General features: G+C 36.3%; 1 protein-coding gene across 1 annotated transcript; it reads left to right on the forward strand.

Moving 5' to 3' along the window:
* Positions 1-23969: 23969 nt before the first annotated feature.
* Positions 23970-55999, forward strand: LOC104605517 (uncharacterized). Its single transcript, XM_010270318.3, has 6 exons — positions 23970-24609; positions 33825-33933; positions 51626-51756; positions 51846-51920; positions 52258-52407; positions 55578-55999. Exons 1-6 carry the CDS (start codon positions 24430-24432, stop codon positions 55695-55697), a joined length of 765 nt encoding a protein of 254 aa, XP_010268620.1. The 5' UTR covers positions 23970-24429; the 3' UTR covers positions 55698-55999.
* The last annotated feature ends 16090 nt before the right edge of the window (positions 56000-72089 follow it).

The raw sequence follows: 72089 nt of genomic DNA on the forward strand, positions 1-72089 counted from the left end.
CATGATCACACCTAATTGAATCATGGCCATTGAAATATCAAGTTGTAGTAAGCCTCCATACTCTCCTCTTTATTTCTTTCTAAGGAGTGTAAATAAGTTTTGTAATTTTCCAATGTGGGACAAGTTGAAAATTGGTTTTAGTAAGAGAAAAAGTTATTTTCCAAGACATGTATGCATGTGTATTTTTCATGTAATTGACCAATCAAACCCTATGAGATTCAATCTCTGATGAGATTAACATATTATGATATTATAGAAAAATATTATAAAAAGGCAAATTTTTTATAGTACCCTAAGTTTTAAGAAATTGACTAACTCTACCCCTACTGTTTACTTATCTTAAAATACCCATAAGTTTTTTGACAATTGATTAAATCCTCCCCTGTTGTTAACGTTCGTTAATAGAAAGATGGAGAAAACTATTTTACCTATCATTCTTCTTTAAATTTTCAAAATGAAACATTTGGATAACACTTTTATGTTCTTTTCCATATTTTCAAAGGATAAAACCCCAAAAATAAGAACATCCTTATACTTCTTTAAATTTTCAAAATAAAACATTGAAGTAACACCTTGGTGCTCTTTTCCATCTTTTCAAAATAGAGCCCAACAATCCCTCTTTGATCCCATTTCTCATAAGGGATGAATAGGCCAACCTCCACTTAACACCGGCATGGCTGATTTGAGACAGTGTAGAAACAGAGAGCATTGTAACTCCACTTAGCCACTTCATCCAGCCCTATTGAAAACTCTAGAAGGGCCCCACTGCTGATGAAACCCAGATCACGTAGCCCCCATTCTCGAGAAACACGCTACCTATTTCTTTTCTTTCAAAAAAATAATTAATAAAAGTAGGTGAAAAACAAAGACACATTTGGTGAATTTTATTCTCACCTTCCCCTCTTTTTTGAAAAACCTAGACCACGTAGCCCCCATTCTCCAATAACACAACACCCATTTCTTTTCACTCTTATATAAAAAATCTCCACTTGGTTTCTATAAGAGTGCTGATATAAAAAATGCTATGCTCATAAAGCAATTGATGCACATTTTCATTTAGATAAAAGCAACTACCAAGATTCCAACAATTTAGAGATTATGAAAAAAAAATGATAGGATTCAGGCACATGAAATTAAAGAAGTTTACTTGCTCAAGGAAACAGAGCATGGAAGCATGCATAAAGAGCTTACCTTAGTAATAACAAGTCGAGCCATGGAAGTTCCAAGTAAGTATTTTCTTTCATAAATTGCTCTAAGTCGAATTTTCTTCTCTCATTTCTCTTTTTTGAAAAACTATGAGCTTTATCTTTCACCATGTGAGATCTGTGTGTTGCATTCTAGTTGTTGCCAATACAATAATCTATTAATGAAACTGAATCTTCCACCATCGAATGCATCGATTCTATGCAAATATTGGGTTCTTTGCTTTTGCTCAGATCTGGATTTGGTGTTTACTGTTAATTTCTTGTTCTTTTAGTTATTCAACCATAATTTTTACAAATGTATATGGTGAACCTAAAAAGATCTCCTTCATGCAAGATATTGGAAATTTGTTGAAACACGGAATCATTGATCAATGATCTTAGTTGAAGCAAAATGTTCAATCAAGAACTCATTGACCAATGATTTATTTTGAAAATTTAAAGAATAGAGGGCAAAATCGACCACAAAAGGATAATATTGAGTTTTAAAAAATTATATACATCACATGGTGTTACATGTGAACGGATTGTGATCAACACTAATGAATGTTAATGCCAAGGGAGGACTTAGTCAATTGTCAAAAAACTTAGAGATACTTTAAGAAATTTGTCCTATTATTAAAATAATAAAAAATAAAATATTAAGAAATAATAAAAATGATTAATAAATAATATTAAAAAGATTAATAAATAAGATCAATAAAAATTAAAATAATATTTCATCATCTTTTGAAGCAACAAATGAACCTTAAATTCTCTCTCTCACACACAGATGAAACAATAGTTTCATCCCTTTTATTCTTATTCTATGATAGAGAGTACAGTAATGCCACTGGATGCAACTCTCGGTTCTACAGAATCGTTTGGAAAAAAATTGAAAAATTTTACATAATCGTTTGGGTATGTCATCAAGTTTGAACCTACCATGTTTCTATCTTTGATTTTTAAAACCAAATTGGTGAACAAATCGGTCAGGGGTCCGGTTATCGGTTCGACTGTCTGATTCGAACGGCTGGCCCATTCTAACAAAAAAATAAAAAATTTTAAAAAAATTAAAAAATTTGAAAAACGGTCAAAACCGTTTGAACAGTTCGAACGGTTAACTGACCGGTTCAGCGGTTTGCTGACCAAAATCAAAGGTTTTGGGGAAAAAACGGGTTTGAGGAAAAACGGAACTGGTCAAGTGACCGTTCCCGGTTTTGCTGGTCCGGTCCGATTTTGAAAACCATATTTCTATCATGTATATTAGGTGTTACAATTTCACTTTTCATTCAAGACAATCATAAAAGTGCTATTTTTTTTAATATTTTTATAATTTATCTTGGAGATATGGTATTTTGGTGAAGGTGTCCTCTATCCATCACTTTGCTATAAGTAATAAAAAGAGTTTATTTATTTATGATGTTGAAATTTGTTTCTCACCCATTATGAAGGCACACAATTCCAGGCATTCCAGTTTTTCTTAAAACTTTTAAATATGCATAAGGATCCCTGTTCCTTGAATTCCGTTGGTTTAATTAGAATCAAGAAAATTAAGCCAATTACAAAAATGATGTTGCTTTCAATAAAAAATAATTTTATATTTACTTGGCCTTTTCGGGTGGGTGAGTTCTTGACTTACTCTAGTATTGTGATTTGGATGGCAAAAGTACATGCACTTATGCAATCAACGCTAATAGTATTTATAAAGAAAATAAATCTTGTTTTAGATGTAGAACATGGGTGATCGTTATCATCCACATCTAAGCCTTGTCTCAATTATATGAGTGTTTTCTCAAAAAAACATTCAATCTAAAAGCTTAAGTTGAATAGGTCTTTATTCTCTAACACATTTCGCTAACAAAAGTCCATTGGGCTTGAAGTATGGACAAGAACAGATTCATCCATATACCTTGACCTTGTACTGATTTAATTAATTATAACGGGCAGCGGGGACAAGGATTGAACACTAAACCACTCAGTCAAACAAGTTCTAATACCATATCAAGGAATTGATCAACCTCAAAGCTTGAGCTGTTAGGTGAGGTCCCTGGCCAAGTTTTTATTCTCTAATTAACATGCCCCCTCACGCCAAAGCCCATTGGGCTTGAAGCATGGACAAGCACAACCTCATCACCCATACCCTGTGCTGAAATTTGACCCATATTAGCCATGTTTTTTGAATCTACCTACAAAGGATTTCACTTCCTAAAGAAGCATCAAGATAACAGGATTGACTACCACATTATCATGCCATCCTCATCAGTATGCCACATCATCATTACAACAAGTGGGGAGATTTGGACACATCATCATCACAATGGATTGGAAGATCAAAGTCATCATCATTACAACAAGATATATAAAAAGCTTAAGCTTTTAGGTTAATTGGTTCCTTGACATGGTATGGATCTTCGTTGCCCCCTTTATAACCGTTTAACCAAATGGTTTAGTTTTTTTTTTTTTTATCTTCGTTGCCCCCTTTATAATTAATTAAATTTGAGTACAAGGTATGGATCGGCTTGTGCTTGTCCATGCTTCAAGCCTAGTGGACTTTAGCCTGAGGGGGCATGTTAGAAAATAAAACCTATTCAAGGACTTCACCTAACAGCTTAAGCTTTTAGGTTGAACGATTCCTTGATATGTTATTTGCCTAACCAAGGTTGAGGTCTTTGGCTGGTTGTAGTAGAGACCAAAGACTTATATCTGCCTACACCAGGGTTGAGGGGCCATGGGTTTGGAGGATGGGCTACTTCTTGTTCTATAGCACCATGGTATTAAAAAAGGATGTACATATAAATAGATTAAATTAAAATTTCCATTATGAAAAATATATCTCCTATGTTTCTTTTGCTTTATGAGACCCAAAACAAAAATGTGCAAGTAACAATTTCAAACAACAATAAATAATTTCAATATCCTTATTAGAACCCATTAAAAAGATAAGTAATTGAAGCATGACGTGATGGTGGATTTAAATTTTTTATCTTATTTCCAATGTTAATTAAAGTACTTCTTATTTATCATACTTATTTTTGTTTAATATGATAAACATATAATATTAGAGATGTGTACAATTTTTGACAAATTTATGTATTTATTGTATCTTTTTACTATTATCTATTTTTGAATTTTCATTATATAATTATGACACCATGTATTGACCTATTTGACTTGAAAGAGAAAACAATCTCATTTTTGGGAATTTTTAAATTTTTAATTACATTTCCATAATTAATTATAAAAACAAATCTTCTTTATCACACTTATCTTTGTTTAACATGACAAATTTATAGTACTTGAAATATGACAAATTTTTTTATAAAATTATATAATTTTGTTTTTGTAATTCTATCTATATTTTATTCTTATTATTTAACTATGACATCATTGGTTTACCCAATTTACCCAAATGAGTGGGTCGTTAGGGTGTAAGTTGTGCAGGTTGGGCTGAGTTTGTGCTCAACCTAGGCCAAACCCTATGGATTAATTCTAAGGCTCAAGCCCAAGGTCAAGCTTTATGTATCCAACCTGGGCCCAAACTACATTGAAATTCATGCACTTGGGTTGGGCTCAAGCTTGGATTGGTTAATCATCCCCATTCTAAAACTTAACATAAATGTATATTTATATTTATACATGTATGCAAATATATATATATCTATATATGTATGCATTTATGTAGTTAAGCCAAGCTCAAGCTACATAAAGCTAGGCTTGGGCACAACTTGAAAAGAGCTCAAACTTCTGGGCCTAGGCCCAAGCCCAACATGAGGACCAAAAATCCAAGTTAGTTTGTCTAAATTACATGTTGGGTTGGTCTAGGCTTAGATTGAGTTGACCCAATTTGCACCTAAATGGATCACTAACCACCACTTAGATGGAAAAAAAAATTTTTTAGCTAGTTTAAATTTTATTATATTTTCATCATAAATAGAAATAACTGTTATTTATCACACTTGTTTTTGTTTAATTTGATGAAATACATAATATTAGAGATGTACCCAAGTGTTTTCTGTAATTTTTCTATTTTTTAATAATTTTTTGTCTCTATCCTTTTTAAAGTTTTGTTATTTAATTATGAAAATGTGGGTTAAACAATTTGACCTAAAAGGTTGAACCATTTGACCCACCACTTGAATAGGAAAATGGTTTTGATTATAGGTCAGTTTTAAATTTTATGTTTCATTTCCATCATTAATAAAAATACTTCTTATTTGTCATACTTATTTTTGTTTAACATGATAAACATATAATTTTAGAGATGTGCCTAACTTTTTTTTGTAATTTTTATATTTTTATGTTTATTAACCTTTTATTATTTAGCTATGATACTATTGGTTGACTCATTTGACCTACATAGTTGAAATATGTACCTACCACATGGACAAAAGGGCAGTTAATTTTCTTGTTGGGTTTGAAAACATAGGTTTTTGTTTTGTTAATAATATTAGGTATAGATTTAATTAATGGAATTTATTGGTGAGAAACAAAAATTCTTAAAATAAAGGATCTAAGGATGGAGAATAGGAGTTAATAGTTAACACCTTAACTCTTCACAGTTATAGTAGGACCAAATTCAAAAGTAAGGGTGTTTTAATCAAGAAAAAGTCCACAAAACTGATTTATTTAATATATAGTAAATATATGATTTAATGAAAGGGGATGCAAATTAATACTTTAAATAGAAGACTTAATAAAAGGGAATGGCAAATCTTTTCATATGGTCTTTCGGGCTTTTCAGAGCATGGAATACCAAAATTTGGTCTTTCTCTATTTGGTAATGAAAGACAAGAGACTAAGAAGAGCTATGCCTTAAAAAGCTCATGGTAGCCCAAAATGGCTAAAAAAAGCTTCAAATGAAGCTTATTGTCTTTCAGCACCTAAAAATCTTTCCTTTAGTAATTCTATAGATCATGGTAGACTAGGATACTTATTACCAAATGGTCTGGATATTTAAAGACAAGACCCGAAAAGCTCATCACATCTATTGGCCATATCGATTATTGAAAGATATTCTTAAAAATACTTTCCAAATGACACCTTTAGGCCATGTTTAGCAAATCTTTTTGGAAGATCTAGTGGGGTTTTAAAAGCCTTCTAGATCCAAATTTCATCTTTTCCGGTTTGGTAATTGAAAGTTGAGTAGACCAAAAAACTGTACCCCAAAAAAGATTCTAGAAGCCCAAAATGGGCACTTTTTAGGAAGCTTGAAATTGTCCAAAGGGGCGAACGAAACCCCCATTCTCCTTTCCACTCCATTAAAGAAACCCCCAATCGCTAGAGAGGTGTGTTCTCCTTCTTTCCTTCTCTTCCTCATCCTTCTTCTTCTTCTTCTTCTTCTTCATTGTACAATTACTAGATGAGGGTTTTTTTGTGCGAATGCTTGCCATTACCCAATGTGTTCAAGTACAATCCGTCTCCAATGCTTTCTTCCTCCTCCTCCTCTTCTTCTTCTTTTTTTTCTTCTTCTTCTTAACTTTACAATTACTAACCGAGCTATTTTTTCATAGGAAGATTGGAATACTCACCAATAACCATTGCATTCAGGTACAATCCACCTCCAATGCTCATTTCTTTTTGGATTTCATGTTTAGGGTTTAATATTTCTAATCTCCAATTTCCAAATTTCAATTTCTCATGCCATGATTTCCTGCTAAGTTTCAACTCCTACATTCCTTAGAATTTGATGAGAAGAATTTATGGGAATAAAGTGTGTGTATGTGGTATATTAGTTTAAGAAAAATATTGATATTCCATATAACTTTTTTGCTTTGTTTTTTTGAGATATTGCTATTACATCTCAATTTTTTTATCTAATCCTGAATTTCTAAATTAGATATCTAGAGTTACGTTCATGAATGAGACCACTATAAGATATTAAGTTCACACTATAAAAATGCTTTGGATTTAAGATGATAAAAGCAAATCCCCATGTAAATCAGATATAGAAAAGAAGTATTATAAACTTAGGAATGTTTGCAAGTTGCTAATAACATCATTAAAATTCTGCTTTATGGGTTATGCTTCACTGATTTGTCCCAATTCTTTGTATAGTTTAACAAATATTATTCTAAAGTCTCATTATATATAGTTTAATACAGAGTTGTTAATATCCCCATTACCATTCCATTTTATGGGTTATGCCTCACTGACTTGTCCCAATTCCCATGCTGTCCTCAATAACATAAAATGGATCTCATAGATGATATAGGTTATGGATATCTTGTGTTCAATATCTAGTCTCTCTTGGGTGATCAAATTCTTTTGTTGGTTTATCAGGATTGTTGTTTTAGGGCTCAAATATGTTAATGCCATATTTAGCAACCAAATAATTTTAATTGTTTCTCTTCATAAATTTCATCAAAGATTTTAAATTCCACTTGAAAAGTCATCATTACCAACAACATAAGTGGTTATTAGCTATGAAAAAGAAAAAAAACTATGGATCTTGTTGAAAAATACAACTGGAGAATGATATGTTTTATCATATTATTTATTGTAAATTGTAAGTTTATCAACAAATATAATTTGAAATAAGGTGCACAATGATAATAGTACAGGGGCTACTAGAATACAAATTTATGCCCCCACAAATTTTTAAACTACCAAAATTACAATGTTAGAACCAAGGTTCTAAGTATTGACACATATCGGCCCGTAATGGCCAATACGTATCGTAACGATGGCTTTCCGATATGCCCCTCTAGGGATTGTATCGGATTAAACCATGGTTTAGAGGGTAGTTGGGCCTTAAACTGACCCCTCTGAACCGGTTTTGAAAAAAAATAATAAAACTTAAAAAAAGTATTGGTACAGGCCGACACCGACGTATCGGCCTATGTCAATACTTTGAACCTTGGTTAGAACCATTTATGTCAAGATGTATCTTTCCACCACCACCATGCCTTATATTCTACCAACACCTCATGCAAATTTCCTAGCAATAGGCCTGTTCATTGGCCGGGCCAGATTGGGCTCGGGCTAGGATTGTACTCTTTATCAACATGATATATTCAGGTCGAAGCCCGAGCCGAACCCAACTTGAGAGAGTTATCGATCATATTCTTTGTTGCATAAAAATGAGAAAAGGAGATAGCTAACAGTAAACAACCTCTGGTTTGGATGGAATTGGAATAGAAAGCCAAAATTAGTAGTGATTGACAATAAAAGGCAAATCCTTATGAGCTAAATGACTTGGGAAAAATTCTTCTATAGTACTTTGTTTACAATATTGCAATTTCCTTTTTGTATTTGGTATTGATGAGCATATTGCATGCTTTGATTCTAAATTTCTAACAAGAAATTACACAAAAAGAAACATTTGTTGGAAAGAATCCCCATGGGCAGAGCTTATATAATTTAATCATCGATTGGATCTGATGCAAGCAAACCCATTGACATTAAACAAATATGGGGTCGGTGAATGAGAGAGAGAGAGGGGGGAACCCAATGGTGAGTTTGGTTACTGCCTCTTGATGTCGCTGATCACTTTGGTGGAAGGGAATGGAATAGAGAGAAAAGTTAGAGAGAGAGAGAAACTCGGTGGTAAGTTGCCACTGGTTGATGCCTCTTGATGTTGCTGATCACTGTTGTGGAAGGGGATGGAATAGAGAGAAAAGCAGGGGAGAGAGTGGTGATGCTGGTTGCTTTGGGTACTTGGAGCTCAGAGGAGTTAAAGGGTGTTAGAAAAAAGTATAAATACATGTATATTATTAATATTTTTACTATTTAAATTATTGTCGGGTCGGGTCGGGCTTTTTGTAAAATCCTGAGTTCGGCCCGAAATTAAGTTGGGCTTAGATAATAGGGGCTGAGCCCAAGGCCATGGGCCTAATAATATGTCCAAGCCCGACCGTAGTTGGGCTAGGCCGTCAGGCTACCCGACCCATGAATAGGTCTGCCTGGCAATTACACATTATCATCACTTAATCATTCTAAGGAAAAAGTGTCAAGTTTTGACCAAAGTTTTTAATTAGTATACTAGTAACATAGAAAAAAAAAACTATCTTTAGTTTTGAATATATAACTCAACTTCTTTAAAATCTATTGGAATTTCCACACAAAACTTTTTATTTAATACTAGTCCATTTATTGTGAGAAATCCAAATTCCCAAGGTGCCTAAAAACTAACTACAAGTAGCTATTTTGTTAACACAAAAATTCAAGTGTCTTTATAGTGCAAGATCCATTTTATCTTTTTTATTCTAATTATAGAAATAACAATTAAAATGGAGAAACTACTAAAGTGATTTCATTCAAATCATTGGTATTACTTCTACGTGATCTATTATCAAATAAACTAATTGATTGATCTTTCCTTTTCCTTTTCTTTTTCATTTTTATGCTCAACAAAAGAATTAGTATAGGTTGTGATGAACTAAGAGATAATACATTAATGTGAACTTCAAAATAATTACTAAAACATAGAATGCTAGCCATATGAAAAGTCTAATCTGAATTATTTTTTTGTTGAGAGTTTGTTTAAATGTGATGTCACACTCATAGAGGGAGTACAGGTTTAGAGAATGTTGGCAACCATCTGTAAATAACACTATAACAATGAATTGCAAAGATGAATTTATTGTTTGCAAGAATTCTATAAATGTCTAATCATTTCAGTTCAATTGACTTGAACTTACATATCTAAATTAGTTGTTATTTTTCTTAATTACATATTCTATATTTGATTTGATACAAGTCTTCTAGGTTTAGAAGCATTGCCTTAAAGTTCCCAACTTAGCTAATCTGTTTGCTAACTCATTTCAGTTTATAAACTATACATGATATTCTCTTATGTACCTCTATATGTGCAATTATATGTGCTTTCCAAACTACCTAGTCATGTTGTATCTTAGCAGGACTATTAAATACAAAATTCATTATAGCTAGATGCATATTTATTATTAAGGGTTAATTAGTTATATATACCTTTTATATTTGAGAAACTACTTATATATACCTTAAACTTTCAAAACCAATTTAAACATGCCTTGTTGACCTTTTAAAAGTTAAATCTAATAGATAATATATAAAAGACAAAAATATCCATGATTGTTCATTAAATTTTCAAAATATGCCATTTTCTTTTTTTTCCTTCTCCCTTCCTCTCCTCTTCTCTTCTTCCCATCTCAAATGATAAAAAAACTAGCTTGTTGAAAGGATCAAAATAGAAAAAGAGTTAATCGATCACCTAGGTTCTCATAGGCAAGGTTTAAAATATGGGGACGTGTTGGGCCGTATCGGGATGTATCAGATCTGTATCAATCGATACGAGCCTGAAATTGGCCGATACAAACTAAATCAATTCACCTTCTTCCATTAATTTCGTTAATTTATATTTAATACCGAATCGCTCTCATTAATGTCATTAATTACTCCTATATTTTGAGGTTTCCTCTCTCTCTCTCTCTTCTCTGATAGAGTCTCCATCTCGGGGTTGTCCTCGGGTTCTTCTCTTCTTTCCATTTCAGTCATTCCTTTTATTCCCACTCTCTCCCTTTTTTCTCCATTTGTTTCTTCCCTTCTCCTTTCCCTCACTCCTCTTTCTTCTTCTTGATTGACTCGGTCCAATCTTCCACTCTCTTTCGTTTATTCTCATTTTTTTCTTTTATTCTTTTTTGTTGGGATTTTAGTACAGGAGGTAGAGTGTTGGGCGGTGGACGTAATCACTACTTTGAATTTGACCACTAGTGACTGTTTCCTTATTTTATTTCACTGGCACTTATAGTTCTGGGTGGATCCAGTTTCGATGTTAACAAATTTGGCGATTACAATTCTAGGTGGTTAACGTTCTAGTTGGTTTTAGTTATGGCGACAACAATTCCGACAGTTTCAGTTTTGGGTGTTTAAAATTCCAATTGATTCCACTTCCGACGATAATAGTTCCCATAGTCTCAGTTCTGGGTGATTAAAGTTCCAATTGGTTTCACTTCTAGTGATAATAGTTTTGGCGGTTACTTTTTGCAAGTGGTTAAGCTTCCAGTTGGTTCCAGTTTTGGCGATAGCAGTTACGAAAGTTATGGTTTTAGACTTTTAAAGTTCTAGTTAGTTCTAGTTCATTAAAGTTATAGTGGTCCTGGTTTTGGACGGTTAAAGTTATGATGAATTGCTACTGTATTTATCCCTCTCTTTCAGTGGTTGGAGATGCGCTCATTTATCTCTTTTATTGGTGATAATAACTTACTTTTTGTCTATTGCATAAGTTTTTTCACTTTCTCCTTTATCCACTATGAAAATTTTGTTCTTTTTAGAGACTTGTATTCTTGCTTGGTACTGTTACCACTACTCTATTTTCATACAATTTTTCTGTACTTTCTTACTTGGTACTGTGACCACTACTCTATATTCATACAAGTTTCATAGTTGAATGAAATATGATGTTTGTCCTTAAAAAAGTCTAACTTCTCCTTCACTAATTAGTTTATTACTCCTATATTTAAGGCAAATTTAAATTCAAATTTGAATTTTAGTGCCTAATTGCAATTGTCTCACTAATTCCATTTTTAGCGCCTAATTCCAATTATCTCATTAATTCCATTGATTAATGATCCTCTCTCTCATTAATTTCGCTATGTTAGTATAAAAACTACACATGTTAACAATAGCAAGACTTAACCCCTGGTCACTAGATTTTAACACCCATAATTTCACCACTAAGGCACTCCAATTTGTTTATTGTAAGTATATGCATTTTTAGTTTTAAGTAAATTTTATCTTTTCTTAGTGGTGCTTATTAATAAATAATGAAATTAATTATTAAAATTTATATACTAATAAATATTAAGATAAATTATATTGGTTATTTTAAAATTGATGTATATACATTCACATTTTAGTTATTCCATCATTTTTCAACAGTTACTAATTATATCTTGATATGTCACATCTTATATAAACATTAAATTGTGTTTTTTTACATTTAAATGACTTATTCACAATCATATAAAACTTGTAAGTATGATTAATAATATATTTTTTTTATGATTCATTTGAGTTTTCTATCATATTTATACATATCTTAATTTTTCGTTTATATCCATGTGTATCCAAAACGTATCCCGATATGTCTCTTAAAATTGTCTTTTTGATACACCTTGAATTTCCATTACTTTGAACTTTGCTCACAGGTGATGTAAGAGCAGAATTGCTTCAATGTCTCTCTAAAAGATGTGGGTTTAGGAGATGGGATCAAGAAAGAAAGAATACTTACTCTCAAAAGGAGAAACTTTTAGTTTAGCCCTTTTAGTTCCTTTTCCAAGTATTTTCATTTTCTCATTGTTTTTTATGTTAATCTTCCATTTAACAAATGGTACAAGTATATCTTTTTCTATTCATGTATCTAGATAGGATATGCCATTTGTATTGGGGTGTGGTAGTCAATACAATACCCTCTAGCCTTCCATTGAACAAACTAACGGTCCCATGAGTCCAACCTTCCTTTTGCTTCTACTAAATGGAAAGCTATATGGGTTTATGGCATTATCTAGTTATAATCATTCTCGATACTTAATCCAATCATCACAAGCATCCATTCCACAATGATCAATTATAATAATATTAGGTATCTTTAATTCTTTGCCTAGGAAAAGTGGGTTTCTCAATTGTGCAATAGTCTTCATGTGTGGTTAACAGAGTTGGGCTGCCTTGTTATAGTTACATGTTTATTGATATTCTTTGTTTATTCATTAGATTGAAGAGGAGAGGTAGGAGAAAATATGGTTTCATGCAGAGAAAAGAATTTAGTGTTTTGAAAATATATAGGCAAAATTGATATTTTAAAACCATTTGGAGTGAGTTGTTAATAGTTTTAACCAGTACAACAGTGCTTCTCTTTATATTATGTGGGGTTAGCCAATATATATATATATATATATATATATATTGAAATTTTGGCAGTGCAATACTTAATTTTAAGGGAAATTTCCCAATTAGTATCATGTACTTTGTCTTAGTGCCACTTTGGTCCCCGAACTTTAAAACGTGATAATTCAATACCCGAACTTTCAAAATGTGCCAATTTAGTACCTACCATTAACCAGTCGTTAACTAGTTGTTAAGTGCCATTTAAAAAGACACAAAAGCCCTTCGAGTGTCATCTAATTTTCTTTATCAACCATCAAAACATTAACAAAAAATGAAAAGTCCTAAATCCTTGCCTCTTCTATTCAAGAAAGTTGGAGTCACTAGAGTGCCCACTGAGACGTTATCCTAACTTTTTTGAATAGAAGAGAAAAGGATTTGGTACTATTCATTTCTTTGTCAATGTTTAGATGGTTAATAAAGAAAATTAGATGACACTTGAAGGGCATTTGTGTCTTTTCAAATGGCACTTAACAACTGATTAATGACTAGCTAATGGTAGGTATTAAATTGGCACATTTTGAAAGTTCGAGTACTGAATTATCGTGTTTTAAAGTTTGGAAACCAAAGTGGCATTAAGCCCAAAGTACAAGGTACTAATCGGGAATTTTCCCTAATTTTAACCCAATTGGGTGAATTTTGGATGGACCTAATTTTTTTGCTTTCTCTTACTTGCTAGCCTTTGAATATGTTATTGGTTTATTTTCTATCCAAAAATAAATAAAAAAGAAGAAGCATATATTGCACTACTTGATAGTGATAAATTTGTATTTTTTCTGTTAACATAAACTCACATCATTGGCTTATTTAAAATTAAAAGATTAACAAATTATAACAAATCATATAAATTAATAAGCAGATTTTGTTTTAGATTTACTTAATGAAGTTGGCATTAAATGAGAAAATGAGGGAGATATATTGTATAATGACTGGCTTCCCAAGAATTCAAGCAAATGGTAGTTGTTATCTCCCTTAAGTATGATTGGAATTGTACATCTTCTAAATATTTCCTTTATATGAAAATTTGTCAGTCTTAGCAAATCTTATTAGTTCCTTTAATGCTGACATAAAAGACATCAAATACTTAAACTATTGTACTCTGCATTTTGGATGATGAAGTTAATTCATTCGACTTTAATTCTTTCAAACAACTTTTTTTTTCACAATTTCTTTTTGGAATAAATTATTGTTTTGATAAACTGTGTGCGTATGTATATAAAATTGATAAGGATGATTTTAGTCTGAGTGCATTTTAGGAATATGCTTTAGAGCATTGAACATAAAAAAGGTTAGTGAGAATATCATATGAATAAAAATGGACAACACTTCATTGATGTTATCTTCTTTGGATTTCAGTTATCTTATTTTGTTTTCTTTTTATTGATTTTAGTTATTTTTGTTTGTTTTATTCCTAGGGAATTATTTATAGGTAACTAACTTTATGAGTAGTGGGTTTGTTGAAAAAATAAACTACATTTAATGATATAGTTTTACTGTGTTATAACTTATGAAGTGTTTTATGGGTCATGTTTTTGTTTAATTCCAAGCCTATGATCTATGTTAACCTTGGTCATGTCATGTTATCTATATGTTAATTAAAATTGATTTATTCATTTTTTTATTCAAGAAAGTGGCAATATTCCTGGGTTTAGCCCACCGCTCAATTTAACATACTTTAAGGAATTAATAGATGTTAATATGTGTGAACATAGTTTATTTGTTTGAACCTTTTGATTCTTGCAATTCATTATTTTTTTTTGTTGGCGTATGAATGATATAATATGATTATAGATGCTTACTAGTGTGATAAAAAACATTACATACGATGATACTTCAATTAGTTAGACTAATTGAATTAAGAAAACATTCTCATAATTTTGTTGGTTGAAAAAATCCAAAAGGGTGTAATGACTAAAGAGTGTTTGAAGACTAGTGCATGGAATGAAGTTAAAAATGGCTTTTGTAACAAAAAGATCATTTACCAATAATATTCAAGATTGAAGTCTAGGTACAAAGACTTTTCAAAATTGAGATTTGGGAGGCAGGATTCAACTATGATGAATAAAAACAAATGGTCATAGCATTATTGGAGATATGAGACAATTATTTAGTGGTATAACCTAAACATTTTTTTCCACTTTTTATATAAACTTTATATTGTTTGGAACTTAGCTATGTATATAATTTATATCCCTTCTCTAAATTGTTAGGTTAACCCTAAAGCTAAGAAGTTTCGTACCATAGATTGTCCAAAATATGATTGTCTCTAAATTTTCTATTTTGATGGTTCGTAGGGTATTGATGTTGTTCGAATTGAGCTGGAGCCGATGTGGACACACTACAAATAATCTTGCTAACTTGGATGAACCAAGGTGGAAAGACGAGGTGGTGGACCAAGTAGAACTTACAACCAAAGTGATATTAGAGGCCTAAGGATGAGATCCTTAGGGAAGGAGTTTCAATACTCAAGTCAATAATAGGTGATGTTGAAGATGAGCTAGTTTGGGCCAAAGAGAGAGGGCTATGAAAGCAAGAAGGCGAAAGAGATTGGAGAGAGCAAACCTTAGGGGAGATGCTTTAATAGTTGTATGCCATGATACACTCGGTTATGTTCCTTCTAGGGCTTAAGGGAAGAGACCGCTTCACTTATTCTCAGCGTAGACGCTTATTTGATCTATTGATGTGGCCCGAAGATATAGGTTAAGCCTTAGATACGACTACATCCATGTGACAACTTTGACTGGCTGAGATACAACCTTAAGAGGTGAACAATGCTAACAATGATATTGTTGAAGTTTTACTTAGCATACTAGTAAAAAGGTTAAAAGAAGAAAAAATTTAGAATTTATGAGATTGACAATATCTAATGAAGTTGCCAACAGAATGACCACGTTAATATCTATATTAAATGCAACTATTGAAATATTGAAATGTAATCCATGGCAAGTGTGATGGCAGATATAAACAAGATAAAAGGACTAGAGTATTGAAACTATTATAAATTAAACAAAATGTTTAATAAGCCATTTGAAAGAAAGTGGTATCTAACACTATAACTTGAACTTTGGAGAAAATGTATTAGTGGGGTTGTTGATAAGTAGTTTTAAGCATGAGAAAGATTAATTTACTTTTTTTTTATTTTGTTCACCTAGACATATAAGACTTTGCTTCTTATTAATTGTTATTTTAGATACAATTTGGTGAATGGATTTTGTTGCTTTAAAAACAATTCGATGAATGAATTTTGTCATATTGTGCATGATATTATTTTTTATTGATTGATAAATATTGCCATGTATTCAAATAAAAATGGATGATATTATAAGTTAAGAACAATTGTTACATACTTATGTAGTAGTTGTACAGGAAAAGGAAGAAGTAGAACATCTTAACAAAAAGTTATTATGTATATTAATATAAGAATAAAATGATATTGTCCCCAATACACCTTATTATGATTATATACTAATTGGATTAAATTATTTGTGTACTATCATTTTGAACAATCTTGAAAGGTGTGCATTCATTTTTAGGATACTCCCACATGTATTTATTAATTTGGTAAGTTTTTTAAGACAAAGGGGTTTAGTCAAAGATAATTGATATGTTTTTGCTAATAAAAAATATGTATGACATTAAAGATAATTATATTAAATTATGTTGAGATAGACTTATATAACTAGTCATTTTAACATATAAGAGAAACAATATTTTAATACTTGAATTATGTATTGAAGGCTTTATGTGCATATAAAAAAAATATTGTATGACCAAGAATCCTTAATGTTGTTATGCTTTAATTATAAATAACTCTAATTATTACTCATAGTTTGAGGTAACAACCCACACTCTCCTCATTTAATAATAATTTATTTTCAAGTAAATTGCATATGTTCATTGTAGAATTGTATTAGTATGATAAGTGATACACTTATGTTCCACCTGTTAAATAAATTTCATTCTAATAAAGAAATTGATAATTAAAAATGTTATGTGCATGTACATGCTCATTTGGCATGTTTTTCACATTTATCATGATTGGATGAGAGAAATTACTCATGACTCGAAGATATTCTTAATATAGAAAAATATTATATGGTTGATTTAAGATATGCAAACATGCATAAGTTTTTGTCCCTTATTACTTTGAGAGATATCACTTAAAATATTTTATAGCAAGAAGCAAACAATTGTCCTAAAATTGTTGAACAATAATTTAATTATATATATTATTATTAATTAAGAAATGTCATAAGCATTGCTTTGACATATGGAAAATAAAATTTTCAATTTTGAAATTGTTTCATCATATCAAATGCATAAGCAAATAAGAATGTTTTTTGGATATTGTGTGTTGCATAATTTTATTAAGCTCTTACATATACAATAAATATTAAAATGGTTTTCTGGTGCTGAAAATACCAATTGAAGGTGAGGGGGAATATTCTGCAATGATTCTCAAACATTATTTAATGTTGAATATCAAACATGTAAATAGATGGAATTAGTAGAAGGTGAAATTATGATATATATATTAGATAATTACAAGTTTTGAGAGTTATTCATCTTCGGTTAAGGAAAATTTCGAAAAAATGGATAACATAATTACTATTTTTTTATCCTCAAATGTGTTGTATTTTTATTTGGTAACATGTATTGTGTTGTTTGTTTTAAAATTATTCATTAGAAACAAGTATTTATGTTAAATTAATTGTATGTATTGATAAAATTAATTTTTATTTGATGAATTAATTGTATATTATATAATATATTGAATTAATTCATTTTATAATATTAGTGCCTAACATCTAATTATTAAAGGTGATCATTGTGTCAATATGGGTTTTTGTCCTGTAATGTCTGAAAATATATAAGACCTACATTGGTTTTTTTGTATACATGAATGTGTGAATAGGGTGAATAGGCAATAATCACATGTTAATTTGTAATAGATACTACATTTGATATGTTGCAAAGGGAAATGTATGAGTAAAGTTCATTAATTTTTTATGTAAGTAAATATGTACGTGTGATCCACAATAATATTTGTATATTTTAATGTATTAATGAGACCTACACATGACATTTTATTTGTATGTAAGTGAACGTACGAGTATTCTTTCAATATGTTCTTTCAATTTAGGTTTTTAAAAGATCTTTGAAAAAAAGTAACCAAACAGTCTTTGGCCTTTATAGATCTATATATAAAAACTCATCAATCTTTGGATGTTTTAAGTTTTTGAAATATCCTCTTAAAATGATTTGGCAAACACATCTTTAATTTAAGTAGTAGTTAAAATTACGTTGTTTTGCCTTTATAGTAAAGAAAGACTAAATTCAATAATATGAACATTTTAGTCAAAATAAATTTTAGAATGTACACTTCATTACTACTTTTAATAGTTATATAAATATAGATATAAAATTGAGTATGGATTTGAATAGAGTGATTGTTTGAATTGGCTTGGTCCCTACTTAAAACACAAAGTAGATTGCATTGGGCTTAGAGAAACTATGGTAGGAATTTCAAACCAACATTTTGCAAATTTGTTACGTATTCACAATTATAATTGGTTGTGATTTATGGGGCAAATCTAAGTTCTATTTGGTTGCAAATGATTTTTTTTTTGAAAATTATTGTTTATATTATTATTCAATTGAACCTAAAATGGGGTACAAGTAGAGGCCATTAGCCAAATAAATACCTAGAGTACTATTCCTTCACCCTATTAGTTTATTTTGATATTACATCTCTCTAATGGGGCATAGTTCAATAGACACTCATATTTTTAGGGCTAAAAATCTACAACTTGGATGGGCCCAACTCAAGCTTGATACAACCTAACCTAAGTTCTTAGATGTCAGGTGTGATGTATCATTTTGTTACTTGTTCAATTTATCTTATTACTTCATTGTGTAATTCATACATATCAATATTTTGGTTAAAAAAGAAATATATGATTTGTTACTATAACTTAATTTTTTGAAAGAAACATTTATTTTCCTTTGTTTTGCAAGCAACCAAATGCAGCCTTGGCTTTAGGTGACATTTGATTGCACTTTTCAAACGTCTGAGATCTGAAAATGTTGCTTTTCAGACCTCAAACCCGTTTGGTGTCTCATCTTAAGACTGGTCTGAGTTTTGTTTTCAGATTTGAAGATTATAGTGTGTGGGTCTGCTCTTAATGTGCTTAGACGCGTTTCAAAGCCGGTGCATTGTCAAAATTACCCTTCCAATCTTTTAATGACATGTGCTACCCCTGTTTAACCCCAACCCAAAAAACCTAGTCATTCGTGTTTTCGCTCTCAGAGACGGGAAGGAAGAATGTCGCTCGTATTTTCACTCTTTCGTGAATCCATTCAACCTCCCCTCTCTCTCTCTCTCTCCTGTCTTCCTGCCACCACCGTTGCAACTTGTAGCGACGACGGTTGAGTAATAATAATAATAATTATAACAACAACACTTATTATTAATTATAAATTATTTTTACTAATTCTTAATTTTTAATTATCTTAATATTTTTATTAAACATTAATTATTTTTATTAATGTTTATTGTGTTATTCATAATTATTAATTAATTTTAGTAATTAGTATTTATTTGTGTTATTTTAATATTATTAATAAATAAATAAATAATTATTAATTATTAATTTGTGTTGATTATTTTAGTTTTTATTAAATTTTAATCATTTAATGTTTTTATAGTGATTAATTATTTTATTAATTTTTATTGTGTTATTTATAATTATTAATTATTTTTAGTAATTATTATCAATTATTATTTATTTTATTCATTTTATTTAAATATTATTAATAATTAAATAATTATTAATTTTATTAAATTTTAATCATTTTAATATTTTTTATTAGTGATTAATTATTTTTATTAAATTTTTGTGTAATTTCAATATTATTTTGAATTTGATAAGTTATTTTATATGAAATAGAATTCACAATTACAAAATAGCCTGTTCTAGGGGTAAAATAGTAAAATAAAATAAATTTAGATGTTGTAAATTGATCCAACACAAACAACTTTATCTGTTTAGATCATCTAAAAAGTAAAAAGGCATCTATGCCTCTTTTCAGATTTTAGACACTTTTAATATATTTTTAACTTTCTAGATTTCGAATTGATCAAACACCACCTTAATCATCCATTCACCTTTTGGGAGGACTTTCATCCAATGGCTTAAGGCTTATGGCACTCCATGAGTTGAGAAACTTGGAATGCCATGAAGTTGAGTTCACACCACATGGGGGCACCCCACAATGTCCCATAACACATCTCAGCCATATATTGGGAACATCTCTTGATGATAAGTACAAGAAATGATGAGACATCATCGATAGATTTCCCAATACATAGTTGGGATGTGTTGTGGGACGTTGTGGGCACCCCCTTGTGGGGGACTGGTGTGAATCCCATGAAGTTGTGTTTGATAAAAATTCAGAAAGCTGAAACATGAGTTGTAAAATCAACCACCTACCAAGAGCTCTAGATGAAGACATGTGTTTTACACTTGTTTTCTATCCTTGCATGTGTGAGTTAATGGGACAGACGTTTGGTGAATCCCATTAGCTCCTCAAATAGACTATCCCCTTTAATCTCCTGCCTAAAACGTCGTCTTCCTCTCAGCACTCCGTTGCGGTGACCATTCTCACCGGCGATGGCAACAATAATGACAACTTTAGCAACCTGATGGTGATTCTCTCTACTTCCCTTTTTTTTAATTCCTTTCATTCCTCTCTATTTTCTCATCTCTTCCTAGTACAGAGGATTCCAAAACCCACCAACAACAATCAGTCTTGCAACTAGCGACAATCAATAGTTATGTTCGCTACAATCAGTAGTTTTTGCTTATATCTGAGCTTGATTGGTCAAATTTTATTTTCATAAAATATTTCAAGAATAGCAGGATGTTTAGTTCATCCTACTGCTTGGACCTCTCTAGTTATCATTGCACCGCCGGTGGTGATCATTTTCATCGGCGATGGCGACAACGACTCTAGCAGCCGACGATGATCCTCTCTACTTCACATTTTTTATGAGTTTCATTTTTTTCTCTATCTCCTTTTTCATCTCTCTGTCTCTCATGTGCAACCTTGCCATCCACGTGACTCTAATCAAAACCTGCCCCAAAAAATCATTTTCTTGAGAATTAAAGAAAAGGATGGAAAAGAGAAATAGTACAGGGAGAGGAAATAGGAGACTGAGAGAGGGGAAGAAAAATAACCTTTTTTTTCTGGGTTATCTCTCCAATTCTCATGACTTATCCTTCTTTGGGTCCTATTCTACCTGTCTACAACGACCACAACAGCAACAACGCGATCTCTACAATCACTACGAAAATGGCAAAACCCCACCTCGAATCCTGGCTCCTCCTTTCCATTCCACCACGACCAAACAAAAGCTCCAACAGTTCAGCACGGTGATACTTGTATTCCATTTTGCCTCTACGGTTTATATGGTCACTAATTCTCATGGCTCCAATTCACCTAATTGGCATGCTTTTGATGCTTTTAGGTGCCCCCGCCATCCCCATTGCCCCAATGCTCTCTCCATCTCTCGTATTTGCTTTTGAATGAGCTAACAGATAAGTATATTTTTGTTGTCATTGTAGATTTGTTTTTGTTGCAAATGCAATCATTGCTTTGTATTCCTTGGCCGAAATGGGAGCTTAAGAGATTTTGAAAGGAACCGTTGTGTTGCTAGAGACCGTGCAGGGGTAATAAAAAATGTAAACCAGAGTGGGTCGCTGTCGGTTGCTAGAATCACTGCCATCGTCGCCGGTGAAAATGATCATCGCCGCAGTGATAAGAGAAGAGGTCCAAGTGGTAAGGTTTTTGGCGTTTAGGCGGAAGATTAAAATGGAATGGAAGAAATGTCCCACACGCTCCACAAATGCCCCACACACTCAATGTGTGCCACCTGTCCTTTCACACAATTCTGCTAGTAGCGCGTGCGAGCTAACGGGACGTCCATTAGCCCCTTCCGTTACCCCCAAAAGTCTCAAACCATTTCATTTGAAAGACTACCATTTCATTCGAAAGACTAGGATATCTCAAAGTTCCCTTCTCCTTCTTCGGCACCGGCGACCTACAACGACAACCGACAGTATTCTCCAGCTCACCTTTTCACACATTTTTTTCTGATATTTTCATTTTCTAGAAATCAAAGAAACCGACGGTAGAGTTAAAAGTAATAAAGATGCCAAGCTCTTCTTCATGAATACCTATCTATTTGTTGCCTGCACAATTCTCGACCTCGTCAATGGCTTCGCCAACTACTTATATGGCTTTGGTTTGTCCTGTTTACTTGTCTCAACCGGTGGTTTGATAGGTTCGACTCAGTTGATCTTTACAACAGTGTTTGCATTCCTTTTGGTTGGGCAAAGGTTCATGTTTTACTCCATAAACTCAGTTGTTTTGTCGACCATGGGTGCAATAGTTATTGCCCTCCATGCAAGCTCTGATTAATGGATTGACGCCTCCTCTGATTGAGCTCATGTACAAGAAATTGAAGTAGGGCATAACCTACTCTCTGGTAATGGAGATTTAGATTGTAACTTCCATCTTCTCCAATGTTTTTTGCACCGTTGGAATGCTGGTCAACAATGACTTTCAGGTCTCTTTCTCTCTCTCTCTTTCTTTCTCCATGGGGCTCTTGAGAAGGATCCCAAAGAGTTTACTTTTGGTTGGTCATTCCATGGGTGCAAGCATCCTTTGGAGGAAATGGACACAGAATTAGGATTTCCTTGAGGCCTAAATACTTTCTTTTGGGTATGATGTTCAAGTCTAGTCCTGTGTCCATCCTTGGGAGATCGAAATAGTTCTTGCTTCTTTCATGGAATGAACCAAATTAACCCCAAATGACCTTGAATTTCCACTTGGCAACATGGTCTGAAGGATTGATATCACTTAGAAAATTGCCAATGAATGAGGTATAACCTGTGGATAATTGGAGAAGGAGAAGAGAACTCTGTTGCCAGTTTCTTTGATTTCTGGGAAACAAAAATATCAGAAAAAAAAGAAAAAAATAAAAAAAAATGTGTGAAAAGGTGAGCTGGAGAGTACCATCGGTTGTTGTTGTAGGTCGCCGGTGCCGGAGAAGGAGAAGGAGAAGGGAACTCTGATGAGGGAGAAGGGAACTTTGAGATACCCTAGTCTTTCGAATGAAATGGTTTGAGACTTTTGGAGGGTAATGGAAGGGCTAAAGGATGTCCCGTTAGCCCCGCACACGCTATTAGCGAAACCGTGTGAAGGGACAAGTGACGCACATTGAGCGTGTGGGGCATTTGTAAGGGCAAAATCGAGTGGGGTGCAGATTTGAACTCAACGGGATAGAGTATACGTCCGTCCCATTAATTCACACATGAGAGAGCATAAAGCATGTAAGGGACACGTGTCCCCATTTGATCTTAGGAGGTTGGTAGAAATGGTGTTGGCAGAAGATATGGACTCCTCAATTGCCTTCCAACAGGTCTGTATATCTCACCATGAGACCGGGACCCATCATATATGAGATGTGCGGTCAGAGATCATGTTGTAACATTGTTGCATCAGTTTTTTCGTTGGAAAAGCTATCTCATGTGGGTTTTCTGAAGGGGCTCACTCAATTGCCCTCCAATTAGTGTGTACATCTCTCCATGAGACTGGAAATGTGCGGTCAGAGATCGTGTTGGATCAGTTTTATCTGTTGGAAGGAGATCCGGGTCTCCTCCCAAACGGGTTTTTAATCATCCACCCACGGTAACAGACTAACAGGTTCAGTCCGCCCACCACATTGACATTCTCGACAATCCTGTCATCAACGGATCCGGCGAGTTAATATCTGCGCCCCACTAAGAGGTGCCCCACATTACATCCCGACCTTGCATTAGTAACATATCCCAATAATAATACGGAAAATAATGAAACATTATCCACAGATGTTCCCGATTCAAGATCGGGATGTACTGTGGGACATTGTGGGGCGCGCAGGAAGAAACCGAACCAGACATTGACCTTTTTTGTTCTTATTTTTGTTTTTGGACAGGCAAAATAGCATTGACCATCAAACCTATAGGTTTCCTTTTGGTAAGCGAAGATTCGTCTTGAATCTCTTGATCGCTTAAGTAATGTCAGAAGTCATCCATTAATCCGACGGTCATAATCATTTCATCAAGAGGCTCCTGTAGGGATCTGAAGTTTCTCCTCGTTCCAGTTGCAGTCAGTGGAACACCTGGCTGGTTGTCCGAACTGTGGAGTTCCAGTTGAACAATGACTTCAATCTCTACACCATCTCAAAACTGACGTTTCCAATGTCTCTCTGAAGACTTACGAACTCGAAAGTAGCACAGACGAGAGAGAGAGAGGTAGCGACGTTGAAGTCAAATTTATCATGGAGGAAGAGAATAGCAACACCTTTGAGACGGGAAAAGCAGAGAGATCGGTGTGGCTGATGAAGTGTCCTCTCGTCGTCTCTAAGTCCTGGCAGGTTCACGCCTCCGACTCTCACCCCGTTGCCAAGGTCGTTCTCTCCGTTGACCCTCTCCGCCACGGCGACCCTTCTTCTCTCCAGGTGCCTTCTCTCTCACACATCTATTAACAGGGTTCAAGTATCTCTTCTTGCTGATAATAATTTGTTCGCTTTTTCCATCTACCCTTCTATTTATAATTCTATATAATTGGAGTTCGTATAATAATAGTTCTGCGTTATTCCACGTTTTGGTGAGTTAACGCGGCCAAATTTAGCTTTTTTTTTTTTTTTTTTCTCTTCATTCTATTTGTATTGTAATGAATTGAGAACCAGGTGACTGCGTCTTAAGCACTGCGATAAGCATAAAACTGATGATCCATTGTAGTCTGCAATCTTGGTTCTTGACTTTGTGCTAGAATTGTTAAGAGGCCTACTCTAAGGTACTGGGGAAGGTGTACAGAACAGTATCCGAAAGAAGAAGTACAGGGATTGAGTTCTCTAATGGCTTGGCAATTGAAGTTCAAAAATCTCCGGATTGCAAGCGGTTCTTTAATTTCTATATAGATCTTCAATTTAGATGAGGCAGAGACAATTTCCAGTATGCTGTCTGGTACTTTTCTTTTGGATCTGCGCTTGAGTTTTATTAGAGATTACTTTCTTCGTTTATCCAAAAGCACCACAAGCTACAAGTCTTTGCATCCAGGATCCTCACATCTGCTTTTCTTGTCTTGCAACAAAGGCCCATATTTTGACTTATACAGACTGCCGATGTCTACTAAAAAATCTTTTGAGTAAGAAGTATATCCTTTCTGGTTACCCTATTAACATGAGTTTTTGAAATCCTTATTTTCACACTGTACTTCCTTAGAGCAAGGTATTAATTACTGAGTTGGAGTTGGTAGTTGATAATTTTCCTTCAGGAGATGACCAGAAGATCTTGTATGAAGTTGATTTATGGTCAGTCAAATCCGTTATGATCTTCTGAGGTTTCTGTACTAAATATTCCTCATATGAAAGTATATCTAACTCCTGGTTTTGTGTAGAAGTGGATGATGTATCTTAAGTTTGTAATCGTTCCCCCTCCTCAGCCTCACCCTGAGAATGTGCACATTTTTTTGATCAAGGATGACTGGATGAGAAAAAAAGGCCATTAGCTCCATGTTGGCCCCAGCTATCTGGCTCTTGGGAGCGATAGACTGGGTATGGTCCTATGGTCCTAACCTTTGGCATTTTTATGGACAAAGTGGCCACCCTCAGACTTGAACCCCCCATTCTCATGCTTTCCATCTCAAGATTGACCAAGGATGAGAAAATTTTACTAAAAGTGAACAAAAGGAAAAAAAGAATGAAATGAAATACAAAGAGTTTATTGTAAACAAAAAGATCCAACAAGATGCATTTGCTGAGAAAAACCCAAAAATCTGCTACAGGATGGCAGTTCTCTGATGTAACTGTAAGTCTATAACATGGCAACTCCGGTTCTGGCACGGTTATCCTAATGAAGGAGGTGATATAATGACTATACTCAATGCCAATGGGTCAAGGAAACTCCATTAGAGCAGAATTAATTGTTATATTACTTGGTCTATTAGCTAAATCAATGCATTGGCAGGTCACTAAGTCATGAGCATCTAGATACATTCCTATCCCTTGTTGCTCATCACCACAAAGGGGCTGAATCAAGCTCAACTTTGATGGCTGTAGCATTGGGAATTCAGGTCTATCTGGAATAGGGGGAGATTTCAGAAATGAAGGAAGTTATACAATGACTATACTCAATGCCAATGGGTCAAGGAAACTCCATTGGAGAAGAACTAATGGCTATATAAAATGATCTAAGATTAGCCAAATCAATGCATTGGCAGGTGGCTAAATCATCAGCATCTAGATCCATTCCTACCATTTGTTGGGTCACCACCACAAAGGGGATCAATCAAGCTCAACTTTGATGGCTATAGCATTGGGAATCCATGTCTATCTGGAATAGGGGGAGCTTTCAGAAATGAAGGAGGTGATATGATGACTATATTCAATGCCAATGGGCCAAGGAAACTCCACTAGAGAAGAACTAAGGTCTATACATGGCTAAGATTAGCTAAGTCAATGCACTGGCACAGTTTGGAGGAGAAGAGGACTATAAAGCAATTGTGGGATGGTTAAGGAAACCGGATACAGCATTGTGAATTTATGGAGGAATTGTGAGAGGATAAAACAACCAAAGGAGGAAATTGGAACATGTTATAAATGGACACCAAGGACTTCTAATTATCTAGCAGATAGGTTATCACTTATCAGAACAAGGAGCCAATAGTGAACAGATATTCTGGGGTGTGGTCCTTTAACAACTTGCAAATAACAGTGTTGAGTGGGCCGATTTATGTTTAGTTTGTTTTCTTTTAAATTAAGAAGTTGTTGGGCCTTGGGCTCATTAGTTTTTATTTTTAAAAGAATTGTAAGTACTTAGTTTGAGTTGCCGCCCTACTAAGGGCATCTTTGTAATATCTCATATTTAAGTTAATTATAAATAGAATGAGGGGCTGGCGGCTAGGGTTATGAATCACTATCCTAGTTGACCTTCTCCTTTTCTTCCCTTTCCTCTGTCTATTGCTGAAACCCCCAACTTTCTCCTCTTCCTTTCACAAGAAGCTTGGCCGAATCAGCACATAAGGCTTTCTACTTGGTATCAGAGCAGGTTGAAGGTTCTTGAAGAGATTCACTCCTGCAGTCCTAGATCGACCGACTGCATGGAGATTTAAGAGGCTGATCGAAGCTCTCAGGTAAACTCAGTTTTTGGATTTTCTTGATGGATCTATATGCCCTGTAGCTGGTCTAGGGTTTCTCATCAGAATTAGGAAAAATTGGAGAAAGGGGAAGAGTCCTGATTTTGTTGGACTCTTCAATTTTGACCTAGGTAGTGGTGCCCTAATTTTTTAGGGTTCCTTTGGGTTTTTTGTAAGGGGCGATTCAAGTTCCCATGTGGTTTGGAGGCTTCTAGAGAGGGCGGTTACTTTTTCTCTCTCTTCTCCCATCCCACAAAAAAGGAATCTTTTGTGGAAAGAAAGTCTAGGACACCAAAGGAGTGTTGTTGGTTCCAGAAGGTATTCTGTTTGTTCTTGTTGCATTTTTTGGTTGTTTTTTGTACCTCTTTTGAGAAACATGGAGGGACATAGAGTTGAATATAAGCCCGGGAATGAAATGAGACCAGTGGGAGGAGGTGCTGGAGACCCCTTTGGAGTTGGGACCATTACTACAGTTAGGTTGGATGGTACAAACTACTTGGAATGGTCCCAATCTACAAAGATGGCCATTGGGGCTCGTGGAAAATTTGGGTATATTACTGGTGAAGAGGTGAAATCCGAAACTGGCAACTCCCGGTGGGTGCAAGAAAATTATATGGTAATGACATGGTTGTCTAATTCTATGTTGTCACATATAAGTAAAAATTTTTTATGGGCAAACACTGCTAAGGAGATATGGGATGGGGTTGCAGAAACCTATTCACAAAGGGAGAATGTTGCTAGGGCTTATCAACTGAGAAATCAAATTATTGCCACAAGGCAGGGAGATAGATCTGTTGCAACCTATTTTTCAGTCCTTAAGACCTTGTGGCAGGAGATCGACCATCTAGAGACCTTTGCTTGGGAAACCACCAAGGATGCAGTTACCTATCAAAGACATTTAGAGAAGTATAAGGTGTTTGAATTCCTTGCTGGCCTTAACCCTGAGTATGACATTGCACGACAGCATCTTCTTTCTAGGGACAGTGTCACTCTCTCCCAAGCATATGCTTTTGTGTCAGGAGAGGAGTGCAAGAGGGATGTAATGATGAAAAATCTCAGTTCTGATCAGTCTGCTATGGTAAGTGCTGTGAAATCTAAACAGAATGGTAATGAAAACAAAAAGGAAGACAAAAGGGACTTGGTCTGTGACTACTGTAAGAAGCATAAGCATACAAAAGATACTTGTTGGAAGCCTGACCCACATCTTGTGCAGACCAGATTGAAGAATAAGAAAGGAAATGCGCACATGGCAGTTACTGGTGATACTCCGGCCCCCCTACTACAGCTGATTTGGAGTCCATTGCAGCTGCTGCAGTAAGGGCCGAGCTTGAGAGGTTTGGGTTACTTCTGAATCAGAGGGATACAGCTAGTTCCAGTTCAACCGTAAGCGGACAACAAGGTACAGGTAGCATAGGTGGAGCTCACTCTACCTCCTTTGTCCACACAGGTAGTTCACATGTCACTACAAACTATGTTTCTGCTTTAGGTAAGGAGAGATCTCCTTGGATTATAGACTCTGGAGCCTCAGAGCATATGATCCATTGTTCCACTATTTTCTCCTCTTATTAGCTCTGTTCTGGCAGAGATAGGGTCTCCACAGCTGATGGATCCCATGTTCCTATTGCTGGGAAGGGATCTGTCAAGATTAATGATTCTATTTGTTTACCCTCTATCCTCCATGTTCCTAGATTGAGCACTAATTTGTTATCTGTTAGTAGTTTGACTAAGAATCTGAACTGCTCAGTAATTTTTTCTCCTGGATGCTGTATTTTGCAGGATCTAGATTCAAAGAGGACGATTGGGAGTGGTCGTGAAGTGAATGGAAAGCATTGTAGACACTGAGACAAAATCATGTTTGCAGAGACAGTGAGACAAAATCTGTGGGTCAGATTATGCTTTGGCACAACCGTCTGGGTCATTTATCATTTTCTTCTTTGAGTTGTTTGTTTCCAAAACTGTTTGAGTCTATGAGTCTGTCAAGTTTGAAGTGTGAGGGTTGTGAATTTGGAAAGCATTGTAGACACTCTTTTAAACCTAGTAATAAAAGATGTTCTTCTCCCTTTGATGTTATTCATTCGGATGTGTGGGGCCCTTATCATGTTCCCTCCATGGGTGGCTATCGCTATTTTCTCCTGTTTGTGGATGGTTTCTCTCGATATTTTTGGATTTACTTGATGAAATCACGCGATGAAGTACCATCCTTAGTGAGGCAATTCCACCAGATGGTACTAACACAGTTTGGGACGAGAATAAAGATGTTCAGATCTGACAATGCTAAGGAATATTTTGAGAGACATCTTGCCTCATATCTGTTGGAGTATGGTGTTGTCCATCAGAGCAGTTGCTCCTATAGTCCATAGCAGAATGGTGTTGCAGAGAGGAAGAATAGACACATCGTTGAGACGGCAAGAAGCATGATGATCACAACCACAGTTCCAGTTCGTTTTTGGGGTGATGCAGTTCTCACGGCAGTATATCTGATTAACAGGGTGCCTTCTCGTGTACTCGGATTCAACACTCCATTCAGCCTTCTTTTTCCTCAGGGGGAGATGTTTCATATTCCTCTAAGGGTGTTTGGATGTGTCTGCTTTGCGCATATTCTTGGCCCTTACCGTTCGAAACTTGATCCCAAGGCAAAGAAATGTGTTTTCCTTGGATATGCAGAGAATCAGAAAGGGTACCGCTGCTATGATCCAGTCTCTGGGAACTGGTATGTTACTATGGATGTTACCTTTTTTGAATCTATGTACTTCTTCTTAAAGGATCTTTCTCAGGGGTAGTGTTTTGGGGAAGTAAGTCAGCAGTCTATCCCTCTCTCAGTCCCAGTCCCTGTGTCTACTCCTATGCTTGACCACCACCTGATGTCACCCACCTTGCCACCTCCTTTGCGTTCCATTTCACAGCATTACTCACGGTAGAGACTCCATAAGGCGGTTGATTCCACTACAACAGAACTCACACCACTTCTTGTCGATCCCTTGGAGACTCCAGATTTGGCTGATACGGATTCAGGTCATCTTGATCCCACTACTATTTCAGTTCCCATTGATCCTACTGACACTGTTACAGATAACCTTGATCTCCCTATTGCTCTTAGAAAAGGGAAGAGAAAGTGCACTGCTCATTGTATCTCACAGTACCTATCCTACAGTGGACTTTCTCCTTCCTACCGTGCTTTTCTCTCTTCTCTTGATTCAGTGTCTATACCCAAGGGTATTAGTGAGGCTCTCTCCAAACCTAAATGGAAGACAACTATGCAGGAAGAGATGGAGGCTTTGATTAAGAATCAGACATGGGAGATTGTGGACCTACCAAAAGGCAAGGAGACAGTTGGATGCAAATGGGTTTACACAATAAAGTATAAGGCAGATGGAAGTATAGAGAGGTACAAGGCAAGACTTGTTGCAAAAGGGTACACACAAACCTATGGCATTGATTATCTAGAGACATTTGCGCCAGTTGCAAAGATGACCTCTGTTCGGATACTCCTTTCTCTTGCTGCCTCATACTCTTGGCCCTTGTTTCAACTGGATGTAAAGAATGCTTTCCTAAATGGGGATCTGCAAGAAGAGGTGTATATGGATCTTCCAGCTGGTTTTCATGATAATGCTGAAAAGGAAAGGTATGCAAGTTGAAGAAGTCACTATATGGCTTGAAACAATCTCCCAGAGCATGGTTTGACAGATTTAGAAAGGCCCTGATTGTTTTTGGCTACACTCAAACTCAATCTGATCACACCTTGTTTGTGAAGCGAAGGGGATCTTTGGTGTCAGTCCTAATTGTTTATGTGGATGACATTGTTGTCACTGGGAATGATCTGAGTGAGATTGATGGTCTGAAGAGGAACCTGCATGAGGAATTTGAGATTAAGGATCTTGGAGAACTAAGATACTTCTTAGGCATCGAAGTTGCAAGATCGAAACATGAAATTTTTATCTCTCAAAGGAAGTATGTCTTGGACCTTCTCCAAGAGACAGGGAAGCTTGGAACAAAAGCAGCTAGCACCCCCATTGATCAGAACCATAGAATCAGTGCATCATAAGGTTAACCAGTAAAGGACCTTGGGAGATACCAAAGACTTGTGGGTCGACTACTATACTTGTGTATGACAAGACCGGACATCTCCTATGCAGTAAGTGTAGTGAGTCAATACATGCATGCTTCACGAGACCATCACTGGAAGGCAATTGACAGGATCCTTGCTTATTTGAAGGGACATCTAGGCAGAGGCATATTGTTTACTGATCATGGACAGCTGAAGCTAGAGACCTATACAGATGCGGATTGGGCAGGATGCCTTGATGACAGAAGATCAACTTCAGGACTGTGCACCCTAGTTGGGGGTAACCTAGTCTCATGGAAGAGTAAAAACCAAACAGTTGTGGCAAGATCAAGTGTAGAAGCGGAATATAGGGCTAAGGCACATGGAGTTTTAGAACTTCTTCGGATCCGTTCTCTGTTAGAAGAAATCGGTGTACAGGCAGAAGAACCTATGATGCTATATTGCGATAACCAGGCAGCAATCAATATTGCCCATAATCCGGTCCAGCATGACCGAACTAAGCACATTGAAGTAGATAGACATTTTATCAGAGAAAGGGTAACTTCTGGAGAAGTTTGTCTTCCATACATTTCTTCTGATCTGCAGCTTGCTGATGTTCTCACAAAAGGTGTTGCGAAGAATAAGCTGGAACATGATCTACACAAGTTGGGAATGTGTGACATCTATTCCCAACTTGAGGGGGAGTGTTGAGTGGGCCGATTTATGTTTAGTTTGTTTTCTTTTAAATTAAGAAGTTGTTGGGCCTTGAGTTGCCGCCCTACTAAGGGCATCTTTGTAATATCTCATATTTAAGTTAATTATAAATAGAATGAGGGGCTGGCGGCTAGGGTTATGAATCACTATCCTAGTTGACATTCTTCTCCTTTTCTTCCATTTCCTCTGTCTATTGCTGAAACCCCCAACTTTCTCCTCTTCCTTTCACAAGAAGCTTGGCCGAATCAGCACATAAGGCTTTCTACTAACAGGAAGGGTGGCTAGTGATACTAGACCAACCAGGGGATGCTCAACACATAATTGTACATATTATTTTTCAATATAAGTGATAAAGAATCACAGTTACTGATAAAAAAAACTTCCCCTCTCAACTATGTGCAAAACACCTGGAATAGACACCTCTGCCTCCAAAAAAACTGATACCCTATAGGCCTATACAGATATCATCCAAGAAAAAACAACCCTGACAAGTACACTTTTCACCACTTCGAACCCAATGGTCCATCTTCACCAACAAAAAGAGGGCTATGATGTTTGTAAACCTGCAAGTTTTGATAGGAAAAGACCATACAAGAAAAGGGTTCAACTAGTAGTAGTCAATGAAAGAACAATGAAGTCAAAAAATCCCTTGTTTCCTAGGTGACCGCCTTGACAACTGTATAGTTTTCTAAATTTTCCACTTGCATCCCTAAAATTTGTAGATTATAGAAAATAGAGATTGCGAGATGTGTAACAAAATAGAGAAAGATGTTTACTATTACTTTTTTCCCTTTTTTTTTTTAATTCTGAGGTCATTTTTAGTTGCCATCTAATCCCACCTTGCTAACATAATGCTGGCATGTTTCAATGCACCTCTTACCTAGGATATTTCTTTACTACTTATATCATTCATTGTTTTTCCTCTGAAAAAAAAAATTCTACATGAAACTTGCCAACTTTGAACTTTACTGCTTCTATTAATACTTCAATAATTTAAATGAGCAAAGAGAATATCAGAAATTTGTCAATTAATGCATTGTACCTGACTGATGCTACTTATGTCTGCTCCTGCATTTCTATGTTATAATTTTGCTACTAGTTTATAAATACATAAAACATTGCTTTTTACATTTAAATTTTGTATCTTTTCATTGTACCTGACTGATGCTACTTATGTCTGCTCCTGCATTTCTATGTTATAATTTTGCTACTAGTTTATAAATACATAAAACATTGCTTTTTACATTTAAATTTTGTATCTTTTCATTTTCAAGATACAAGAGAATATAGAATATTTGAAATGCAATGCTTATCCATCCAAATCATACAATCAATGGGTCAACTTCTCTCTTGTAATCTGACATAAATTGGAAGAATGACATTGCCAGATGACTCATTGACATTATTTCTCATATGATCCAAACTGTCCAAGTATGATCACTTCAGTATTGTTTTTTCACCAAACAATTTTTTCTTACAAATTACAAATGGCGTAACCTCTAATCAGTACATTTATGTCTCATATAGCAGTAACTGATCAAATAGGATGTTTAGAGCTTTTTATTTAAGAATTTCCCACAGTTAAGTGCTTAAAATATTTTTGACAGTAAATGCATGCTCTTCTGATGGTAAGGGTATCTTTATGTATTTTTGGTTGATATTGTAATAAATCTTTACTTATCCAATTGACTTAAAAATCTGAAGTTATGTTCGTTATTAATATCCATTCTCCTTGGGAATTGCATTTTCCATGTTTTCACATGTTTCTTGAATTTAATCAGTTCACAATGGAATTGGCTGGTACTGAATCTGCGAATATGCCAAAGAGTTATTCCATGAATATGTTTAAAGACTTCGTTCCAATGTGTGTTTTTTCTGAGACAAATCAAGGTGAGGATTATGATGTATACCTTCTTTTATATGTATTCAATTCAATGAATTTCTACTTTAATTGCAGTTATTGGTTGATATTCTAATATATCTTTACTTATTCAATTCTTATTTTTTCTTTGTGCATTGCCATTATAGAAGTGTTCTTCTCTGCACCTCTTTATTTATCTTGGTAGGTCAAGTGCCTTTTTTCCAGGCAGTGCTAGATAGTGTAAATTGAAACAGGCATTAATGCACTCCCCTTCACCCCCCTTAAAAAAGAAGAAAAAGAAAAAGAAAAAGAAAAAGATGAAGTGGTGGATAAAACTGCTTTTGTGACCAATGTTTTGTAATTCATTAAATGCCACATACTAGTGCCTTACAAAATGATGGGTGGTCTATATTAATGAATTCCAAAAAGCTTCTATTCTAATTTTTTTTTTAAAAACTATTAGTGTTCTTTGGATAGAGGCCTTTGCTTGGTGCACTGGTAAATTTTTGGTCTGACAAGAGTTTGAGTTAAGAGTGGCTACTGATAGCTGAATATGATTGAATAGATTATGTAGTAAGATACTGATAAGAAACAATTACATAATATAAATCAAAGATGTTGATTCGTGTTACCAACACACTGATATATGGCGGCATGGATAGTGTGGAGACACATCCGCGTCACATAAATTTGTTTAGCCATTCAACTTATCATGTTTTCTTTTTGCTACTTGCCATTCACCTTATCATTTATGTCCTTGTCTTCTTTTGCCTTTAGTGTCCACGGTTTCAGGCATTTCTTGTTCTATATTTTGAATTGCATCAACAAAGAATGACAGAACATGATTCTCTATCTTCACTTTTTTTCCTTTTCCTTTTCTTTTATCAAGAAAGAGGATCATTTGGTGATGCATTATCAATAACTAAGAAGGGCCTGTAACTGCATTAATTCTCTATTAATGAGACTTATTTTCTTACTTATCAAAAAAAAAAAAAAACTAAGGGCCTACATACTGGAAGTTGTTGTTTACAGATACACCATCAGTGAAGAATAATTAAACAATGAGAGATTATGTTTTATTTCCAAGAGATCCCCCAAAATGACCACTTATAATATCCATGATTCAATACTTGTTTAGAGAGGCAGGTTAAATTTTCTTTTTTTTTTTTGATAAGTAAATGGCAAAATTTTTATTAAATGAAAAGAAATTACATATCAGGGTGATGAGACAACACCCGAAGGCAAAGAAAAGCAAAAGAGCCTACTATGAAATTAGATAACAGGCTCTACATTACATATTTGATATCCCAAAATCTCTCCTAACCCACTCCCAAAATCCTCCCTTTTTTGGTGACTGAATTCAGGAAGAATCAATACCCATTCTACCACAGATCTTCCCACATCCGCAACCATCTTCTCCCAAAATTTTCTTGATCACTGACACCATGAAACCTGAAATCATGATAGATTAATTATCTTACTTCTACGATGCATGATCTCTGATTTCAATGCACAGGAGTAACTCAATTCTACATAAATATGCAGGGGAGTCTGGGTGATACGCTATGCTGTTTGTAGACAAAATCATACAAATAGAAGCAACCAAGTTCAATCAAATTTCTGTAACAACTTTAGGGGTTCCCCTACGTGGGGTTAGGTTTCTCTTGTATTGGACTGTAAGCCATACAAATTTAACCCTTGATGAATGAGCTGACATTCAGCTAGAAACTCAAAGTCACTTTCATCCAAAAACTTTTAATGATCTAATCAGTATGATAAGTATTTTAGTCTTCAATTTCAAAGGACCATTCCATTAGCAGGCCACTGGATTGGTGCATAGCCATGTAAGTGATTCTCCTTGCTTTCAAAGATTCTATGATTCTTTCCTTTCAAATGCAATAATAGTTGGCAAGGAACGATATTGTGCATCATATCACCTGCAGAGCCAATGGATGAAGGATAGGTAAAGATGTTGATAAGCTGTGCCAATAAAAAATGATGTTGATAAGATAATGTTGGGAACTGATTTGGGGACTCCTAGGACACTGCATTCTTCATGACGACATAATTCTCCATGATGTTCTTCTTCCTTAATGGAGAGTGAATGAATGATGATATGGTTAAATTACAGCTTATTTTGACTCTACTCTAACCTGAGTGTAGTACGGCCAATAGCTCTGATACCAAATAATGTAGGAAATAGGATTAGCATGGCCCAGATCTGAGTTCAGGAAGGTACTAATTAGCTAGAATAGGGTTCGGGGTTGAGTTTAAGACTAAAAATAGAGATTGTTTAGGTTGGGAAGGGTCTTGAAGTTTGTAGAGAACACTGATGTGGGCCCCACAGCTACGGTCCCACTGTGTTCATAGGGTAGAAGATGTTCTAGTCTGCCTAGGGTTAGCTATTGGTCATTTAGTTGTTTCAGTTGTTATTTATTTCAGTCTTATTTTTTGCTCTATTTGTTATGTAAAGACTAAGGGCAGATCTGTCCTTTCCATGTAATGAGCATAACTTATAAATATTATTTAAAGTGGCGGCGGCAGTACATTAAGCTTCTGCTCCTCCTTTCAACTCTTGTGTTCTACTGCTTCTCCTCCCTTTTCCTCTTTTTCCTTCTTACCTTTCTTCTTATTTTCGATCCTAAAATCCATTAGGGTTCAAGACTGATAACAGTCCTGAACTTCTACTTGGTATCAGAGCTAGGGTTTCTCATGTGAGTTTAGTCCAGCCGACCACATGAGAACCATCTAAGGCTGGAAGCTGAGATAGCAGAATTCGTTGACTGGTTCTTGGAGATCTCCAGAGGATTAGCAGCTGTTTGAAGAAGTGCCACAGTTGCAGCGAGTTGGTGATCAGGAAGAATCAGAGAAGGCTAGGGTTCGGGTAACCTTGGTAGGCAGCGAACTGAATCCTATTGTAAGTTCTTTATTTTCTGAGATAAGTAATATCAGAGAAGGTAGGTTGGACCTATCCAGCAAGGGTGGCCGAACCACTCTAGGGTTTTATCTCTCTATTCTCTAGGGTTTTGTCTTATCCTTGTGGCAAACCCTAGTATTGGACTGAACCTTGTGATCTTATCCCTGCGGCAAACCCTAATAGTTCTCCTCAACATTGATCAGTTTTAGGGTTTCATATTAACCCTAATACAAACCTTATCTGTACGGTACTGTCTGGAGTGTACGGCCTTTAGGACTGATTAAAACCTCAAATTGGCTTCAGCATATCAGATTGTTCTTCAAACTGTTTTTCAGTTTTCTCTTGGGGTTTCGAACACTTCTAAAGGGGTGAAAACAGTTCGGACTGTTGCTGTTGTGTGTGGTTATTGATTTCAGATCAGTTTTATACATGTTTCATGCACATCTACTGTGAGTACAGATTGGTTCTATACTGTTTTTGTGATTGTGGTTGGTAGTCCTAGTGCTGGTTTTGACTGTAGTAACCTAATTTTGAGACTTCTGGTTCTTGACCGAAATGGAGTTTAAGAATCAGGCAGAAGGCAGTTGTGGGAACAGCAGTTATGGTGGTGGTTCTGAGACAGGTTTTCAGATTACAACCATAAAGTTTGATGGATCAAACTATTTGGAATGGGCCCAATCAGCCATGATGGCTATTGGGGGAAGGGGCAAAGTAGGGTATCTCTTGGGAGATGTGGCAGAACCTTCCAAAGGAGACCCTATGTATACCAAGTGGATCCAAGAAAACTACTTGGCTATGACATGGCTCTGCAATTCTATGCAGCCCCATATCAGCCGAAATTACTTATGGGCAAAGACAGCCAAGGAGATATGGAATGTGATGAAAGAGATTTACTCCCAATCCCTTAATGTTGCCAGAGCATATGAATTGAAATGTGAGGTGAATTCCCTTAAACAAGGAGAGAAACCGGTGTCGGTCTACTTCTCTACCTTGAAGTCCCTGTGGCATGAGATTGATCACTTAGAGACTCTTGAGTGGGAGAGTCCCAAAGATGCTCAGATACATAGAAAGCACATCGAGACAAACAGAGTGTTTGAGTTCCTGACAGGACTGAATTCAGAATATGATATTGTGAGGTAGCAGATTTTGACCAGAGATAGTGTGACCCTCTCTTAGGCATACTCCTTAGTGCATAGTGAAAAGACCAGGAGGAAAGTCATGATGCAACCTCAGCCGCTTACACTTGCCTTGGTAGCTGTCAAACCCAAAACAGAGGGTGATTCAGAGAGGGACAGAAAGAAGGAAGATAAAAGGGATGTGGTGTGTGAGCATTGCAAGAAACCTAAACACACAAAAGAAACATGTTGGAAGCTGCATCCCCATTTGGTCCCAGCAAAGTTGAGAAATAAAAAGGGTAATGCTCATGTGGCTATGACTACTGATTCAGCATCCTCTGGCACAAGAGGCACACCATTAGAGACCTTAGCTGTAGTTCGGGCTGCTCTAATACAATTGGAGAAGGAAGTTGGCAGTTCAGCTCAATTACCGCAGTCATCGTCAGCCCCGGCCACATCGGCCTTTGCACACTCAGGTACTCGAGCCTCAACCTACCATGCCTCCGCTCCAGGTACTATTGAACCTTGTGGGGTAATAGATTCAGGTGCATCCGACCATATGACTAGCTTGCCCTCTTTGTTTACTACTTATTACTTGTCCTCTGGAAGGGATAAAGTATCTATAGCTGATGGCTCTCTTGTCCCTATTTCTGGCAAGGGTGACATCAAACTGTCGGATACTATATCCTTGTCCTCTGTCTTGCATGTTCCTAAACTGGATACTAACCTCCTTTTTGTCAGTAGTATTACCAAACATTTGAACTGCTCAGTGACTTTCTTTCCTGACCGATGTGTTTTTCAGGACCTGGAGACGAAGAAGATGATTGGGACTAGCCGTGAGACGAATGGGATCTATCTGCTCGGGGAGAGTTATCGTCGGGGAGAGTCAATGGATAAGAAGCTACTTGTTTCTCAGGTTGTGAGTCCGGTTATGCTTTGGCATAACCGATTGGGTCATTTATCTTTTCGGTCCTTGAAGAGTCTGTTTCCTACTTTGTTTGAGTCTGTTGAGTCATCTCAGTTGAAGTGTGAAAGTTGTGAGTTTGCTAAACATTGTAGAAACTCTTATTCATTGAGTAATAAAAGGAGTAATAGTTCTTTTGATATTGTGCATACTGATGTTTGGGGGCCATATCACATTCCTTCTATGGGTGCGTTCACGAGATGAGGTGCCTGCCCTGACCCAAAACTTCCACCAAATGATCCTAACCCAGTTTGATGCCAGGATCAAAGTGCTTAGATCTGATAATGCAAAGGAATACTTTGCTAAGCCATTGGCATCGTACCTCCTTAATCATGGGGTTATCCACCAGAGCACTTGCCCTCATACACCTCAGCAGAATGGGGCTGCAGAAAGGAAGAATAGGCACATCTTGGAGGTGGCTAGAAGTATTATGTTTACCTCCAATGTCCTTATTCGCTTCTGGGGTGATGCTATCCTTACGGCGGTATATCTTATTAATTGGATTCCTTCCCGGGTTCTTGATATGAAACCTCCTTTTTCCCTTCTATACCCCAATGAGGAGTTGTTCACTATTCCCCTCAAGACATTTGGTTGTACCTGTTTTGTTCAGTTTTTCGGTCCCCATCACTCCAAGTTTGAACCCAAGGCCTCCAAATGCATCTTTCTTGGTTATGCACAAACTCAAAAGGGTTATTGTTGTTATTATCCTGTCTCAGGGAAGAAGTTTGTATCCATGGATGTCACTTTCTTTGAGGAGACACCCTATTATTCTCGGGTCTCTCCTCAGGGGGAGAGTAGTGAGCGTGGAGATTTGGGTCCTTTTCTTCAGGAGGAGTGCAGTGAGGATAGGGTTAATACTTTTGGGGCTGTTCCCTTACCTATTCCAGTTGTTGATGAGGGCTGCAGTAGCGAGGGTGGTCAAAGGGATCGGGAGTTGAGAGTCTATCACAGGGGATGCAGGCAGGTTGATCCCGGTCATCAGCAGTCTCGGCCAGCTCCAACCTCTTCTGCGGCTCCAAGTCCAGATATTACAGTCCCAGGACCCATAGAGACTCCTTCCATTGTTGCTACCTCACCCTTTGCAGATGACCTTGACCTTCCCATTGCCCTCCGTAAAGGAAAACGACATTGCACCACATCTACAGCCCACTGCATCTCCCAGTTTTTGTCCTATGATCACCTATCTCCCTCCTATAGGTCCTATCTCACCTCTGTTGCTGATGTCCCTATTCCGAGAACAGTGCAAGAAGCCCTATTAGTCCCAGAGTGGAGAGGTGCAATGCAAGTTGAAATGGATGCCCTATTGAAAAATAATACCTGGGAGCTAGCTGACTTGCCCAAAGGAAAGAAACCAGTTGGATGCAGGTGGGCATTTACTGTGAAGCACAATGCGGATGGTTCCATTGAGAGGTACAAAGCTTGGCTAGTTGCAAAAGGGTTCACACAGACTTATGGTATAGATTACTTGGAGACATTTGCCCCGGTAGCCAAGATGACCACCATTCGGGTTCTATCATCTCTTGCAGCAAGCTACACTTGGCCTTTATACCAAATGGATGTTAAGAATGCCTTCCCGAATGGGGACTTGCAGGAAGAGGTTTACATGCAGTTGCCTCCTGGATTCTATGATATAGAGGCAGGTAAGGTCTGCCGACTCAATAAGGCATTGTATGGTTTGAAGCAGTCACCTAGAGCTTGGTTCGACAGATTCAGACTAGCCCTTGGGAAGTTCGGTTATGTACAGGCCCAGTCAGATCATACACTATTCATCAAGAGGGTGGAGTCACCACTGACACTACTTGCAGTATATGTTGATGATATTGTGGTGACAGGAAATGACAACCATGAGATTGAGTCCCTCAAACAGCTCCTTCATCAAGAGTTTGAGGTGAAAGATCTAGGTACACTACGGTATTTTTTGGGTATTGAGGTTTCTAGATCTAAACAGGGGATCTTTGTCTCTCAGAGGAAATATGTTTTAGATCTCTTGGCTGAAACTGGAAAGCTGGGTGTCAAACCTGCAGATACACCCATTGAACAGAACCATAGGATTAGTGCAGAGAGTGGGGAGCTGCTTGAAGACAAAGTTATGTTCTAGCGGTTAGTGGGAAAGCTCCTATATCTATGCCTCACCCGGCCATATATCAGTTATGCCGTTAGTGTTGTTAGTCAGTACATGCATTCTCCTAGAACCACACACCTTCTAGCAGCTGAAAGAATACTAGCATACTTGAAGAGATGCCCGGGTAGAGGTATACTATTCAAGAACAATGACCACATGAAGGTGGAAGTCTATACAGATGCCGATTGGGCTGGGAGTGTTGATGACAGAAGGTCTACCTCTGGATATTGTGCTCTTGTGGGAGGTAACCTGGTCTCTTGGAGGAGTAAGAAACAGAGTGTTGTCTCCCGATCTAGTGCTGAAGCTGAGTACAGGTCAATGGCTAATGGAGTGGCTGAAATTCTTTGGCTGAGATCACTACTTGGGGAGTTGGGTATTGAGTATGAGAAGTCCCTGATGCTGTATTGTGATAATCAAGCAGCTATTAATATAGCACACAACCCAGTGCAGCATGATAGGACTAAACATATTGAAGTTGATCGACACTTTGTACGAGAGAGGGTCTCATCACAAGAAGTGTGTCTTCCATACATCACCTCCAACATGCAGCTGGCAGATATCCTCACCAAAGCTGTACCACAGAAGAAGCTAGAGGCAGATCTATCCAAGTTGGGAATGATAAACATTTATTCCCAACTTGAGGGGGAGTGTAGAGAACACTGATGTGGGTCCCACAGCTACGGTCCCACTGTGTTCGTAGGGTAGAAGATGTTCTAGTCTGCCTAGGGTTAGCTATTGGTCATTTAGTTGTTTCAGTTGTTATTTATTTCAGTCTTATTTTTTGCTCTATTTGTTATGTAAAGACTAAGGGCAGATCTGTCCTTTCCATGTAATGAGCATAACCTATAAATATTATTTAAAGTGGCGGCGGCAGTACATTAAGCTTCTGCTCCTCCTTTCAACTCTTGTGTTCTACTGCTTCTCCTCCCTTTTCCTCTTTTTCCTTCTTACCTTTCTTCTTATTTTCGATCCTAAAATCCATTAGGGTTCAAGATTGATAACAGTCCTGAACTTCTACTAAGTTTAATTAAAAAATTGCAGATTTGTCCCAAAATGGTGAAAACTTTGAAATGAAGAAAATATGTTTAAGATTGGAATTCTCAAAGAAAGCTTGGTAAGGTTTGGAATATGTCTTATGAAAACGACAAACATTTTGGTTTTCTGACGAAAACTCAAAAACTATGGATATAGGGTTCTAAGGGGAATTTTGAGATGAGATTTGGTGGAAGGTTATGAAGATCTATGGCAGCATCGAAATATGAGAGCTCCAAATTACAATGTAAACTGTAAACTGTTTAGGTTATTATTCACATTTTTGCAACCTTTACACATGTAAACTGTCTAGGTTCAGCCAGACTACTTTCTAAACTAAGAGAGCTCCAAATTACAATTGTGCCATTCATACTTCAACTTGAAAAAACTAAATTTGTAAACTACTTAATCAACGAATGGAATTTCAAGCGCAATAGATCACAAGCTAATAATCTGGATGCCACATACAATTTGTAAAATGACCAAAATAAACCTAATGTCTAAAAATATAAAAATTCAGAAACGTCCAATTTTGACTCTTTGGCTCTTACATCATTGAGGTTCAACTTTCCTGTCAGGGTTAAAGACACGACTTTTCAGATACCAATCAAAGGAAAAAGAAAAGAAAAAAAATCCCAAAACAAGAAATTGGGGGCATGCTAATGCCTATTGCATGTTGTGCTTCTGTTGCCTCCACCTTGCTATTTACTGTTTCAATTTTTTTTGATGTTATTAGTTGTGGGATGGCATCTTTTTGTCCTCAAAAGTTACTTGTTGGTTATTTTAATTTTCTTTACTTTGTTTCACTTCATTAAGGGATTAAAATTTAATTGTGTTCTGGGAATTAAAGAGTGTCATGGGAATCTTAAGGGTCAGTTCTATACTCCTACTTTAATTAGGAGGTTTGTTAGAAAAGCCAATAGTCTTAAGTTCTACACTCCTATTCTGTAAAGGATGACTTCCTACCTTGCTCTATTCTTTTGTCTCTTTGATGTTGGATGGGGTAGGGGTCCTACTGATTTAAGATCTGGTGGTGGCCTTTGTGGGTGAATGGGGGGCTGTGGGTGATGAAAGATGAAGACTATGGATGGAAAAGCAAGTAGAATGCTTACAGTCCACCAAGGAATGAGCAAGAAATCAGAAGAGAGAGAGAAAAACCAATTCATACTGTTAGGGTAAACCAGTGAGCGAGGTGCATTTTAGGGTAGGTGCCTCACCCAGGTCCTAGGCACAGCATTTTCAAAAGGCACAAGCCTGGTGCTCCTAGGCGTGCGCCTGATATGCCTTGCGCCTTAGCCCTGCTTCGGTTCGCTCGCTCACTGAAGCTTCGAGAACCCCCTATTTGCTAATATTGTTGTTCATTCATTCATCTTAATAAAATACCTTCTTAAAAGGCAATTAAAATTACAAAATCATTATTTTTTGTGTGAAAATTAAGAATTAAGACCCTAACATGGACTTGTTTGGGCTTTCCTTGAGGGGCGTGGTGCAAAGGCGACTCGTAGAATCAAGAATACAATATGTTTTACGTCACATTAGCTACTTGAAGTAATGCAATTAAAGTAAAAGAGATTGTGGGTTTTACATGCTTGAAAATGTTTTATATGTTTGATTTTATTTTTAAATTTTCATTTGAATACAGTTTACATGTTATGTTTCTGTATTTTAATTTTAGATAATAGGTTTTTTAAAACATTCATTTTTAAAATTTTAAGTTTATATTTTTTATTAATATTATGTTTAATGTTTTTGTTTTTTTGTTTTTTTTTTTATTTTTCTGACTTTTTTTTTATTTTTTTGGCTTTTTTTTTTATTTTTGTATTTTTGCGCCTTGCTTCAAAAAGGCGCACGCCTTGCCTTGCACCTTGCGCCTCAGGCACAAATTGCCCCTTGGTGCCTTGCACTTTTAAAACATTAGGGTAAACGGAAATGCGATAGGTCACTTAGAAGAAGAAATAAGACACTGAGAGGGGAAAAAAGAGAAATTTCTGGTAACAACCAGAATTTACTAAACCAAACTTTATTTCATCAAATCAACTCTCCTTTAACTCCAATTACAATGACTATTTATAGACTCATTAACTTTTGATGTTTCTTTCCAATTTGGACTAGGAAACTGACCCAAAACAACTTCTAATTGCTTTAAAACTAAGACAAATTCCATATGTAACCCACAGTATGACTTAAATAAGGACTCTAACTCCTAAACAACTCTAATGGCACTTTACTGATCCCACTTAAAGTAACTTAATTTAAAGACCAGAAATTACTAAAAGTAGTAAACCATGAGTTCACTAAAAATAGTAATTATGAGAATTACAATAAAAAGTAAGTCTAAAAGTTACAATAAATAGTAATTTCAAAACAAAAATAAAGTCTAAAAAAACTGAACCATGTTATTTAGACACTGATGACTAGAAAATAAATAAAAAGATGAAACAGTACCAATATCCTATAACCCAAAAATTCTGAAATTGGTATATGATTTGGAAAACTGAAAACTGGCTTAATTCTCCATGAATTCTTTCCTTGCTTCCATTTATGCATCACTCTCATATTCTCTAGTTTACTCATAATACTGCTAATATACTGTTGCTTTTTGTGTTGTGCTCACGTTGTTCTTAGGCCAGCCCTAGTCCATCACTAACCTCTGTCTTAGAGTGTCTTAGCAGTAGTGCCTGCAGTTGCAGTATCAGGTCCTTAAACCCCTCTTTAATCTTTAATCAATAAACCCTTTAAACTTCATTTATCAAAAAAAAAACCCTTTAAACTTCTTATTTCAAACCCTAAAACCTGTAGATAAGACTTTTATTGTACAACAAATGAGGGTGATGCATACTGTAGAGAGACTGGGCCGAATGGGCCCTAATATTTCTTTTATGTTTAAGTAATGTTATATCTGTTTTATGTGTTAATGGGCCTGTTAACCTCTTTTTATGTTCTTTTAAGTTATTGCTTTGCTGGTCGCCCACTTAAAGGGCAGACTTGTAATTAGCATGATTAATTAAGTTTAATAAAAGATTAGTGAAGGGAGAGAGAACCATCAAACTCTTTTCTTTATCTTCTTCTCCATCTTCTTCTATTCTGCTGTAACCTTTCTTTCTCTCTCACTTTTTCTTATTTCTTTTATCAGTTTTATATTAGATTTGAAGGACAGACTCACATCTTGGTATCAGAGCAGTTCTTCCTCCACTTTTCTTTTTCTTTTTTTTTTCTCATATACCCTTCGATTAGAAGAGTGTATGGAGAGATAAGTTGCTGATCAGTCAGAGGACTATTTGCCTAGTTGGTAGAGGGTTTGGAGAGTTAGAATCTGGCTGAAAATTGCCAGGAATTGAAACTGTATTTTTTCTGCCCAAAACCCTAGCTGACTAGAGAGATTTCAAGTTACAGGTTAAGGAGAAGGATTGGGTGTTGCGCTCAGGGCTTTGGAGGTGTATTTTGATCCCTAAAAGTGTGCTGTTGAGATTTGAAGGAGGTTGGGAAGCTTTGGTAGGAGTGGCTGCTTCTTCTCTCTTTCTCCCCGATAGCTGGGTGCAGTGAAACCCTATTTTTTTAATCTCCAGGTATTGTACTGACCTCAGTTAGGTTCCTAAAGACTGAAAAACTAGTTTTTGTTTTTTTGTTTGATCAATGGAGCAATTTGGAAGAGAAATGAAGCAGATGCTGGTATCTGGGGTTGGTCCGGTAGATTCCTTTTTGACTAGTGTGACCACAATTAAACTAGATGGAACCAATTATCTAGCCTGCGCACAATCCATATGGATTTATGTTTGCAGTAAAGGTAAACTAGGGTATCTCACAGGTAGTAAGGTGAAACCTGCAAAGACAGACCCTACATATGAGAAATGGATGTAGGAGAACTACACAGTGATTGGGTGGTTGGTCAACTTTATGCAGACCCATATAAGTCAGCATTACCTCTGGATGACCTTAGCCAAGGAGATTTGGGATAGTGTTATAGAAACTTATTCACAATAGTTAAATTTTACAAAAGCCTATAAGTTGAAGAGTGATGTGAAAAATCTGAGATAGGGAGAGAAGAGTGTAGCAATTTACTACTCCATGTTGAAATCACTATGGCAGGAAGTTGATGTTATGGAGACAATTGTGTGGGAGAGTACTAAAGATGTAGAGACATTTAGAAAACCGGTGAAATGAAATAGGGTGTTTGAGTTTCTCATAGGACTCAACCTTGAGTTCGACATTACTAGGTAGAACATCCTAGCCAAAGATGAGGTCACTTTGGCTCAAGCATATGCCGTGGTAAGTAGTGAAGAGAGTAGGCGGCAAGTATAGTTACAGGGATCATCTACAGAACACTTTGTACATGCTGGAATAAAGCCAAAGGGGCCGACTGAGAAGAAGGATGTGATATATGAATATTGCAAGAAGCCGATGCATACTAAGGACACTTGTTGGAAACTTCATCCAGATCTTCTCCTAGACAGGTTTCGGAACAACAACAATAACAACAACTTTAAGAAGAATGGTCAAATTGGGAAGCCTAAGAATGCTAATGTTGCCATAGTGTCTAAGGGTGGAAACAAGTGAAGAAAGATCAGCTATGGAGCAACTAGCAGTAGTAAAGGTAGAGCTTGAAAGGTACAGGAGGTTACTTAATCACTTGGAGACCACTGTTTCAGCATCCAACCCTTCAAGCAACACCTCATCATCCACATATGCTCACTCAGGTACTCGTGCTTCTACAAATCATGCTATGATTTTAGGTAATCATAAAATCCCTTGGATTATTGATTTTGGTGCATCAGACCATATGACTAGTTTATCTAATCTCTTTTGTTCATATCAGCTCCTCTTTGGTAGAGAGAAGATATCCTTTGCTGATGAGTTTCTTGCTTCCATCTCTGGCAAAGGAGATATAAAGGCCTCTGACACCCTTGCTTTATCCTCTCTTCTTCATGTTCCCAAGCTTAACCCTTGGATCATTGATTCTGGTGCATCAGACCATATGACTAGTTTATCTAATCTCTTTTGTTCATATCAGCTCCTCTCTAGTAGAGAGAAGATATCCCTTGCTGATGGGTCTCTTGCTCCCATCTCTGGCAAAGGAGATATCAAGGCCTCTGACACCCTTGTTTTATCTTTTGTTTTTCATGTCCCTGAGCTTAATACCAACCTTTTATCTATTAGTAGCTTGACTAAATTCATGAACTGTAGCATAACCTTTTTTCCTACCCATTGTGTTTTTAAGGACCTGAAATCTCAGAGGACGATTGAGAGTGGCCATGAGGTGAATGGAATATACTTGCTAGACATACCTGATAGGAGTCTTGAACCACTTAATGGAGTTACTTTGGAGTCTGTTTTGTTAGAGTTTATTGATAGTCATGTTATGGCATTTACGGCTTCGTCATTTACCTTTTTCTGTTTTGAGTCATTTGTTCCCCGATATGTTTAAGAAAGTGTCTTTATCGAGTCTTCATTGTGAGTCTTGTGAACTTGCGAAGCATTGTAGACATTCTTATTCAGTAAGCAATAAAAGATCTAATTCTCCTTTTCATATTGTGCACTCTGATGTGTGGGGGCCATATCATTTTTTTACTATGGGGGGTTAAAAATATTTTATTCTCTTTATTAATGATTATTCTCGCTATACCTGGATTTATCTCATGAGATCCCGGAATGAAGTACCAACTATTGTGCAAAAATTTCATGAACTTATCCTTATCCAATTTAACACCCGGATCAAAATATTTCGATATGATAATGCTAAGGAATATTTTGAGAAGAACCTCTCATCCTACTTTGAGACCTTTGGGGTTATTCATTAGAGTTCTTGTTCCTACACTCTACAACAGAATGGAGTAGTAGAAAGGAAGAACTACCATGTGGTTGAGGTTGCTAGATGCCTCATTTTTGCATCTCATGTTCCTATTAAATTTTGGGGGGATGTTGTCCTTATTGCCACTTTTTTGATTAACTGTATGCCTTCTCGGGTTCTGGGTTTCAAGACCCCATTTAGCCTTCTCTTTCCGGATGAGGATCTCTTTTCTCTTCCTCTCCGAGTTTTTGGGTGCACTTACTATGTCCATGTTCATAATCATCAGAGACACAAATTTGAGCCTAAGGCACATAAGTGCATTTTTCTAGGATATGCCTCCACACAGAAGGGATATTGCTATTTTGATCTAGTTCGTGGCACCCACTTTGTCTCTAGGGATGTCACTTTTGCTGAGTTTATTCCTTTCTTTGGTATTCCTCCTGAGGGGGAGCATTCTGAGGAACCATTTGCTATGTCTCTCCAGCTATTCCTCTTCCAGTTCCTTTTGAGTCTTCTGTTGCCTCTCCTTCCATTGTGTCTACCTCACATGTTCCTGCTCCCCCTCCTCCCCTAGCTCATCCTCCTATATTTTCCTCACATCTTATTCTCCAAAGGTGGTACCAAAGACAAAGATTCAGGCATGGGCAAGTTGTTTCCACTCCTTCATTAGAGCCTCTTGCACCTCCCATCACTACTGAGGTAACAGGTCAGCCTTCCTTTGACCCACCTACTACCTTCTTAGACCTTGACCTTCCTATTTCCCTTCGCAAAGGCAAGCGAAAATGTACAACACATTGTATCTCTAAACATTTGTCCTACAACCTTCAATCCCCTACCTATTATTCTTTTCTTGCCTCTGTTTCTACCCATGTGATTCCCAGGTCTGTACTAGAAGCCTTGTCCAAACCTGAATGGAGAGATGCTATGATGACTAAGCTAATTGCTTTGCATAAGAACCATACCTGGGATATTGTGGACTTGCCTGAAGGAAAGGAACCAATGGGTTGTAAATGGGTATTCACTATCAAATATCATTCTAGTGGCACTATTGAGAGGTTTAATCGATTGGTTGCTAAGGGTTATACTCAGATGTATGGTATTGATTACCTTGAAACTTTTTCTCCTGTGACTAAAATGACTTCAGTTCGAGTTTTGTTGTCTCTAGCTGCTACTTTTGATTGGTCCCTTCACCAGTTTGATGTTAAAAATGCCTTCTTGAATGGAGAACTACATGAAGAGGTCTATATGTCTTTACCTCCAGGGGTGCATGGAAAGGAAAAACAAGGGAAGGTGTGCAAATTGAAGAAGTCTCTTTATGGTCTCAAACAATCCCTTAGAGCCTGGTTTGAGAGATTCAGACCTGCCCTTATTTATTTTGGTTATACACAGACTCAATCTGACCATACTTTGTTTGTGAAGAGAAGTAACTCTTTGGTGACTTTTCTGGTTGTTTATGTTGATGACATTGTGGTTATCAGATACTTTTTGGGATAAAAGATTTGGGGGATCTCAGATACTTTTTGGGAATTGAATTTGCTAGATCTAAAGATGGTATCTTCATTTCTCAACGCAAGTATGTTCTTGATCTCCTTGCAGAAATTGCTAAACTTGGTGCTAAATCGGCTTCTACCTCTATAGACCTAAACCATAAGCTTTCTGCTACTAATGGTGAACTGTTGATTGATAGGGGAGTGTTCCAGATACTGCTCGGGAAGTTGTTATATCTTAGCATGACTTGGCTAGATATTTCCTATGCAGTAAGTGTTATTAGTCAGTTTATGCGTTCTCTCGGGGATACACATTTAGCAGCTGTAGAAAGAGTTTTGTGCTACTTGAAAGGTACTCCAAGGAAAGGTATTCAGTTTGCCAAGCATGGACACATGAGGCTAGAGGCATACACTGATGTTGACTGGGCCGGATGTATTAATGATAGGAGATCCACCTCAAGATATTGGGCCTTGGTGGTAGGGAACATTGTCTCATGGAGAAGTAAGAAACAGTCTGTAGTTGCCAGATCCTCAACTGAAGCAGAGTACAGGGCAATGGCACATGGAGTGTCAGAATTATTGTGGTTGAGATAACTTTTGGGAGAGTTGGGTATTGACTATGAAAAGCCAATGATGCTCTACTGTGATAACCAGGCAGCTATTAGCATTGCACATAATCCTGTTCAGCATGACAGAACTAAGCACATAGAGGTTGATAGACATTTCATAAGGGAGAAAGTTGCTTCAAGGGAAGTCTACTTGCCATTTATTGCTTCAAATGAGCAGTTGGCTGATGTTTTGACCACAAGTGTTCCAAAAGGAAAGCTGACACACTATATAAGCAAGCTGAGCATGATTGACATCTATGCTCAGCTTGAGGGGGAGTGTAGAGAGACTAGGCCGAATGGGCCCTAATATTTCTTTTATGTTTAAGTAATGCTATATCTGTTTTATGTGTTAATGGGCCTTTTCTTAATGGGCTTGTTAACCTCTTTTTAAGTTCTTTTAAGTTACTGCTTTTCTGGCCACCCACTTAAAGGGCAGACTTGTAATTAGCATGATTAATTAAGTTTAATAAAAGATTAGTGAAGGGAGAGAGAAAACCATCGAACTCTCTTCTTTCTCTTCTTCTTCTCCATCTTCTTCTTCTATTCTGCTGTAACCCCTCTTTCTTTCTCACTTTTTCTTATTTATTTTATCAGTTTTATATTAGATTTGAAGGACAGACTCACATCTCATACCATTATGGTGTATTATAGTATATTGTACTACAGGCAGTTATTTGTTGCTTTTGTTTGTGTTTGTTGTTCAGTCCCTTTTAGGGATTTTTTTTTGTAATTGTAAATATTGCTTATAATATATTTATTGTGGTTTGGAGTGGTGGTCAACAAGTTAAGGCACCATGCATATACACCCTGGCTTAATCATTTTCCTCTCTTGAATATTGAGGTTTGGTCCTATTCTGTTTGTCATCTACATCCTGTAATCTTAAGTCCCTTTTAAACCTTATTTCACCCCTATTAGTGGATTCTTTTATTAAAAGCTTCATAGTGTTGGCCTTACACTTTACCTTTTCATTAACATCCCTATAAACCCTTAGTTTACAGTTGCTTTGTTTTGTAGGTCCAGAAATTGCAGTGCCCATCTGTAGTTGAATATGAATGAGTGAATTATTAGCCTTGACCTGTGAACATGCAAGCTTGCTTCTGTGTCTAATCCCAACCTGGTTTCAGTTTGGGAAGCCTCCAGTTTGGTCATTCCCCGGACCTTGCTTGTATAATTCCTGCAAATGGATAAGGATGGTATACTTGTTTCGTGGGGTTCACTGACATCAACCTAGTCTAAATCTGGGTCAGGTTCAGGTTTTGCTCTTTTTGCCCTTATATTATGATTGCTTTAGAGGATCTCATCAACCATGTAGCAGAAAAGATATCTAATTTCTTATAGTGCTACTGTCATGAGGTAAAATCAACCTCATTTAAGCGTTGTCTTGACTATATGGGGTTGGCTATATGAATCCTGTTTCACCATTCCGTTCTGTTCAGTGCCATATATTATCTGTTACAAGGTATATAGGCCTTTGGATATTGATATAGATTGCATTACAAGTGGTTGTCCACATTTTATTTATCTACTTATATGTTTCTTTACCTGCGTAAATAATATTGTGCATCTGACAAATTGCATCAATGATAAGATGTATGCCATCCCTGCCATTTTCTGACCCTCGTTTGACTAGTCTTTTAGGACTTCATTTGTAGCTAGTAAATCAATTGAAGAGGAAACTTTTATCTTGTAGGAAGGGTTGCAATTGAAGGCAAGGTGGAACATAAATTTGATATGAAGCTTCATAATGAAAATATTGAGGAGTATGGCAAATTATGTCGTGAAAGGACAAACAAATCTATGATTAAAACTAGACAAATACAGGTTAATGTGTCAGATTTTATTCCCTGTGTTCACTGTAATCTCTATGTTTTCTCCTTTTCCTTGATTCAATACTTTCTTGGTTTGAATAGGTAATTGACAATGATCGTGGAGTACATATGAGGCCAATGCCTGGGATGGTTGGCTTAGTGGCATCTGGTTCTAAGGTGCTCAGTTTCTATCTTTTCTCCCTTTCACTAGTTCTGTTACACCTTTTCTGCTCATTTTCTTCTGTGTTGCTGATGCTCAGAAGTTGCATGTCCTGTTCTTGTGACTTATAAATCCATTTTTGAGTTTTATTATATGATTGAATGCTTTTCCTTGTTTTTTTATCAACTAGTATTAACTTTCCTATTAAAAACTAGGTTAAGTTGTTCAAAGAAATCAATTTGTTCCATCTTTTTTCCAAATCATGCCAGAGTGTGCAAAAGAGCATTAGTGCATAACATTGTCTTTAGTGTCAGCAATCCCATATGTGATGCTTTTCTGCTGCAATGTGGTCAGGATAAGAAGAAAGCGACACCTGTAAAGGGAACAGACATGAAAAGAACAAGAAGGGATCGTGGAGAACTGGAGGATATTATGTTTAAGCTCTTTGAAAGGCAACCTAACTGGGCTCTGAAGCAGCTAGTCCAAGAGACGGATCAACCAGCGGTATGTTCTTTGATTGCTCATATATATTTCTCTCTCAAATCAATATGATATTTGGTCGGTAAAACCAACATGGTGTCTGACAAGTGGGTCTGAAACAGTTACACTAGAATGTGTTGGCTATAAGAAATGCTATTCCAGCAATTAGTAATTTAGGGTCAAGTATTGGCTTAAAGAGTTGATTGGTTAAGCTCTAGAAGTTGGTATTGGTTCTCGGTCTTAGTGATGAAATAGAGTAGGAGAAAATATTGGCTTGGGCAAAATGGGTGACATGAGCAACCGACACAAGCAATATAGGGTTGAATGGAAAATTGAAAAAACTAAGAGGTTTGGTTAAACTAGGGCTAGGAGGGATAGAGTTTCCTAGGAATCATTTCTAGATTGGTCTTTTGAATAGGTGGATCCGGATTGGGTATACCTGTGCCAAAAACCAATGCAATTAATCATTGAATTGAATTGAATTTGGATCTAATCAGTTGGATTTTAATCAGAGTTGAATAGGATTTGGATGCTATATATCATTAACGGAAGAACAATGCAAACATTGTGGAAATGTAGTGTTATGAACCTTCAGCTTTATTTGTAATCAGAAATATATTATTACTAATTTTATTAATATCAGAAAAGCAGAAAAAATAATCTGGCTGGGAAAACCAGTAGCTTCCAACAAACAAATTGGCCCTGACTTGAATTGGCAGACCTCAGTACAGAGTAGACTTCTTTCCTTAATGAATCTACAAGTGAATTGGCAGACCTTGAGGTCAATCTAAATTCAAGATCAGCCTAGGAAATAAAGCCCTTGCCTGTCTGATGGAGTGGAGATCATCTAAGGATGGGATATCTCCTCCCTATCCATTTCATAAATCATAACCACTTGAGAGTCCCCTTCAATTTACAATCTTGAAGTTCCATTTCCAGGTGGCCCTAAAATGGATATGTAAGGCCTTGCCTTAGTGATGTATAAATAGCACTTCCCATACCTGAAGATCCAACATTACAGATTTCCAAGTTCATCATCATCTAATCCTTGTCCCACTCATACGGGGTTGGCTACATGAATCCTATTTCACCATTCTGTTCTGTTTAGTGCTATATCTATTGTTAAATTTTATGCGCTTAAATCATTTCTTGCTTGCCTCTAGCTCTTCTAGCCCCTTCAACTTGCAGCAGATCACTTCTTTTTATGGCTATTGTATATGGTCTTTGATGCATGAAACCAAACCATCTTAGTCTACTTTCTGTCATTTTATCACCTTGGAACTACTAACGGTTTCTAAAGAGGTCATTACCCGCTGTTGGTCCCAGCTATCTGGGGTAAGTTTGAAAAAAATTGGTTGAGGGGGAGACCGAGATAGTATTTTTTTTTTTTTAATTTTAAAGTTCTCCTAGTTGAAGAAGCGATGTAGGACTAGCTCAGTTCTAGTCCTTAGAGAATGTTGACTAGTCTTCTTTGATCAGAATTTTATGGTTGTTGATGGCTGTAATGGCTTCTTGAAGGAATAAGAGAGAAAATAGGGAGAGAAAGTAGAGAGAAAAATACCTGGAATCACTCACAAGGTGACTAGAATCACTCAAAGGGCATGGGAATCACTCACCATAGCTAGCATAAACAGAAGAAAACTCAATATAATTCATTGCCTTTGTGTAAAATGTCCATACATATTTATAGACTCTAAACTTGTAATAATCCTAGGAGTCAAAACTGTTAGACTAATAATAGTCTTAGGAGTCAAACAGTTAAGACTCAATAATCTTAGTAGGACTCAAACTAAGTTGCCATATCCTATTTCAATTCAAAGAAGACTCAATAACTCTAATCCTACTTATGCAATGACTCTGAAATTTTAAACATAAAAAACTATAACTAGACAAATTAAACCCTATCAATGGACCCCACAGAAAATTGCAAAATGACAAATACCCCATATTGTCCCAAAATACAGAAATACATAAAATTTCATTAAACTCCAATTTTGACTCTTCAGCTCCTGCAAGAAGCTACCATATTCCATTCCCTAGTGATGTCATCAAAACTGAATTCTTGGAAATCTTTTGCTGTCCTGAACCAATGTGCTACTCTTACTGCTAAACTTCTCTTGTTGCCTTTGAGGGGGATAGACAAAGAGTTTGAGTCAATGTTGTAAGACTCGATAAGACTCGAACTGAACTAAAAGCTGGAATGCTCACGGTCACGGTTTTGCAGGTTAACTGGGCAATTAGCCTGCTCAACTGGTGAAAGCTGTCACTGAAGCAGGAACTGGAAAGGCAATGTTTCCTGTTTTCATGGCCCAACCGTCTGTTCTGATCCGAGTCTTACAACACTGGTCTGAATAGGCTATTGATCTCAATTGGAAAAATCACATAACACCTAAAAGGACAAATAAAATGCTAGAAATAAAGGGACAGGAAATGGGCTTGGGAAAAGTCAGGACATTTCTCTGCGCAATTTTCTATTACAAGATATCTTGATGCCAGGAGAACTCTTTCCCTTGGTCTAAAATTTGGACTAAATATAGACCATTGAAGATGGCTTTTCTTGCTTGGAAAACTGCATTAGGAAGATGTATAACAGCTGACATCTTAATGAGAAGAGGCATGATGCTTATTGGAAATATTGACTGCCCACCTTTGTTTTGTGCGAGTGTCCTAATTCTGTAATCTGGTTATAATATCTCGGCTTCCAAAAGCTGTCACCTAAAGAACCAAACAAGCTATCTTTCCATTCTGACTTCCTTTCTCCTCAACTTCCTCTTTACTTCCCTCACCTGCCCTTGAGTTAACCTCCCTTTCCCCTCTGAGCTACCAGTTTCCCCAGAATGTTGAGACTAAAGCTCTTACCAATTAGTCCTAAGCACTTTCAAGACCTTTTTCATTATGTTAATCACAGGAATCACAGTATACTAAGCCCAGAATGCAGCTAGACCAAGGCAAAATTATCTCTAACCAAGGATAGCTAACAGTATATAAGATTCAACTGTTGTACAATATATTGTATAAGACCTCTATGCGCTGCAAGTTTTTTTTTTTTCTTTCCTTTTCCCAAATTATATACTGTGCATGTAAAAGATAAATAGCAGGGAACCACCAGAAAGTCTTATCGCTAATGATTATGTATCTTTAAATTTTCACAAATATAGGCATATTCTTACTTTCTTTCCCCTTTTCTTGAGCAGCAATTCTTGAAAGAGATATTGAATGAATTGTGTGTCTACAATAAGAGGGGAACAAACCAAGGAACTTATGAGCTTAAGCCGGAATATAAGAAATCTGCCGAGGATGCTGATGCTGAATAAATTATACATTCTCTTTACTGTATATCAGATTGTTAAGTCATTTTCATAAGCATTCTGCATCAAGTTCATACTGAAGCAACACCTCTGCTTCAACTGAGATCCATGACAAAATAATGATCCCAGTTATAGACAAGGAAGGTGTTCAATTCAATGTAATATAACGACATACAAGAGGTCTATAGGATCAAATTTTATAAAGACGTATCAAAACCAGTTTTAGCTCTGTTCTCATAGCCTGACAAGAGCATTAAACTTGAAACATGTATTTTTATCAAATGAAGAACTTTTAAATGTGCTTCTTCTTTGCTGGCTCTAAATTTTTGTCACGCCTTGAAATGAATAAAAACGTCACATGATTGAAGGAATAAATAGTTATTGCTGCCCATTTAATATTTTCATGTAGTGAAAACTGCATTTATCATTCACCCCCCATTTTTTTTTTATCCTATGTAAAGGTGGCTACCTAGGGGAGTAGTATTTAATTAGTAACATAACATCTCTTTATCACTTAACATGAATGAGTTGGGTCTGCACGTATTGTCCACACTTAGGCCACGTTTCCTTCAATTCTCATTCTTTTCAATCTTATCCAAGATGAAATTTTAAAATGGACAAGAATGGGTAAAAATAGTCAGAATGAGAAAATATTGCTATGAACCAAGTACTTTTTTTTTTTTTCTAAAAATGAATTCTTTTAAGACTGACAAGTGCCCTATGTTGTTCATTTTCATTCTTCAAAAAAAAAAAAAAAGTGCCGGTATTCATAAACCACCAGTCTAGGTCTCCAACATTTAATATTTACCGGTTGGCATAGATGTTTGTAAAAGTACTTTCGTAAAAGTGTTTTTGTAAAAGTACTTTTGCAAAAGTGTTTTTGTAAAAGTACTATAAAAGTGTTTTTATAAAAGTACTTTCATAAAAGTTCTTTAGTAAAGTACTTTTACAAAAATGCTTTCATAAAAGTGTTTTTGTTAAGTGCTTTCATAAAAGTGCTTTTATACAAGTGTTTTCGTGAAAGTGCTTTAATGTAAAAATACTTTTTTAGAAGTGCTTTCATAAAAGTACTTTTGTAAAAGTGCTTTCGTAAAAATACTTTTCATAAATTTACTTTTATATATGAGCTTTTGTAAAGTGCTTTCATGTAAAAGTACTTTTATAAAAGTGAATTTGTAAAAGTAAACATTCATGGCAATAATTTTGTAGGTAGAGTTTCCTCAAAGAATGAAAATGAGCAAGATGGGACATGATTATTTTTCATATTGCAGGTTACTCAATTTTTGTGCTATGGGACTGATTTTTCATTTTAAAAAGAATGTGGCCTATGGCAAGAATTTTGTAACCAAACACTCTAATGTTATTCATTCTTGCCTAGAATGAGCAAGAACTAAAAGAAATGAGGCCCGGAGCAGTGAACCGAACAGGGCCTTACATGCTTGAAATCGAAGGTGCATTCCTAATTTTATGAAAAAGAAAATTTACATTCATATTATGATCCATTCCCTTAGGCTATGTTTGGTTTGTAGAAAAATGCAAGGAAAGGAAAGGAAAGGTAGGGAAACTTTTACAAACATTGTATAGGTTTTCCTGTCTTTCCCTTCCTTTCCCTACCTTTTCTTTCAAACCAAACATAGCCTTAATGAAAAAATTTGGCTATCTAAAGTTTTGTAAGAGGGCCTATTGAACATGGATTGCCAAAGATTTCTCTCTGCTAACCTTAGTCAGCTGGGAGAAAACTCCATTAGCCTGGACTGTAGGTAAATGTTCTTGGGCATGACATATCAACCCATGCAATCCCTTGCTTTTCTTTTTCATCAAAATAATATTGAGCATAATTACTCTTTTACTATACACCCATAATAATGTGTCATGCCCACAAAATGTTCTTAATGGCCCTGAAGTTTTTTCTACTAGTTAATTCCTCAACACAAGACCGAGGGTCTGTTCATATTTTGGATTTTGAGAGGGGGGAAGGTTGGTCAATGCGATATTAGTTCCAAACTTTTAATTGACAAATAAACCCATGTTCTTTTTTTAGATTTTGAAAGGGGGTAGGTGATACCCATCTCTCAGGTGGATAAGTAACTTTCTCACTTGGGGGCAAAGTTGCCAACACTTGGATGGGTTAAAATTACACTTTTTAATAATGGATTTTTATAGCTAAAATGGTCATTGTCTTATTTACGTGAGAAATAAAAGAACATGGATAAATGCACTTTCTCGGGTAAATAATTTACCGAAAAGCGAACGGGACCCAAAAACTCAAAGCTCAAAACTCATTGCATTGCACATGGTAATTAATGTGGTAGTTCTTTCATTGCACATATTGGGAATCACATTTGTTGCTGCTGAATACGGGAGGGCAATATCGTAATTTCTAGTGTTCAAGGCCGATGGGTCTAACCTACTGAGACAAAGAAGACATCAAAGGCCCTGGGAGTTTTTCCAAGGGCAAAGACTTCAACGGTCAAGTTAGCTGAGGGCTGTGAGGGGTTAGACCAAGCAAGTGAGAAAACTAAGAGCTTAAGCCTGTGTGTCTTTACCTCAATGTGGGAGCCCCTTTCATAGCCAAAATTACTTTAGAGGAGGAGCAGTTAGGAATGGTTGATAGTAGTTGATGATGAACGACCAGGATACATCCGGCCGATGCCACGTGTTAAGATCTGTAGGTCGGTCCGATATTCCTACATCAACATCCTCCCTACTTCCGAGTGCAGCGCAATTCTGTTTACACACTCCTTTATCATGGGATTCCTTATACAACCTATCTCACGCCAAATAAAAAGATTAGACCAAAAGCCTGCTTTCTCTCTGATTCATCTCAATTCTCAAAATTATCGATTGTTAAACAAACCTCCATGGAGGAACACAACACTGTTTTTCTTCTTCCAAACCTTGAATTGGCTATGCCTCGTAGTTAAAATTCAAAGACATTCTTAAAGGATAAGACTGTAGGTAATGAAGTGAATTAATTTGCATAGCTCAATGAGGTTTTTGTTTCATAATTAAAACTTGGTAAAATCTATGATGTCATGAATTATACCGTGAAGCAAAAAACGTGAATCAGAAATAAAATGACATGTCACAGCTGATTTGGTAAATCTTGATGATAAATACACCTTGTGAAACTACAACAAATGTGGTGTAGTTAAGAAATAAGTCATGTTTAGAGAAGTTTCAAAGAAAAGAATCAAAGCCAAAGAGCAAGAAGAAGAAGAATTCTTCATTGAATAATTAAGAGAAAATCAACAAAACTCTCCTAGCTTTGGCCTAGCTACTCTTTATATAGAATTCTTTACACCTTTATGCCTCCTACAAGAAAATTTCTTAATTTAATTGAACACTCCTTATTAGGATCCTATTAAGTATCTTAAAAAAAAATCCTAATTGAATACAAATTCAGAAATCTCGCTGAAATGATACTTTGGTAAATGCAAATTAAGATAGATAAATAAAAAAAAAATCCAACAATGATCCTATCTTGGTAAATACAACTGAGATGAATCGTCAGAAGCCAATCTAGTAAATCTCTATTCAGTTGGGCTGAATCCTGTACTGCATCAAAATGTGAGCCACTTGACTTAATGAAAAAGCAAGTACTTGATAAAAAACATGGAGGTAGTTGTATTAATATATGGGATAGATTCCATTTTCCTTCTCACTCTAATAAATCCTAAACCCTTTAGGTTGGTTGGCTAAACAAAAGAGAATAGAAAGCAAGAAGCTAGATATTTTTAAGCTGCTTTTTCCATACTTAGATCGTTTATCTCAAGATTCTGTATAAAGGTCTTGCTTTCTGGTTGAACAATGAAGATTAGCAATAGTAGCAGCCAGATCCACTTTTCTTACAGTGAAGGAATTGTGCAAGGAAATTTACAAAATCCTTTCCCTTTGAACTATCTGTTAGGCAATTTTGTATGCCTTTAGCTTCAATCTGATTTGATGTACTTTTGATATTTAATGTAAATAAATAAAGTACATGCTTGATTCATGTTGTGTGGTATACTTCTGTGTAAGACCCTAAAACTAGACACTTAATGAGACTTGTGTTGGTTTTAAATGTTCACAGTCGTTGGATAAGTCTGGGGAGATTTATCCTACCAAGGCTGACACTGGTGTGCTGCCAACTGTTAGGGTGGCTTGTCTCAGTCGCCAGGGTGAGACCCAAGGCACACACAGTGTAGGATTACTTAAACCCTTGAACCGGACCAGATTTCCAGTATTGCCCTGGACCTTGGAGATTGATGGGCAAAACTAGAAAGTTACACCTGACCCCTAGACTCAATTATGGTACTACACTAAGTGTCGGATTGGGCTGTCTTTGATATGCCAATCAGTGAGATCCTTAGCGGGGGTCAAAACCTGGGTATGTTAGGACAGTCTGAGAATTCATCTGAGTGGGTGATCATAGTGATGAGATCAGCCCCTTTGTCGGACAAGGTAATGACTGGGGATGCACTCTCTCTGATGGAAACCAAACTGCCGGCAGTTGATTTCAATCGTTGGAATTTTGTTTTTGCAAAATTTATATATAAGATATATAGATATATACGGTTTCAAAGTTGTTTGCAAATGGTTTTAATTCCCGGGATCCATGTGAGTAGAGAGTGCAGCATTGTTCCTTGCAGCCGAGGGAGAGGTCCTCTCTTGTCGGGCAGTGCTTGATCATTATGGGCTGAGAGGTTAAGTGTAAGGCCATTTAGGATAATACCTGATGGGCTAATCTTGCATCTGCCCACAGTCCTTGGGTTTTTATAAGATGGCTTGGCCCAGGGACCACTTAGTGTAAGTATTGGGCCCATAGGGTCTATGAGATGGGCCCAAGGGGTTCACTGGGCTTCCCAGTGAATTCGGTTAGGCCTTGTAACAGAGGCTGGGCCGAACCCATGTGACTGGTGTGTAGATCAATGCTTGAGTCCCACGCCATACAAAGAAGCCCAACTAGGCAGCAGTTTGGAAGACTATTGAGCACTTATTACTTAATGAGCCTAAAGCCCACTTCGATCTGGGCTGATTTGATCAGTCAATTAAAGGGGTGGATCTGAGATTATGATGAGTCCAAAAGCTAATCTAATCTGCAGATAAGATTAAGAAGAGTCCTAATCCAAATATAGATTTGGATAAGGGCAACTCCTAATATGATTAGGAGTTTTCTTAATCATCAAGAAAGAGGAGGAAAACCCTAATTTTGACTTACCTGAATTCAAACCCTAGGAGTTTTTCAAGAGAGAACACTCTGCATTATTGAGAAAGGATCTCAGAAACCCTAGAGAAGAAAATAGTAGTTCGCCATCTTCTTCTCCAGCATTCTCCTCCAATAGCAGCCGCCACCTTTTCTACCAGTTTGAGTTCTCAGTTTGAAAAATCAAGAAAGGTTCTTGATTGTTCGTGTGGTGCTCACAGTCATCCATCGAGTTCTTCAGAAGAGCCTGGTTCATGGGACGAACACTGCTGGTTCGGCTCCATCATCACTGTGTCATCTTCAGTGGGAGCTGATCTTGGGATCTTCTTTGGGCGTGAACACCAACTTTGGGAGATACTGCATCTCTGGATCAGGTATAATCCCTCCCTTCTCCTTTGGTTCAAATCTGGTTTGGTTTGGTTCAAGTAGGATCCTTGAATTTTGATTCTAAAATCAGGGAATACGATTCCCAGTTGGAAGAAAAGTGGGAAATTTTTGAAATTCGCCCCACCCATTTCCGCAATATTTTGGCGTCCATACGATAGATCCCACCATTCTTTCACTATCATGTGTCCTACGCAAATGATTCCAACCCAAGGTTCAAAATATTGAAACGTATCGGGGCATATCGGCCAATGCGTATCGGGGCTATATATATATATATTTACATTTGATAGGTTTTAATTGAAAACACAAGAGTTTAGACTGAAGGAACCTCTTGATAAGCAAAACATTTTAGCCTTTTCTTGTGATCCTGTCTAATACCATGAAAACAAATTAATAACTTGTAGTTAAATGGATGCATATTTTGGTTCATTTGCGTATCAAGAGTTTTGATACTTTGAACCTTGACACAAGTTAACAAAAATACGGATCCACTTAACTGCAAATTATCTGTTTTCGTGATATTAGACAAGAAAAAACCAACATCCATGATTCAACTCCAAAAGAAATCTGCAAGTAATGTATTTAAATAGGGAAAATCCATGATGCAGCAAAGGCTTTGACCAATTGATTGGTTGTAATTTTTTTTGGTATCGTGTCTTTTTGGCATCATGGTTGAACCCATTTATATATTAACCTTTGAATAAGAAAAATCTAATATTACTTTTTAGGGGTGAGTATGGGCCGGTTCGGTTTGGTTCTACGGCAGAACTTGAAGCCTACCCTATAGGTGTCGATTCCAGTATTTTGGAATCGGAACTTACCCTGTGAAGGTCGGTTTTGGCCTTGATGATGGTTTTGGGGTCGGTTCCAGGTCTACCCATGGAACCAGTACTTTCTTTACTCTCCTCCTTAAAAAAAACATTTTATTTAAAAACTTGATTTTTAATAAATATAATATATAGTTTAAAACTTATATTATCTTTATTGAATAAATTAGATGATTTAATATGTAGATTATCATTATATGTGTCAAAACTTATAATTTAGATTTAAATTTTTTAAATGTTACATTTTACACTAGTTATTGTACACATTTAAATATTAAAATAAAAATAAATGATCAAACCATTTAAGTAACTCAATGGTCAAGTGAGACCATGGCCTTTATAACCATGGGTTTATTTGGGTTCAAATCTTTACATCCTCAAAAGTATTTTTTCGTTTAAAGTTCGGTTCCAAGGCAAGTTCCACCAAGGGCCAACCAAGGCTGGTTTATTGGGTCAGGAAGGATATATAAACCCCTAGACCTTGGAATTGGGCTTGGGTGGGGGTCGGTTCCAAGAATTTGGAACTAGACCCTACCCGTAATAGATTGGGTAAGGTCAGTTCCGTTTGGTTCCCGATAGAACCTTCCCATTTGCTCACCTCTATTTCTTTTGGTAAAACACTCTCTTATGAAAGACGAATTCCATATCCTGAGTCTTGACAATTGATGATAGGGGTGTAAATGGATTGGATGCGTTTAACATTTTAAATCCAAATTTGATTGATTAACATTCAAATTTAAGTGTAATCTTACTCTTTGGATTTGGAAGGAGTGCGGCTTGTCAAGCTGATCCTGTTCATTTAGGCTATGTTTGGTTTGAAGGAAAAGGTAGGGAAATCTATACAAGGTTTGTAAAGGTTTCCCTACCTTTTCCTTCAAACCAAACACAGCCAGGGAATTCTTCTCATCCTCCCCACATGGATGGCTATTCCTCTCATCTATCTGTGAGTTTCCCTCTCTCATGTCTGTATGCAAGTATCATTCTCACATTGGTTGTGCGAAACTTCTCTTTCTTTTGATTTCAGTGTCTGCTAGGGAAGGTTTTGAGAAGGATTTGGGGGCTAGTTTCCCATCTTATCTGCTCAGTCTGAGGATGGCCTTCTTATAATGACTAATCAGGTGCTTGTGACCAGACAGTGTGGGGATATCACAAACAGATCAGTTTAAACTGCAATCGTCTTTTTTGGCGTTTCAAAATATTGTTAGTGCCACATGTAGAGGTATTATGAGTTGCTCTCTCCTGGTGCTTAGTTCTACTTCTTTTGTTTCAACAGTTTGGTCTGTTTCCTCTAAGAGTGGTGTTTCTATGTTGTCACATTCATGCCGGGGCGATCTGTTTCTACTAGGGATGTCAGTTGGGCTGGATTTGGTCCAACCCGGTTTGGTCTAATATGAGTCCATTACAGATGGACCAGGTCCAATCCAATGAATACTCTAGACCATTTTGGGTTAGTCCAATTCGATGTTTGGGCCATTCAATTTGTTCAAATTGGTTTTAATTTAGATTGATTCTAATTCAAATCTGGTCAATTGCCACCTGTATTCTTATCTTTTTATTCATGGACTGGATATTGGTTTAATCCCACCCAATCCAATATAAATCCATTATTAATAAACCAGGTCCAATCCAATTCAATAAATACTTTGGACCATTAAATCTGGACCGGTCGAATTCAATATGGGTCTGTCCAATTCATTCAAATTGATTTTGATTGGGACGGATTCAACCCAAAACCTGTCCATTGACACCCATAGTTTCAAATTATTTCTTGCTGATTGTATTTTCTTACTATGTACTCTGAGCAATGAATTTCTTTGCCTTTTCAGACAAAAAAAAAAAGATTGGATTTGGATGATATTGCATGCCATTAATATATTAAACTAAAACTAAATGATCAAAATATTATAATTTATAAAGATGAACTAGAAATGCTTTTGATATTAAATATATATCATGAACAAAATGGCTTAAAAAATTACTTTCTATGAGTCTTATACTTACATCTTTCTTAATTAGTAAATATAATACATATTAACTTTGTGTAAATGTATGCATTTGCTTATTAGATATATTTAAATTGGGATATCATCACCTTAATCAGGGGGAGGGGACCCTTATTGTGTTATGTTGAAGGTCATTATCCAATGTTGATCCCAAATATCTGGGGTCTTGGGAGGGGACACAGACCTAACCTTTGGCATTTCCTTACAGGAGGTGCCCACTCTCACACTCAACCCAACATTCTCCCACGCCTGTAGCCTAGATTTATGATCATAACACCAAGCAAATATTGGCCCCTACCCTTGTTGCTGTGTACATTAAGGGAGAAAAGAATCGACAGGTTCCGATTTGCAAATTATTGTGTATGAACCCACTACGTGTAGCGCACTAGGAGATTAATTTGAAAACAATCTGGGGTCAACTGGGTTGGAGAATATCATTCATTCTAGTTATTATCCTTCTGTATGTGTTGTCATTAATTTTAGCCACCTCTCTCTCTCTCCCTCTCTTTTTCTTGAGTGGTTCTGGCACCATCATCTGAAAATAACTTGTTTGTTTTTTTGGCTTATTTTGACTGTCAAGGGATTGACAGTGTAGTTTGGGTACAATTCAGTCATGGCAATGATTTTGATATAGAACCTGGTTGATTGCAGTTGCATACAGCTAATTAATACATCAAGGCCAAACTTGTGTTGAATTAATACAAGTTATATTATCTAAGGAATCCACTTCCTAGTTACTACTTTCTTGGTTGTGAGCACATACTTGTTTTTGGGAATGATATTATCTTCTGCTTTATCTAGTTGATATAAAATTAATTGGAGATCATTTCCCTTGGAATTAGCTAGCTAACATTTTGTGGAGCACAAGTTTTTCTCTTTTAGTGCTTGCTCATCGGATTTCATCAGTTGCCACTTATTGTTGACATCCATTTCCATTACCATTCTTCGAATGAATCCTACTCTCTTAGGGCTTTTTGATAAGAGTTGAAGTGGCTGAATTTGTATGATTTATTGCTTTTGTCTTTTAGTTGATAGATTAATAATTAAATAAAAATAAAATATCTAATTTTTTTTTTTACCTTACGTCCTTGTGTGAATTACAACCCATATTTTCAGTTTTTTTCTTGTTATTTATGCTAGCTTATCAAATAATTAAAAATCCAGTTGACCTTTGAAATTAAATAATCCTTAGGTGTTAGGCGACAGAAAACCGTTTGCTTTCTTTTTGAAACAATGTGATTTTTATTGAGTATTACTGCAATCAAATCCTTAATTATCTGCAGACACATCCACAAATGTCTGCCTTTAGGCTATGTTTGGTTTGAAGCAAGAGGTAGGGAAAGGAAGGGAAAGACGGGAAAACAAATACAAGGGTTGTAAAGGTTTCCTTACATTTCCCTTCCTTTCCCTACATTTTCCTTCAAACAAGCATAGCCTTATTGGATGTAAAGTATTTCTCTGTCTCCCAAATCAATTGGAACAAAGAAGATCAATGGTAGAAGTAAGGGTGGTGGTATAATGGGGATAGAGGAGTGGATTGATTTTCTTTTCTTTTTTCTTTTTTCTTTTTTCTTTTTGGTTTTTCCACAACTATTGTTGCTTAACCTAAATGATATGTTTTTTTTTTCTTAAATATTAGAGAACAATAGTTAAAAGGTTGTTACTTCACCGTAATCTCTTTTAACACAAGGATATAGATATTTAAAATCCCTAATTTCATTTAAATAATTAAACTATCCTTATAATGTTCATAACATTATTAAAATCTTATAAAGCAAACCATTTTGTATAACAGTAGTGTATACATAGCTTTACATTATAAGTTAGGTAAGTAACCATTTTGAAAATGATTTTACTTGAACCTTATTTTTGTCTCTTAATTTAAATTATAACATGATGATTGGGAATATAACTAATAGACAAACCATGAAAATAACTGCAGACCATAAATGATGATTGGAAACCTTATTTTAGTCTCTTAATTTACTTAATTAATAGGCAAACCACAAAAATGAAAATAACTGCAAACCATGCACTTAGGGTCTGTTTAGCGTGTCTTTTTGGGAAGATCTGGTAGCGCTGATATGCAAAAGATTCATTGAGCTTTTGCATGAAAATTTGAGTAGCCCAAAGTACGTTTGGCAGATGCGCGTCTTTCCGCGAGAGATTAAAATGCGAAAGACGCGAAAAACTTCATTAGAAGCTTCCCGAAATCAGCCCAAAATGGATTTCTTGTGTCTTTTTGGCGGCTAGATCTTTCGTGAACCAAACAGGAATAGACCGAAAATCAGTCTTCCCAGCTTGTAAACAGCCGAAAGACCACAAGAAAACGCACCAAACAGGCCTTAATTATTAATGACAAAGAATTAACACATTAGCTATACTTCAATAGAACTTCTGGTGAAAGATAAATAATAAATCTAGAATTATAAATGTAAAATAAATCAATTGTTTTATGATATAAGGAACTTATTAAGAATGATAAAATCAGCTATATGAATCTAAAACTTTTACATGGTGAAGGATCATAAAGCTTACATGCAGTCATTAATTATTATTCATTCATCTTGCTAGATTTTGTAGTACATAAAATTTCTGACTTTGCAAAGAATCACTAGCTAAACTAATTTTACGTAAAGACTAAAGCTATGTTTGGTTTGATACAAAATAATAGAGAAAAAGAAAGTTGAGGAAAAGTTTTTAAGTGATTTTGTGATATATGAAATTCTTTAACAAGCTTTCCTCAACTTTCTGTTTGTCTCTTATTTTCTATCAAACCAAATACAGCCTAAAGTGTTGAGATCATTTTGGCAAACAGAAATAATAAATACATAATAGATTAAGATATCACATAAAATAAGCTGCTGTGTGAATTGGTTGAATGGGGCCAGCCGATATTAGTTGCTTCATTGGAATGAATATTAATGTTTACTTGGAATAAGCCAAAACTTTAATACTTTGCACAAAACATCAAAGGCAGTAGTGTCAAGAACATGATCACTAGCTACTTAATTACATGGAGCGTTGTTTTGAACATTTGTGAAGAGTTAATGGAAACTACTTGTCAGCTTGGAGAAATTAAAATCGAGTACTGAAATTGGAGAATATTCAAACTTGTGATAACATGAGAAGACCTCAATCAACTTCATTGTAATGAGAAGAGAGAAAACGATGGCTTTTCTTGAGAGTTGAGGTCGGCCTACCTCTTACAAAAAGTTGTATAATGAGTCACCATGACAAAGGGATCAACTGCCATTGAATGGATTGCCATAACACAAACATAGTAGCATCACTAGTCCATGTTTTACGGGACACGGGACAAAGCTCTGCTCCTTTTCAAGAGAGCCATGATTAGGCACAATTCCATCTCTGGATATAAAGTAGTAGTGCTCTACTTGGGATCGCAGCAGCGTTCCTTTGGATCGACTAACTACTACTACTACTAGATTGATTATGTTTACCCTAAAGGCCTAAACCCATGTTGAATTCATGCATCTATTGCCAAATGATACAGATATCATACCTATACTTGCCGGGTATGCTTTTTGATACAATAATGCTGTTTTTCGACATAATTTATCTATTGTCCAGGGAGCCTCACCAAATCTTCCAGCCACTATCAATGACAAGTTATTAATTCACTAGTGTTAAACCTGTCTAAAGTAAAGGTGTAAGTCGGGCCGGGTTATGTGTAAAAACACATGGGTATATGTATGTATGTATGTATAGATTAATGTTTTAAAAATTGATCTGGAATTTTAACCATTTTGGCCACTAGTTTTCGGGTTGACGAATTGATTGTCTGGTTCGAATAAATGACTCATTTTAACAAAAAAAAAATAAAAATCAATAATTAAAATAATAAAATAATCAAAACCTATTGAATGGATCGATGATTTGACCACCCGAGTCAATGAATCATTTACCAATTCAATGGTTTTTAGCCAAAAATGAGATAAAGACAGGATTTGGGGCAAAACAGAACTGATTGCCTGACAGTTCTCGAGCTGAATGGTCCACCTGTTCAGATCAACAGTGGTTTGAAAACATTGGTATAAATAAATAAATACATTTATGGAAGCATATATAATTGTATCTACATACATAATATGAAATTAAATTGGGTTAGATTCGACAAGACCTCAACCCTAGTCCAACCCAAAATTAAGTCCATTCATAGTTTTCAAATGGGTAAATGAAATTAAATGAACTCTCCTGAATCCTGATTGCGAATGGGTAAATGAAGTGTCGCCCACTGATCGATGCATGAGCAGCACGCATGACTGACCCATGGCCCATGGGTGGACCGTGGAGTGACAATGACTTACTAAGAATAATTCACGTTGTCACGTTGAAGGAAATCAGCTAACCACCAAAGATTCCAATGCCAATCTTGTCATGAGCATGACCAAGTTGACGTCAACTTTATCTAGTGAAGGTAGGCGAGGTTCCCCTTTTATGGGACCCCTCTTCGGCATGGTGCATTCATTCTAAAGTAATTAACACTACTTGAACTTGAGATATGGTAATGGAGATAGTCACTACGTGCTCGAGAGATGTAGCTGAATTTGCCAAAAATTTCGACACAATCACCGCAATATCTGAAAAATATGATCAGGTGGATACATTTCAAAACACAGTATATATATATAATTTTCCTGCCTGTTTGGTTTAAACTGGAATTAGAATTACTTTTTTTTTTGTGGCCAATTAGAATGAGATTCTCATTTTCAAGGGGGAGATTAGAATGATCGAATCATTCCCTCAAATGGGAAATGCCATTCTGCTAGGAGTGGGAATCGAAATCCCATCCCGCCCAATCAAATGATTGGACCATTTTGATGATTGATTTCGATTCCAGACCCTATTCCTGTGAACCAAATGAACCCTAAGATCTTGACCCAATAAACCACCAACCCAATGGGAATTACAAACTGAAGGGGGTCCCTGCAAATTTCTCAAGTGTATTGATGAGATAGGTAAACAAGAGAGGTCCTCCTTGTACCCTATAGATTTAGGGAACCATCAATTGAAGGGTGATTCGGCATGTTAGCTGGTTCGTTCCTATAGAGATAGGGATTCAAATCCCGTTGCCACCATTTTTTTTAGGAAGGGGGGAGGGCTATAAGTGTGGTGCTGTGCTACTTGAACGGCCCCTATAGGGGACTCGGACGTATCACCAAATACCAAAAAATTATTTAGGGGTCCTACTGTAATTAGTCAATCATATTCTTATGAAGAAGTATTTGTATTGTATTCATTATGTATAGGGTTGGTCCATAATAGATTGATCTAAGGGGACAAAGAATACTTTCCTGTTGGGCCTAGTTCTCCAGCCTTACAGATTAGAATGGTCACATTGAGTTGGACCAAACAGCTTCTAGTCCAGATTCTTCCCACCCCAAGGCAAAATGGGGGAAATTAAGAAGAAAAGGACAACTCTGGCTTTTTAAAATCTCTCTCTAGTCCCTTCTGTCTTTCTTAGACCCCTTAGATCTTATTGAGTGGTTGTTGGGTGTCCACATATGAACTAAACTCCTTAACCAACCTTCCAACCATTAATCTTTTTCAGTAGACTATTGCACACCCACTTGAATGAATTGCATTAATCCATCTTATCGAAGTTGGCCCCACTAACAAAAGCATGTGTGACCATTTTTTTTTCTCTTTCTCTATCTTCACTTCTCAATCTTACTGTGGGAATCACTTTTCCTCCGAAATGGCCAAGCAAAAGCACTCCAGAGTCTGGCTGGTAGGTTGATCCACTAAGAATTTATCCACAAGAGCCAACCCACAAAAAGTTAGGAGGATATGCCCAAGGAGGGGAGGGGAGTGTTTGTTTGCTCTAAAATGAAGTCTCAAATCTTATGGAGATTGGATTCTACAAACCGTTATTGTTGTTTTTATCACTAACAACAAGATCTCCTTCAGGAAAAAGCATCGGTGGTTTGGAAAAACTGGAAAGAGAATGAAGAGGACCAAACCTTCCCTGACCCTAGTGATTCACCTATATGTTATAGAAAGTCTATTGAATGACAACCTAACCACATTGCAGGCAGCAAACAGCCACAAGATTTTTAAGTGTTCCTCCGGGGAAAGGGGGAACTACCTTCCTTCCTTTGATCCTATGTGGCTAAATAAATCCAAAGAGATGGGTTAGGGCTGCCTAGCATTCATCACACTAAGGCACTAAATCATTGATGGTGGCTGTTGTAATAAGTGAAGGCATTGGCCTACAGAGACGTACACATGGAATAATTGATGCCACACAACCTCTAAGCCTGATTTCTCCTGACTGGACAAGTAAAATAATCTGCTTGGACCAAAAGAACATTAATTGCTTCATCCAGCATGCATGAACTAGCCATTGGTATTTGATGCTAGCTACTTGGTTGATATCCCACCAGCAGCTTCCTTTAATTTCTTTGCTCCAGGCGCAAAAATCCAACATGGGTCAGAGCAGAGAGGCTCTAGGCTATAGGTTTCCATAAAGGATTAATAAAAGGAAACATTTTCCATCATGGTGTCTCCCTACCAAGCAGATGATAGCTTGCTAGCAAGCTAGAGGTTTCATTAATCTTAAAATGCAGTAATTCCATAAGATCCTCCTTTAAGTAAAACCCTCTAGAGAGAGTCGTGCATGGTAGGGTCCAACAATGGACATCTCTTGAATGTAATATCTTGGTTGAAAGAACAAGAGTAAAATGACTTCACAAATCACAACCACTTTTGGTTTTGATTGTTCTGTTTTCAGAATAAATAAGGGTTATTACTTTTACCCACAGTATTTTTCTTAATATAAGTTTTTATTGTTCTGTTTTTAGTTTTTTTTATTTTTTTTTGGGGGGGTGTTTTTTTTCTGGATTTTGAGAAGGGGGAAAATTGGTCAATGGGGATCAAAATCTCATTGACCAAGAACCCCATATTCTTTTTTCAGATTTATGTGGGGACTGGGGAAAGTTTATTTTCCTAAGTGATACTCATCTCCTAAATGGATAAATAACTTTCCCACCTTGGGGGAAAGTTGCCAATATTTGAATAGGACAAAAATATCTCTTGTAATAATAGATTTTTATGGCTAAAATGGTAATTATCTTATTTGCATGGGAAATAAAAGAAAATGAGTAAATGCACTTACCCGAGTATATAAATCTTTCTTAGAAAACATTTACCTACTTACCCGGATAACTAACTTACCAAAAACCAAATGGGGCCTTTACATCAAGTTTCAACTCCTAATTAATTTTTGTTTTGAGGGTAAGGTCTCATGCCCCTCTCTTTTTTTTGGATCCTTAATTAATAAATTTTTCTCTTTCTTTAAAAAGATGTTACAGCAATTTTTACTAAAAGAAATTGCATGTCTGTGATTCCTTATAATTTGTTGTTGTTTCTTTTGAGGGCAATTGCCAATTGGGTTAGTGGTCGGTAAGTGTGAAGGAGATAGGAATCAAACCCAAATTAATAATACAAACAGTGACAGATTTGGCACATAAAATAATCTACATCTTCTCTGGCTATGTTACATAAAGAGTGATGCTTAGCCAGGCTTTTTAATTTCTTGGCACAGGCACAGCATCCTACTGCATCTGCACAGCTTGCATTCAAAATATTATCAATCAAGGCTGTAAATCCATCTCAAGTTGGCTCTTTCGAGTTTGTTTTGTTATTCCTTTTGGTGTGTTATGAATTAAAGACCTCATTAATTTATCTAAGGAGGTGGTCATCAGTTGGTCACTGTCTTATGCGGCGTTTGGGCCTCAGGCCTTAGCTACAGTGATCACGTGTCCCTGTTGGTCGAACGATGCACCACATATGCTGCCCACAAACATGTCATATCGAGATGGTGACGCCAGATTGACACCATTCCCATTCACACCAGGAAGGTCTTTCTTTATTAGCATTATATAGCAAGATTTCTTTTCCTCCATCTTTTTCCCTTTCTGCGGTGCTTGTTAAAGAAGAGTAGATTATAGATATGGTGGCATTGAAATGAAAT

Source organism: Nelumbo nucifera, chromosome 1 (genome assembly GCF_055504915.1).
Source record: "Nelumbo nucifera cultivar China Antique chromosome 1, China Antique-T2T, whole genome shotgun sequence".
Taxonomy (NCBI): Eukaryota; Viridiplantae; Streptophyta; class Magnoliopsida; order Proteales; family Nelumbonaceae; genus Nelumbo; species Nelumbo nucifera.

What these genes read in the sequence shown, in the direction of transcription:
- LOC104605517 (XM_010270318.3), top strand. Translation starts at nt 24,430, where the DNA reads ATGGAGGAAGAGAATAGCAACACCTTTGAGACGGGAAAAGCAGAGAGA. An exon ending in GCGACCCTTCTTCTCTCCAG is followed by an intron (nt 24,610 to 33,824) that starts GTGCCTTCTCTC and finishes GAATTTAATCAG; the next exon opens with TTCACAATGGAATTGGCTGG. An exon ending in TTAAAACTAGACAAATACAG is followed by an intron (nt 51,757 to 51,845) that starts GTTAATGTGTCA and finishes TGGTTTGAATAG; the next exon opens with GTAATTGACAATGATCGTGG.